At 40.7% G+C, this 72,089-nt stretch overlaps 1 protein-coding gene and 1 long non-coding RNA gene across 2 annotated transcripts; one reads left to right on the top strand and one right to left on the bottom strand.

Annotated features, from left to right (window-relative positions):
* Positions 1-27,185: 27,185 nt before the first annotated feature.
* Positions 27,186-35,393, bottom strand: LOC109615174. Its single transcript, XR_002196150.2, has 3 exons — positions 34,905-35,393; positions 31,739-31,873; positions 27,186-27,396 (listed from the first exon to the last, which is right to left on the bottom strand). It is a non-coding gene; the product is annotated as an uncharacterized LOC109615174 (long non-coding RNA).
* smox (spermine oxidase) lies at positions 33,470-66,337 on the top strand. The gene is made up of 7 exons (XM_010888536.5): positions 33,470-33,644; positions 45,206-45,440; positions 47,926-48,152; positions 52,863-53,036; positions 54,031-54,781; positions 65,056-65,216; positions 65,806-66,337. The coding sequence occupies exons 2-7, from the start codon at positions 45,233-45,235 to the stop codon at positions 65,953-65,955; spliced, it is 1,671 nt and encodes a 556-aa protein (XP_010886838.1). The 5' UTR covers positions 33,470-33,644; positions 45,206-45,232; the 3' UTR covers positions 65,956-66,337.
* Positions 66,338-72,089: the final 5,752 nt, after the last annotated feature.

Raw genomic sequence — 72,089 nt, 5'->3', positions numbered from 1 at the left:
ATAACATCATCTTCTCTTACTCCCTAATACTATAAAATCATCTTCTCTTACTCCCTAATACTATAATATCATCTTCTCTTACTCCCTAATACTATAACATCATCTTCTCTTACTCCCTAATACTATAATATCATCTTCTCTTACTCCCTGATACTATAATATCATCTTCTCTTACTCCCTGATACTATAATATCATCTTCTCTTACTCCCTAATACTATAATATCATCTTCTCTTACTCCCTAATACTATAATATCATCTTCTCTTACACTGTTATACAAGCTGTACACTCACTACATTACATTGTAGCAAATGTCATTTCTTCAGTGTTGTCACATGAAAAGATATACTCAAATATTTACAAAAATGTAAGGGGTGCACTCACTTTTGAGAGATACTGTACAACAGCATGTTCTTGTTGCTCTGAAAGAAGCTGTGTTTGTCCACCTGAAGGTGCTCTGTGTTCCATTCTGAACAACGTATCACATAAATATACATTAAGGCTGTCACAGTGCTACCTCATTTACTGTATGTATACATATTAGAGTATAAACTGACACTTCATTAAGATTATCATCATATCAAGAGGTCAGATGATTGGTTTTTTGTTTTGAGAGCATGGACCTTTGTTTAGAGAAGATTGTCATACCAATTGATTAACCTGTTCCATACAGTGTACTTCATATTGAAATACTCTAATCCAAAGCCTACAGTAAACTTCCCTGTTTTCTCTCAAATTATTGAAGCCACAGTAGATCTGCTCACATTAGCCTGAATTCTCTGCCCAGCCTTTCCCAAAGGGGGGACCCTCGTTTATGACATTGTCAGTTAGATGCTCAACTTATTCAAACCTTTCTTCTGTGCATTCTTCCTCTCCCGTCCCTTCCCCTCTTGTCTCTCCTCAAGCGTTTCTACCTTCATTCCTCTCATTCTTTCACCTTGTCTCCTAACTCTTTCTCAAATGATTGACTCCTCCATTGTTTGTTCAGGCTCCAGGGCTTTCACAGTCGACTCCCTCAATCACAGCAAAGTGCTGTGCGCTGTGTGAACAACAGAGTTGCACCTCCAATTGTGTGTGATTTATTAATACAGCTAACAACTTGGATGGTAGTTGAGCACATTTTACAAGATGGACACTTGTAAGTTTGGCTCACTCTCCGAAATGGTTTAGCTGGTGGCGACACTTGTAAGTTTGGCTCACTCTCCGAAATGGTTTAGCTGGTGGCGTTAACTGTTTTGAAAACATAGACATTGGTTTTGAGAGTTTCGTGTGTGGCAAATGGTATTGTCTGGCAAAGTGTTTATTTTTAAATTTACATTTGCACTGAGCTCATTTAGCGTCCATAGTGACTTCATAGTAAGCATAATCAATACAGTAGATAAAACACCCCATAATGCTCATCATACTTCTTTAACAATATGCCGTAATACTCTGTAAGCATTTGGGAACTGAGGAGACCAGTTGCTGTAGTTTTGAAATGCTTTCCCATTCTTGCTGGATATAGATTTCAGGTTTCAGCTGCTCAACAGTTCAGGGTCTCCTTTGTTGTATTTTTCGTTTCATATGCGCCAAAGGTTTTCAATAGGTGACAGGTCTGGACTGCAGGCAGGCCAGTTTAGCACCCAGACACTTTTACTATGGAGCCATGCTATTGTAATATGTGCAGAATGTGGTTTGGCATTGTCTTGCTGAAATAATCAAGTTGTCTGGATGTTGCTCCAAAACCTGTATATATAGTTTAGCATTAACATTAATTAATGTGCAAGTCACCCATGCCATGTGCACTAATGCACCCACATACTATCATGGATGATGGATTTTGAACTGTGCGCTGATAACACGCTGGGCGGTCCCTCTCCTCTTTAGCCTGGAGGAAGCAATCCATGATTCCCAAAAATAATTTCACATTTTGATTAATCAGACTACAGGACAGTTTAGCATTTCATCTCAGTTCATCCTAAATGACCTTGGGCCCAGAGAAGTTGGCTGGAACCTGTTTAAATCTTGTTTTTTCTTTGCATGGTAGTATCTGTGGATTCAGTGACATACTGTGTTCACAGACAGTGGTTTTCGGATATATTCCTGAGCCCATGCAGTGATGTCCACTACAGAATCCTGTCTGTATTTAATTTGTCTAACGGTCTGAAGAACATGGTTTTCTCAGGATTCTCAAAATCTTTAAATGAGAGTATGTACTGTAAATGATGAGATCCCCAAACTGTTTGCAATTTACATTGAGAATATTTGCTTGTGCAGTCTTACACAAAGTGATGAAACCCTCTCCATCTTTACTTCTGAAAGACTCATCCTCTCTGGGATGCTCTTTTTATACCCAATCATGCTACTGACCTGTTTCCAATTAACCTAATTAGCTGTTAGATGTTCCACTAGGTTATTTTTAAATTACACAACCTTTGCAGTCTTTTGTTGCCACTGTCCCAGCTTTTTTGAAACGTGTTGCTGGCATCAAATTCAAAATGAGCATATATTTTTCAAGAAACAATAAAATTTCTCAGATTCAGCATTTGATGTTGTCTTTGTACTATTTTCTATTGAATACAGGGTTTAAATGATCTGTTTTTCTTTACATTTTACACAGTGTCCCAAGTTTTTTGGAAACGGCATGTTGATCAACGTCATAGCAAGTAATAGCATTTTTGCTGCAAATACTTGTATTCTGTAGAAAAAGAAATTTGTGCAATATGGCCTTTGCTGCAATTTTTAACGAATACCCATCTCTGGATATTCTGACTTCAAGTACATGTTACAACATGTCCCTTTTGTGGAGCAGGAACAAAACGAATGCGGAGCTGTGTTCAGTACATATGTATCTCTACTGCCCTCTACAGTACAATACCATACATTGCAGATGGGGTTTTAATAGGCTACAATTTAGCTTCAGTAGCTAAGTATATTCTAAAATAATTGTATTTCTTGCTTCCTGTAAGTTGTCAAAGTTACTGTTCTCCAATAAAGCAGGCTGCCTGTCTGAGGATCTCTCATTTTCCCTTTTTCCCAGTCTTGCTTGTACCATTTTCATTTTACAGCCATGAAAATGTTCGTAAGACCTGTCAAACTATTTCTGGTAATGGTTGAAATTGACTAAATGATATATGAAGGTTCTAATGAATGTAAAAGTAATGTGGTCTGAGATTGAATGCACCATCTGGACACAAAGAGACACAATCAAAGATAAAAATATAAAAAGAGAATGATACTATATATGACTACTGTAGAAACAATGAATGAAGCAGAGTCGTGACAGTGTTGTTGAACCAAGATCAAGGACTTGAAAGCCCAGGGCAGATCTTTTGTGTTTGCGCCCCTGTTCAATAAAAAAGTGCAATGCCAGTGAATGAGGGCATTTTATGAAAGAAAAGCAACCCCACTACTATGTTTGTTGTGTGGAATATATTCAATTATAATCACAGGTCTATTTGAAATGAAATCCTGGTTTGTCTGAACTATCCAACTTTGTCAATTGAAATATCATTAATTTACTGTTATTTCACCAGATAAGTTGACCAAGAACACATTCACATTAACAGCAACAACCTCTGCAATAGTTACATGGGTAGGATAGATGATATGTGCAACAATTGAAAGCTGGGGATGATTAGGTAGCTATGGTAGGATTAGATTAGAAAGGTAGCCATCTCAGTTTCTTAAATATTAGGTAGGTTTGTGTGTTGACAAGGGGGATTTCAGCAGTACATTTTCTAGCTTTCTTTTGTTTTGCTTTGAAGTTTGTGTACTGTGATATCAGATGGGTGACGCTAGTCCTCTCATATTTTTTTTTTTACTTTGTTTGCATCAGTGATTTGACCTGTGGGAAATGACAACATAAATATTAGCTTTACTTGGCAGTAGTGAAGATGTTGGTAGCAGAAATACAGCAGGTTGTCCTAAACCGCATTGGAGCACAAAAACAAACAAGTGTTTTACATAATAGGTTGAGGTATGCAGTTTTATTTTGTTATGCAGTTGAAAAAGAGAGTGGGCATGTTGGCTAACAGCAATTGCTAAATACGTGGCTAGTCAGTTACCTTAGCAGCACAGTACAGAGTGTAAGCAATAAATATAATTATAGTTTATCTCCCCTGTCAGTGTCACTCAGCAGGTACTCAACATTTGCCTTCTGGATCATCATCTTCATTGACCAGATGCTTGAGTTAGGTGTCTTCATCAGATCTCAGAATGTATATGTGACTGTAACATACAGTGTGGAGAACAAGTATTTGATACACTGCCGATTTAGCAGATTTTCCTACTTACGAAGCATGTTTTAATTTTTATCATAGGTACACTTCAACTGTGAGAGACGGAATCTAAAACAAACATCCAGAAAATCCCATTGTATGATTTTTTAATAATTAATTTGCATTTAATTGCATGAAATAAGTATTTGATCACCTACCAACCAGTAGTAATTCTGTGTAAGGACATCAGGGATAGAATTGTAGACCTGCACAAGGCTGGGATGGGCTACAGAACAATAGGCAAGCAGCTTGGTGAGAAGGCAACAACTGTTGGCGCAATTATTAGAAAATGGAAGAAGTTCAAGATGACGGTCAATCTCCCTCGGTCTGGGGCTCCATGCAAGATCTCACCTTGTGGGGGATCAATGATCATGAGGAAGGTGAGGGATCAGCCCAGAACTACACGGCAGGACCTGGTCAATGACCTGAAGAGAGCTGGGACCACAGTCTCAAAGAAAACCATTAGTAACACACTACGCCATCATGGATTAAAATCCTGCAGCGAACGTAAGGTCCCCCTGCTCAAGCCAGCGCATGTCCAGGCCTGTCTGAAGTTTGCCAATGACCATCTGGATGATCCAGAGGAGGAATGGGAGAAGGTCATGTGGTCTGATGAGACAAAAATAGAGCTTTTTGGTCTAAACTCCACTCGCCGTGTTTGGAGGAAGAAGAAGGATGAGTACAACCCCAATAACACCATCCCAACCGTGAAGCATAGAGGTGGAAACATCATTCTTTGGGGATGCTTTTCTGCAAAGGGGACAGGACGACTGCACCGTATTGAGGGGAGGATGGATGGGGCCATGTATCGTGAGATCTTAGCCAACATCCTCCTTCCCTCAGTAAGAGTATTGAAGATGGGTCGTGGCTGGGTCTTCCAGCATGACAACGACCCGAAACACACAGCCAGGGCAACTAAGGAGTGGCTCTGTAAGAAGCATCTCAAGGTCCTGGAGGGGCCTAGCCAGTCTCCAGACCTGAACCCAATAGAAAATCTTTGGAGGGAGCTGAAAGTCCGTATTGCCCAGCGACAGCCCCGAAACCCGAAGGATCTTGAGAAGGTCTGTATGGAGGAGTGGGCCAAAATCCCTGCTGCAGTGTGTGCAAACCTGGTCAAGGACTACAGGAAACGTATGATCTCTGTAATTGCAAATAAAGGTTTCTTTACCAAGTATTAAGTTCTGCTTTTCTGATGTATCAAATACTCATGCAATAAAATACAAATTAATTACTTAAAACCCATACAATGGGTTTTTCTGGATGTTTGTTTTATATTCCGTCACTCACAGTTGAATTGTACCTATGATAAAGATTACAGACTTCTACATGCTTTGTAAGTAGGAAAACCTGCAAAATCGGCAGTGTATCAAATACTTGTTCTCCCCACTGTATTTGCTGTTCTAAAAATACAGTATTTAATACATAATCCCCCAGTGTTATTAAATCCTAGAAATGATCCTGCTCTAAGCAGCATTTCCTCTCCCATCTAGGGACTGACGAGCATTGACCCTGATTAGCTTCAGAGGCAAACCCACAGCAGGGTGCAGGGATCTGTACTGCTGGCTGGCTATCAGAATAGTCATAGTTTCTTGTTTACTGCCCTTTAATGTAAATGCTGATTCTACAATCAAAACTGTCAATTGATTATGAACTGTATGTATCTTAGGAAGGTGGTACCTTCTTGTTAGCCAGTAGAATCATATGACCAAGACCTATATTGCATGCTGATGCAACAGTAAACATTTTTTTTTTTGATAAATATGTATCTTTGCTTCAGCTGTGCAAAATAGTTATTTTAAATGTGGAGGAAGTTTGGTGCATATTTGTTTTTTATTTTGGTAAATAATAACATAATAACAGGAAAAGCAGCATACTATACCTCAAGGTGGCAGCAAACACAAGCATACTCAAAGAAATTCCACTCAGACAAAAACCTCCCTACAGAGTTGCAAGTAAATACTAAATTAGCCCTTACAATTAATCATTCATGAGACAAAGTCTTGGGGAAAGGGTGGTTTGTGGATACAATTCAACCGCAACGAGAGAGCTGCTGGGAAATTGTAAAATACTAATCCCAGCCAATGGAATTCTTCGGGCAAATGTTTTCCTATCAAAATCCTGGAAGGTCCTTTAAGTTTAGGAGAAATGTCCTATAAAGGTTGTATACAAAAAGGCGTAAACAATTTCGATAGGATTGCTTCCGATGGTGATACTATGAAAATAAATGTTTGACTTGATATACTGTACATGCATATATCTTAATTATTCATGTGACCCATATAAGACAATGCAAATGAATGAAAAAATTATAATAAAATGTCAACTTGCCTGCTTAAATACATTTTAATTGAATAAAATAAAAATTGAAAATAGGCAAGCACTGCAAGAATTGGTGTATGAATGGCAAATGTTGAATTAAATTGACAAAATAAATTATTACAAGGCACACTTTTAAATGACAACAATGTTGACATTGCATTAATAATCCAGACATTTTCAGAGATGAAGCAATTTTCCTGTCCCTCTAGTAGAGAGACAGAGAGACTTTTTTTTCACAGCAGGCAGAAACAAGAAAGAGATCCCAATTCAAATCTTAATGGACCAATAGAATACTGTAAAAGGTAACTTTGAATCAGATATTATATACAACGAGGCAAACCTCTGTTATGTAGGAATGAACCGTATATTCATACTGTACATTCCTAGACAAGATAAATTAATAATTAATACAAATTTTCATTGGTATGTCTATAAAAGATGAAATATTGATTTTATCTCATGATTATTGTAGGTAGTTATTGTATTTTATGTGCTTCAACAAATCGACATGGACCAATGCACTTACTGGATCTATAAACATCTCCTGATATAGCTACACTTGAGTGCCCCAATTATACTCATAGTGGCAAGTGTACCACTCAGTAGTTGCAACCTGGTCTCAGGGGACTACGCAGACTATTTGACGTAAATCTTTGACAGCCAAATTCATAAGCTATATTACGCTAGGTAAAGTAACGTTAGAGTAATAATCCAAAAAAGAAAATGGAAGGACATGTTTCAAACCAAGGACCTTCTACTCCACTGACAGGTGCTCTACCCACTGCACCAGACAGGAACTCGCTGTGAGAGGGAGCGAGTAGTGGGGTTACAAAGTCAATATGTTATAAGTAATTTTCTTTCTAACCCTAACCTCAACTTTAACCCTAACCTTAACCCTAGTGCTGTGATACCTAACATTAACCCAAACCCTAATCTGAATCCCAATGCTGTGATACCTAACCCTAACCCCAACCAAACCTTAACCCAACCATTTTCGTTTTATAACCTTACCCCAAATCTTAACCCTAACCGTAACCCCAGTGCTGTGATATCTAACCTTAACCCTGACCTTAACCCCAGTGCTGTGATATCTAACCTTAACCCTAACCTTAACCCCAGTACTGTGATATCTAACCTTAACCCTGACCTTAACCCCAGTGCTGTGATATCTAACCTTAACCCTGACCTTAACCCCAGTACTGTGATATCTAACCTTAACCCTGACCTTAACCCCAGTGCTGTGATATCTAACCTTAACCCTGACCTTAACCCCAGTGCTGTGATATCTAACCTTAACCCTGACCTTAACCCCAGTACTGTGATATCTAACCTTAACCCTGACCTTAACCCCAGTGCTGTGATATCTAACCTTAACCCTGACCTTAACCCCAGTGCTGTGATATCTAACCTTAACCCTGACCTTAACCCCAGTACTGTGATATCTAACCTTAACCCTGACCTTAACCCCAGTGCTGTGATATCTAACCTTAACCCTGACCTTAACCCCAGTGCTGTGATATCTAACCTTAACCCTGACCTTAACCCCAGTACTGTGATATCTGACCTTAACCCCAGTGCTGTGATATCTAACCTTAACCCCAGTGCTGCAATACTTTACATTAACCTAACTAATGTTAAAATACATTTATTACATATTGGAAGGCCACTACTTGTTCCTTGTTCTCTATATACCTGGTGTGGAGCAGTGGGTAGGGGGCCCACTTTCAAATCTGAAAGTTGCCAGTTCAAAATATGGCTTTTCATTTTGTGCAAATTTGCAGCGTTCATATAATATGATACGCTTGTCTGACATTCGGATGATATTATACATTTAAATAGCATTCATCACATATTCGTTCGAAAGATATGTTACGTGTTAGCCAATTCGTAATGTATTATACTTTTTGGTTGTGCATTGTAATGTAACCTAACAAATCATATGAAATCGGGTGTCATGGATTTACGTAAAATAGTCTACATAGTCCCGTGAGACCACGCTGCAACATGGTAGTGCTTTGAGAACACATGCATCCTCAAATCATTTATTTGACAGATATGACGTCTGCTCCTCAGGATGGGGAGGGGTTAATTGCAAGTGGAGTCAATTGCTAGTGACACCAGATGCGGCTGGAGTACTTAAGGAAGGACTTTCTGTATCACCCAGTTCATTTCATTACCTCAATCTCTCACACATTCACACACAAAATGACAAACACTGAATCCACAAAAACAAGACCTGTGACCTTCCGCTGCCTATTAAATAGAGTATGTGACACCACATCATCTGAAGGGAAATGGGATATTTGTTAGGTCAAACTGAGATTTGGCATCCGCATTTCAAATAACTCCTCAGAAAACAGTACAGTAGGTTTGATGAGAGCCCTCCAAAATATTGGAAAATGTAATTCGTAATTTCCACTCGTCCCAGACACTGGTGTGATGCTGATGCTTTATGCTAATGTCGGCTCCAGTGTTCGAGTTTTCCATTATTGGTTAGACACAGCAGCTTAATATAATTGTATTCGTTATGATAGCCCTTCGAGTGTTAAATTCAGAAATTGCTTTTCATGTGACACTGAAGAAATGACACTTTGCTACAATGTAAAGTAGTGAGTGTACAGCTTGTATAACAGTGTACATTTGCTGTCCCCTCAAAATAACTCAACACACAGCTATTAATGTCTAAACAACTGGGAACAAAAATGAGTACACCCCTAAGTGAAAATGTCAAATTTGGGTCCAATTAGCCATTTTCCCTCCCTGTTGTCATGTGACTTGTTAGTCTTTCAAGATCAGTAAACATTCTGTCCTCAAAGTGTTAGAAGCAGGAAAAATGGTCAAGCCTAAGGATCTGAACGACTTTGACAAGTGCCAAATTGTGATGGCTGGACAACTGGGTCAGAGCATCTCTGAAACTGCAGCCCTTGTGGGGGTGTTCCCGGTCTGCAGTGGTCAGAACCTATCAAAAGTGGTCCAAGGAAGGAAATAATTTGAAATGGTGACAAGGTCATGGGCGGCTCACTGATGCTCGGGGAGCGAGTGGTCCAATCAAACAGATGAACTACTGAAGCTCAAATTGCTGAGAAAGTTATTGCTAATACTGATATAAAAGGTGTCAGAACACACAGTCCATCGCAGTATGTTGCGTGTAGGGCTGCATAGCCACAGACCAGTCAGGCTGCCCATGCTGACACCTGTCTGCTGAAAGCGCCTACACATGAGCATCAGAACTGGACAACGGAGCAATGGAAGAAGGTGGCCTGGTTTGATGAATCACGTTTCCTTTTACATCACGTGGATGGCCGGGTGCGTGTGCGTCGCTTACATGGAGAACACACGGCACCAGGATGCACTATGGGAAGGAGGCAAGCCATGCCAGAAAGAAAAAATGGTTCAGGAATGGTTTGAGGAACACAACAACGAGTTCAAGGTGTTGACTTATCCTCCAAATTCCCCAGATCTCAATTCATCTGTGGAATGTGCTGGAACAACAAGTCCGATCCATGGAGGCCCCACCTCGCAACCTACAGGACCTCTACCATCTTTGTGTCAGCAGCCCCTTTCTGTCTCTGGCATCCCTTTCCTCTACATACAGTTTTGTGTGTAAATTAGCTGGGCCTCCAACTTTCTTTCCAATAGTTATATATGAATATACAAAAGTGTTTGTTAATCCAATAAACATTTTAATGCCTTTTCAGTGGATTCTTGGATTAATTCACAGAAGCTTAAGTTTGAAGTACAGTTGACCACATTTTCACTTCTTGAATTGGAGGTCACACATCTTATTCAGCAATAAAATAAGGTGGTCACAAAACAAAAGTGTTATAGCATTACAGTAGTCTTTAGAAGACAATCTTATCCAGAGCTACAAATTCAAACAAAACATTGGATATATTTAATCTATTAGTACTAAAGTTACTTGCAAGCTTCTTTGGACCAAACTATTAAGTGCAAAGTTTAGCTAAAGTTGTGTACATACCATACCAGCACACCAACAAAGCATATTGGATATACAAACAACTGGTAGCACCATAAACATTATCGACCACATGTACATGTACCAGTTTATACACTTCAGACCCCAGCTCAAGTTATAAGTCGTATAACTTTTGCCCTGTCAGTTGGAAGCCCCTTTAAAAACTCCACCTCCCCACCACTCCCCCTCATATTCACACATTGAAATAGACCTTGGCCACTGCCTTTCACACCACACTCTGTTTTCTGAGCTCTGTTTCCCAGTCCTCCAGCCTATTTACTGGAGACTTAAGCTAAGCAGCTTACTTTGACGGCCTCCTCTCTCCAACTCCAGATGGAGTCCCATTGCTCCTACATGTGGGTTTGGACATCTCATATACTCACCTGTCTGTAAAGAATCATATTACCTGCTTTTATTCAAAATATAGTTCACTGTTGCAGGTGCATGCAGTAAAATATGGCAGTAGACACTAAGAAATATACACTTCCTGTGCTTTAGTACAAGTCATACCTGTTAATGTTATTCAAACAACATGATGTCATCACTTCCTGGAATGAATAGCTCAGTGTATGGGAAATTCAAGAACACAGGTCCAAGCTTTTGACTGTTACAGCCTAGATGTAATCTAAATGGAACTAAACATGTTTGTCACACCACACATTCGCTGTAAAATATTCTGGCGGTAACCTCACCTAGCCCGAAGATAACAGATTCTCTGTCTTTGTCCCAAATGCCACTCTTTCCTCTATATAGTGCACTGCATTTAGTTTTTAGAATTACACACATGGATGTACTGTACATCACTGCTAAGATTAAATACCAGACCTATGCAAATGCAAAGTCACAACATGCCATTGTGGCTCTGAAAGGTGGGAACATTTTTTTATTTCGGCATACTGGAAAAATTACACAAGCAAAGATGGTGTTTACAGATCCGACGTTTATATCAGGGACAAGATTGAAGATCTACTTAGACAACAAGAACTGATAAATCTGCAATAATAGTTGACAGACATCTAGTACTACTGTATTGTGTCAAACAGAGGATTGATGAGTCAGGATAGTAAATATACTATATAGGTTTCTTATAATTTTATTATGGATCCCGGACATAGGAAGAACTACACACTTGTGCGCGCACACACACAATGTATCTTCTTGTTAATTCCATCAGAATTGAAGTAATTGAAGGTATTACCATTGGCTGTGTGGAACTCAAATAAACACATTCTTTATAGGGGAAATTAACAGGTTTGTAATAAGCAATACGTTACGACTATTTCCTCTGGGAGGAATTTCTAAATTAAGCTGATGTGGAATGAGCTCTCTGGATGTTCAATGTCACATTGTGCACACATTACTATAGTCTGAACGTGAAAATAAGTGTACAGACATGAATGGGGGCACGTGTGAGAGTGTGTTTGTGTCTTGCTGTAACCTGGTGTCAGTCTGACAGGGGGTCATGGTCGCCTGTATTCTCCAATGACTGACCTAGATGTTCAGTGTGTTTACTGTATCAGTTTACAACTGTACCCTGTTGAAATGTCATTTGAAATTGAATGTAAACCGCTTCATCTGTCGTTGACTGAGACTCTTTCTGCAATGGAGCAAGTGGAAGACTTTCAGTGGAGTGTGAAGGCTACCTGACAGAAACTCTAAGGAGACTATTTGATTTAAAGCAAAAAGTCATTAAAATATTTCAAAACATGTTTGGACCCAGGTCTGGTAACAGCGTTACAACAACAAAGCCTTCACTGAAGAGGAGTGGAAATACATTTTGTACAGATCACAATCTCCTTGAGGAAAGAAAACCACAGCTATGGTGTCCGTATTCGGACAGTCCCGGTCTGAGCATGAATTCCCTCAATCTTATCAGTTGATAAGACTGAGACTGTACAAATATGCACCATGTTTATGCTGTCCTCTATGCAATCAGATTGTGACTGGTACAAAATAACAGGATTATTGTTATTTTCAATATGAAGTATTAACAGAATGTGGACTGAAACTCTCACACATTAATAATCTGGTCAGGGCTTTACTCTGTGGAAAGATTGTGGGAGACTGACCTTTTCATTTGAACACAGTTACAACCTAGAATGTGTGTGCGTGTGTGTATACAGCCACCCTCAAAGGTGACATTTGTTCTCAAATATGAAGACTTTGGGAAGGTCATATGGTAATCATTCATACACAGGGTTGACTTCATATATTTAAATATATAACACTTCCACATAATAGTGCAGTTGAATAAATCTGTCTGTCGGTCTGTCTGTCTGAGGACGTCCCCATACAACATACTTATGCTGCAAAAAGAGGCTAACTGGCTGATGGTTCCCTCAAAAGACTAAAAACTCCATCAAGACTCGAAGCATCTTGTCCAACCAATATGGCCTCTACCCTCAACCCCCTCAAAGCACTGTTGTACTAAAGCAAGTCCTGGTGCTGGTCAGCTGAATGTGAATCTCTCTCTCAATGTCTGCACGACTAAGGAGATGATCGTGGAGTTCAGGAAGTAGCAGGGGGGGAGGTCATGCCCCGATACACATCGATGGAGCTGAAGCAGAGAGAGTCTCCGACCTCAGGTTCCTCGGTGAGTTCATCGATGACCTGACCTGGTCCAGGCAAGCAGACTCAGCTTTAAAAATGAAACCAAAAAGTTTGGCATGGCAAGGCCCTCCAGAGGGTGGGTAAGTCTGCGGAGCATATTGGCTGCCAATCTCCAATCTGTGCAAAGGCATGTACCACACACTATGGCTTAGGAAAGCATTGTCAAAGGCTACAGCCACCCAGGCTAAGTTCCACCCCCAAACATGTCACATCATTTTAAAGGCCATGGTGTACTCTTAAAGGGACAGCAGGAATTACTATGATATCATGAATAGTTTTGAAGATATCATCCAGTCAAAATATCCTCGACAGGCCAAAAATTAATGGCCGGGACTCTGGGAGGTTTTCTGTTGATTTGTCTATCCTAACACGAACTGAGATAAAGAGTGAGGTCACAGTTGTTTCATGGTTGTTGCTCTGTAGGTTCAGTACTCTATCCAGTAACCTACTAAGAACAACCAAGGAGGTCAAAACCTGCCCGAAACATTAGTTGCAAGGGAGGTTAAAGGTTGCTCAAATCTATGGTATGTCTTTAGCGGATTCAGCCCGGCTGAGTGACATGGTTTGCCCTTTCATTCAGTGACCTTTTGAATCAGCTCTGCTGCGCTAGTTCAAACTATATGTTTTGCCACTCGATAGGTTCACAGACACATGACCCCTCCTAGTCCAACTGCACGCTGCAGCGCCTGGCCTAATCTTATATGACACACACATGCGTGTACTGTGAATTGAGCTGACCAGCGTTTTTTTTTTTTTTTTTCAAGCCTGTCTAAAGTGCCAGATAGATGGGGTGTACCATTTTGGATTCATTACATTGGTCTTTAAGGTACGCCACCTCAAGCTCAGCTAAAGTGAAGGATGTGAAATAGGGTTTGAACCCAGGCCGGGAGCCTGGGTTAGATCTCGGGTGACAAACAAACAAAACTGGTACTGCCAGTGAGGATTCCAAACAGGGCAGAGCCTACTGTATAAACACATTACATGGAGCCTTGGATATACTGTATACAAAGTAATGGTTGTTTTTCTCTAACTACTGCTCTAACTGCTTTCAGTTGATATTCCAAACAATCCTTGATGTATATGCAGCCAATCCCTCTTTTTTCCCGATTCACTTCTTGGTTTCAGTTCAAAGCAGACTGTTGTGTTGTCAGTGAAGTATTCTGGTGGATGATCAGGTCTCTTAATTTGCAGTAGAAATGGTTTTCCCACGTTTACTTACAAAATGATGTCTTCCAAAACACTTTCTCAAACTTTTACATTAAAGCCATCCAGTATCCCATTTAGACTGAATATAGTTTATAATTCATATGAAAGAAAAATTAGGCGGAAAAGGAATATGGAAAGCCAATGTTTTCTAAAAATATATTTTCAGCATATACATTTAAATGTATGTATGTATACAGCCATAGTTCCCACTGGCCAATGAGATAAGATACATTTCTGATCAATTGGATGTTATTTTAATGGACAGAAACAAGGAAAACAAGGGAATTTCTAAGTAACCTCAAACTATTGAACTTGAACTGCCCCTGAAGCTAACCCGAAGCACTGCTGATCGGTCCTTGGATCAGATGGTTCTGGAAGTACTGCTGGGGGACAAGCAGGGTGCACTCTTCCATCTTAAACCAAGTCACTGAAGGGGAAATTTGCGCTGGATAGAGTTCCAGGTTTTCGTACAGGACATGGATTAAACAGGTGTCCAGACTCAGAGGTCACTACAAATTGCAAGGCACTTGTCACAGGAGTCGCTACATTCACAATCTACCGTGAATATCATTAAGACTCAAAGCTTCCAATTGGCTCACTATTCCCCTTTATTTCCCCTTCTAATTAAAATAACTTGCCAAATACTACTTAATTATATACACTGCGTGCGCAGTTACTAGGCAAGTGAGTATTCTGATGGTATCCATCCATCCATCCATCTTCTTCCGCTTATCCGGGGCCGGGTCGCGGGGGCAGCAGTCTAAGCAGGGATGCCCAGACTTCCCTCTCCCCAGACACTTCCTCTAGCTCTTCCGGGGGGACACCGAGGCGTTCCCAGGCCAGCCGGGAGACATAGTCCCTCCAGCGTGTCCTAGGTCTTCCCCGGGGTCTCCTCCCGGTGGGACGGGACCGGAACACCTTTCCAGGAAGGCGTTCCGGAGGCATCCGAAAAAGATGCCCAAGCCACCTCAGCTGACCCCTCTCGATGTGGAGGAGCAGTGGCTCTACTCTGAGCTCCTCCCGGGTGACCGAGCTTCTCACCCTATCTCTAAGGGATCGCCCAGCCACCCTGCGGAGAAAACTCATTTCGGCCGCCTGTATCCGGGATCTTGTCCTTTCGGTCATGACCCAAAGCTCATGACCATAGGTGAGAGTAGGAACGTAGATTGACTGGTAAATCGAGAGCTTCGCCTTGCGGCTCAGCTCTTTCTTCACCACGACAGACCGATACATCGACTGCATTACTGCAGAAGCTGCACCGATCCGTCTGTCAATCTCCCGTTCCATCCTTCCCTCACTCGTGAACAAGACCCCTAGATACTTAAACTCCTCCACTTGAGGCAGGCACTCTCCACCAACCTGAAGTGGGCAAGCCACCCTTTTCCGACTGAGGACCATGGCCTCGGATTTGGAGGTACTGATTTTCATCCCCACCGCTTCACACTCGGCTGCAAACCGTCCCAGTGCATGCTGAAGGTCCTGGTTAGAAGGGGCCAACACGACAACATCATCTGCAAAGAGCAGAGACGAAATCGTGTGGTCCCCAAACCTGACACCCTCCGGCCCCTGGCTGCGCCTAGAAATTCTGTCCATAAAAATTACAAACAGAACCGGTGACAAAGGGCAGCCCTGCCGGAGTCCAACATGCACTGGGAACAAGTCTGACTTACTGCCGGCAATGCGGACCAAGCTCCTGCTTCGGTTGTATAGGGACCTGACAGCCCTTAGCAAAGGACCCAGGACCCCATATTCCCCAAGCACCCTCCACAAGATGCCGCGAGGGACACAGTCGAATGCCTTCTCCAAATCCACAAAACACATGTGGATTGGTTGGGCAAACTCCCATGAACCCTCCAACACCCCGTAGAGGGTATAGAGCTGGTCCAGTGTTCCACGGCCTGGACGAAAACCACACTGTTCCTCCTGAATCCGAGGTTCTACTATCGGCCGTATTCTCCTCTCCAGAACCCTGGCATAGACTTTCCCGGGCAGGCTGAGAAGTGTGATCCCCCTATAGTTGGAACACACCCTCCGGTCCCCCTTCTTAAAAAGAGGGACCACCACCCCGGTCTGCCATCCCAGAGGCACTGTCCCCGACCGCCACGCGATGTTGCACAGGCGTGTCAACCAAGACAGCCCCACAACATCCAGAGACTTGAGGTACTCAGGGCGGATCTCATCCACCCCTGGTGCCTTGCCACCGAGGAGTTTCTTGACCACCTCTGTGACTTCAGCCCGGGTGATGGACGAGTCCACCTCTGAGCCCTGATCCTCTGCTTCCTCAATGGAAGACATGTCAGCGGGATTGAGGAGATCCTCGAAGTACTCCTTCCACCGCCCGATTTAATCATTTTCAGGTAAAATGTATTGGTGTAATGAGGGAGGGTGTGGATAATTATTAGGCAGCTTCATTATCTCAGATAAAATGGGCCAAAAAAGAGATTTAACTGAGACTTAATAGTAAAAAATAAACTCCTTTTCAGACAGATGAAACACTCTTGAAATATCTAAACTATCGAGGCGTGACCAGCGGACAATCAAAGGTCTTGTTGTGAAGAGTCAACTGGGATGCAAAAACGCATGGAGAAGAAAAGACACAAATTAACTGCAAAAGACTTCAGAAGAATTAAACATGAAGCTACCAGGAACCCATTATTCTCCAGTGCCGTCATATTCCAGAACTGCATCCTACCTGGTGTCCATAAGTACAAGGTGTCAAGTGCTCAGAGACATGGCTAAGGTCAAGAAGGCTGAAACACGACCACCACTACATAAGATTTGAAATGTACTATATACACTCACCTAAAGGATTATTAGGAACACCTGTTAAATTTCTCATTAATGCAATTATCTAATCAACCAATCACATGGCAGTTGCTTCAATGCATTTAGGGGTGTGGACCTGGTCAAGACAATCTCCTGAATGGGAAAGAAAGGTGATTTAAGCAATTTTGAGCGTGGCATGGTTGTTGGTGCCAGACGGGCTAGTCTGAGTATTTCACAATCTCCTCAGTTACTGGGATTTTCACGCACAACCATTTCTAGGGTTTACAAAGAATGGTGTGAAAAGGGAAAAACATCCAGTATGCGGCAGTCCTGTGGGCGAAAATGCCTTGTTGATGCTAGAGGTCAGAGGAGAATTTGGTGTCAGAATTTGGTGTAAACAGAATGAGAACATGGATCCATCATGCCTTGTTACCACTGTGCAGGCTGGTGGTGGTGGTGTAATGGTGTGGGGGATGTATTCTTGGCACACTTTAGGCCCCTTAGTGCCAATTGGGCATCGTTTAAATGCCACGGCCTACCTGACCATGTCCATCCCTTTATGACCACCATGTTCCCATCCTCTGATGGCTACTTCCAGCAGGATAATGCACCATGTCACATAAGCTTGAATCATTTCAAATTGGTTTCTTGAACATGACAATGAGTTCACTGTACTGAAATGGCCCCCACAGTCACCAGTTCTCAACCCAATAGAGCATCTTTGGGATGTGGTGGAACGGGAGCTTCGTGCCATGGATGTGCATCCCACAAATCTCCATCAACTGCAAGATGCTATCCTATCAATATGGGCCAACATTTCTAAAGAATGCTTTCAGCACCTTGTTGAATCAATGCCATGTAGAATTAAGGCAGTTCTGAAGGTGAAAAGGGGTCAAACACAGTATTAGTATGGTGTTCCTAATAATCCTTTAGGTGAGTGTAGATTGGGCAAAGAAATACCTGAAGACCGATTTTTTAAAGGTTTTATGGACAGATGAAATGAGAGTGACTATTGATTGACCAGATGAATCACTAATGGACACACGGCACCACTTCAGTCAGGCGCCAGCCAGGTGGAGGAGGGGTACTGGTATGGGCTGCTATCATTAAGGATTATTATCATTATTATTATTATAATAACTCAACTCCCAAACCTACTGCCAGTATCTGGAAGATACTTTCTTCAAACAGTGGTACAGAAAGAACTCCTCAGCATTCAAGAAGGCCATGATCTTCATGCAGGACAACGCTTCATCACATGCATCCAAGTGCTCCACTGCTTGGCTAGCCAGCAAGGGCCACAAAGATGCCCGAATAATGACCTGGCCCCCTTCCTCCCCTGACTTAAATCCTATTGAGAACTTGTGGACCCTTCTCAAACATGAGATTTACAGTCAGGGAAGACAATACACCTCTTTGAACAGCATTAGGGAGGCTGTGGTTGTTGCTTCAGCGAAAATTGATTGTAAACAGATCAAGAAACTGACAGACTCCATGAATGGAAGGTTCATGGCATTAATTGAAAAGAAGGGTGGTTATATTGGTCACAATTTAAATTAATTGTCATTTTGTGTTATTTATTTGTTGCACTTTCTTAAAAAAATTATAAACACGTGAGTTGGGAGAAATATATTTTTTTATTAGTTGCATAATAATTCTACACACTTATGTATTCTCCTGAAAAAGATAAAAATTCACTTTTCCTTTGTAAAACATTCAGGTTTGAGGTTCAATTATATTTTGGATTGACTGAGAGCATTGTGTTTGTTCAACAATAAAATAAATCTTGAGGAATACGATTTGCCTAATAACTGTGCATGCAGTGTATTTATTAAATGTATATAATTACTAATGTATGGCGCTTACCCTGAATATGAGTGTCAGATAAATGTATGAAACGTAAAATCTAATGTGGTCTGTTCACACTGGTAGATGTTACCGGAGCATCAGGGCACGCACGTCCAGACTCAGTTTATTCCCTCAGGCCATAAGGCTCCTCAACCAGCAACACTGAGCCACGATGACACTGATCACACATGAACATTCCAGATGCTCTGATGTCTTTCCATGTAGAATAGTCTTTTGTTTGTACTAGGCATATTACATCTATAATATTTATTACATCTACCTATATTGTTCATATTCCCTATCCTACTCTTTTTTAAATGTCTGCTAGTTTACATTGGTATGCATATTATTGCAATATTTTTTCTTTACATATTTCTCAGTTCTTACTATGTAGATGTTTTGCACCATGTCAAAAGAATTTCATTGTGCAGAATGACACTTTGTTATTCAGTGCATTTGACAAATAAAAATCTGCAGAACGCGAGTGACTCTGTGTTTTTGTGTTTGTTGGAATAAGCTTAGGAAAACAGGGAGAATATCAGGGTGTCGATTGCTCATCCCTTTCCTGGATGAGAAAACCAAAGGAACCAACCGCCCCGCCCCGCCACAACCCTTCTTCCTTAGTAATGTTTTATCAAGGGGACCACCAGACAAACATCAGGAGCGATTGTTTCGGATGGGAGGTTTTTCCAGCCCTTTTTGTCATTTACAGGAAGATGTGTTTGTTATTTTTCCTCCCTCCCAGTCTCCCTTCCTCCTGCCCCCTAAGGCTTTGGTTGAACCAACCGTTGGACCTGGACTAAGAATAGCAGCAGAGGTGACGGGAACAGGGAGTTGCCCAGCTGGCCACCTGCGTTGTAACCTCGAGAGACCGTGAGACACACCCAGGGCAAATTCGAGACTTGGACCAGACCCCCACAGACATAAACTACAACTGCTCTCAGATAATGGCAGATCTTCAGTGATGAATAATGACAAAAGCCTTAATGTTTTTATACAAACCATAATCAAATTGTTTGTTCTCTCAATTCAAATTATTAAACTGAAAAAACAATTATTCAGACACTGACTGACGGTCATGGTGAATAAATATCGGTATGAGAAACCAAGATATCCACAGGGTAGCCTATTGGTCAAGAGTGTTAGGAGAGTTCATTAAAGGTTGCTTATTCTAATCCCCGAGCTGACAAGGTGAAAATCCCTTTTGTTCGGGTCCTGAGCGAGACGGTGAACCTCACTGCTCCCAGGTCGGTGCTGTAAATCCGTCATTAACATAGTTTTCTGGTTAACTGTAAAATATATACGCAGTATACCCCTGAAAAGAATCTTGACAAAAGATCTTGATAGTGCTGAGTAGACCAAGTAAGAGATAAAGAAAAAGGATTTTGAAAACAGGTCAATTATTATATCCATAGGCATGGTGAAGCGTGCAAGAGCTTCATCACAGTAAAAAAATAAATAAAGATGTTGTTTCAACATACAGTATCCAGCCAACCCGCTTGAGGACTGTGAGTGTGCTTAACACAATGTTCCGATGTGTCTTCTAAAGTTTCCCATGTGTGCTCAATGGTACTTCAAAAGAAACGAAAATAGCTGTATTTATTTTTTTACTGTAATTGTTTTGATGGAGTTCTGTATCATTAGCTGATTGCTGAGCAAACAAAACACGCTCTCCTCGCAACTCTGTTTCATAACATCACATGTCAGTGGCTCAGACGTAAAGAGATGAGAGATGAAAAGCCTTGTGGGCACAATGGAGTCATGGTGTCTCTCAAAGATTCATATTTAATATGGGTTGAGTGAAGTGGTGGATGCATCCTGTGAAACGCAAATGGGCACCCATGCAAGCACGTGCGCACACATGCACACACTAGTGTGGGTATTAAAACCCCTCAAAGTCTAAGCTCTAAGCCCTTAAAGTGAAAATCGGCAGATGAAACTGTAACAGAATTCCCCAGCCACTGTTCCTGTAGAAAGAATGGAGCTAGAGAAATGTTACCACTCTGAAATGTATAATATTTGAGAGAAAAATAGAAATGTCGGATTTGTTTGAGGGTTTTTACACCCATTTTCGCTTTTTGGATGAAATTGGAACCAATTGCACCCTAATCACGTTGCTACATCATGCTCTCTGAACTGCCAGAAGCCACTGACATTTCGGTGTTCCTGAGAGCTCCAGATTCCACGTTGGTTTGTTATTTGCTTGTAGCTCACATTGTTTTGTCTGGAGTAGGCGTCTTTCGAGACAACTCGTCCTTCTGAAACTAGAACGTGGTTTTCAGACTTTTTCTATTGATGGGAAGAAAGTTAATGTGAACATCCATATCCAACCAATTGTGTGCTTGTAAAGCACTTGGGATGAAACTCTCGTTTTATTACTGCATTTATAGCCAGTCACTAGACAATTCTCTCATGATAAGAGTCTACACGCCTGCCATGGAATGCCTCCCAAATGGCCTCCTGTTTCCTAAATAGTGCACTACTTTTAACCGGAGGCTTATCAGCAATTCATGGTCAAATGTAATCCGTAGTAATAATTTTACAATTTAGGCCACACACCAAAGTCACGGTCACTGTGATCTTTTGTACAATCCATCCTGGAAACAGTCATTTATGATCCTTCGGTTGAGATGCATAATGCATGTCATACGGGGGCCAAATTGCAGCCTGTTACTGCAACAGTGAAACTGGGTCATCATATTCACCCCTATTACTGTGACGCCATAAACATGCCAGTCCTGTATGTGTGTGTCTGTGTGTGTGGTTTTGTAAATGTTTGGGGGTGGCAAGTATGTTTTTATTGTACCACATTGAATCAGTCAAATCGATATTTTGATTTAGTGACAGATGATTTGCCCTGGCATCTATTTTAAGGAGATTTTAACTTAGGGCTAGATTTGTAATTTAGGGCTTATTCATATATTCTATGTGTACGAATAGAAGTCCTATTTATGGTTCTAGTCAATATTATTGCACTACTGTAAAGGGAATCTGCTTTCTCCCTCTCCAGATGTGTAGAATTATCTATCATATTAAAGCCTTTGTTAACTCCATCCCGAGGTATTATAAAGTCAATTGTAAACTTACATGTTTCATGCCACATCCTTGAGTGCAGACACAGAACAACCTTCTTCTGCAAGTCTTATTTTAAGGGTGCACAAAACAAAATCTGCACTTTTACTCAATTTAATCCACAAAATGGCAGGTGTAATTAGTATCACCATTGTATGAAAAATCTGTGTCTTTGCAGTATCCACAGAGCCTTACTTTAAAATCCAATAAGATAACTTGAATCTGAATCACTCTGAATCATGTTAATTTTGCTTGGAAGAAAATTTCCCATTGTTGTCTCATTGTAATACATTCACAGATATGCTTTTCATGTTTTCCTTTCCCGGTTTAATTTAAATGTGTACAGACCATTACCTGTCATCCCTGGATTGAGCAAGCAATTCACCAGATTAATTATCGGTTAACTGTGCCACTGTGACCCCTAAGCATATTTTGCGGGCAAGTCCTTTCAGAAAGTGATGCAAAAAAAGATGGGCTTAGCAAAGTTTCTGATGCTGAAATCCTGGTGCGTTTCCAAAACTTGAGTGCCCGTGAAAGTCACAGCATCAAGCTAGCCATTTTACCAGTCATAATATTAGCTGTTTTTATGAAAATTGTGTCTAAATGTTTGTCTAGCTAGCTAGCTGTACAACTGGATGGTACATAATAAAAGAACTATGAAGAAACAATATAATATTTATAAAGTTATCCCCATGCCAATTTCATTCAACTAGTGTGTTTTGAGGAGCGAAACTGCCTTCAGTAAAAGCTGGTATTAACATACTTATTTGTCAATATAATTGAAATAAACCACACATAACAGCTTTGTGATACTTCAGGATAACTATTTATTAAACTCAAATGAAACTAAAATGGCTATGCATAAGCTCTAATGCAAAGCACACCTGCAGACACAAGAAAATATTTCTTCTGTCTACACTCTCATTTTACCCCTGGAGATGTTCACAGTCCTGTAAGACACAATTCAGTTTGTTTTTGCTCAGTAGAGTCCAGTAGAACTCAGTAACATTTTTATTAGCTCAGTAGAATACAAAAATAATAGTTCACACGTGAGACGAGCCAGAATGAGCTTACAACAACTGAAATGGTATTAGTTCATTTTCTTGATCTGCTTCTGGTTTATGCATTTCATGACTCTAGTTTGCATCAACACTTAGCTAAATCATGTGGAAGCCCACCTTCCAAATAAGACAATATGTTATGAAACAGAAGAAGAAATGCATAAATTTTCCTATTTTCTTGCACTGGCCATGGAATCAAACGCACAACCTTGGCGTAGGAAGCGCAACCTACACAGTTCTTTTTTATGATCAGTATTATTCTTTATATATTCTTTATACTCTTATATCTGCTTTATCTATCTGTCTTTAAAGTGATCTGTACTCTGTCATGTGTTTGAGGTTTTAAGTGGACCCGAGGGAGAGGAGCTGCCACATCTGCAATAGTTGAAGTGGATCCTAATGAACTAAACCATAACACATTCAGCGATCATAGCATGAATTCCAAATAGCACTATATTTGACCAGGGCCTTTGATCAAAAGCAGTGTATTAAATTGGGAAAAGGGGGAAATTTGGGATTCAATGCCTTCCTAGGCACTAAGAGCACACAGGTAGGCATCCAGTAATTCAATTAAGCTGAAAATTAAATCTCTCAGCCATTTCCAAATCTAACGTTTGATTTGTGATGAGGAAGATAGCAGAGGAGGGAATTGGGGCTTATAAAAAAGAGGTCCACTACACTGTTTTACTTTATTATATAAGCTGCTTATGCCTTTAGGTTTCCATCAGCTAGCAGGGTGGCTTACTAGGCTCTACATAAACCATATATGCATGATAGTTAATGATTTGTTCAATCGTTAAGGCTGGTCTGAATGAATAGCTTGTGTTAAATCAGTCAGAAAACAACATTTTTATTTTGCTTCATTCTGTTTGCTTAGTGAGAATCTGTATGTTCTTATCAAAGCCCAGGTTTACATCACACCTCATTTTATCAGGTTACCTTTCTGCACTGTTGGAAATAGCCTGGGAATTAAGTCCCGTTTCCTCCTTTTCCATCAGTTAGCTTATTTCGGACATTAGAGGATTTCCACAGCCAGAGCCTCTTTCCGCTCTCTCTTTTTAACATTTTACGTTTAGTGTTTATTATTTGTACGGTGTTCTTTCCAGCACTGACTTTTGCCGATATCAAATTCATTGATTTAAATACACTTACTACGAAACCGTGTGATTGTTTCACCTAGCTCTTAAAATGTATGCACTTACAATAAGTCGCACGGGATAAGACTACCTGCTACTGTAAATGACTAAAATGTAAATGTATTTAGCAGTAGCCAATTAGAACAGACAACAAAGCCCATTCCTCAGGCATGCTGGTTGAACCTACAGGGATACACTGTCAATGATGACTCTTATTTCAGCTGTTGAGGGGTTGTATTTTTAGTTCAAACCTACCCGCGGTTCTATTTACTGCTTTGCTGCAACAAAAATTACAGACCCCACCATCAACTTACCAAGAGCAGCTATAACAACCTTAAAGTATAGCCCTGTATAGGGCCTGCTGTTAGTGGATTTGCTGTTAGTGTTAAGGCCACTCCCCAAACATACAAACAATGGTTTTGCATATTTTCTGAGTTAAAAGAGAAAGATTGAAACGTGTCACACCCTATTCCCCATAATGTGGTGCACTTTATCGGGGACAGGGAGAGACGCTTGGAGTGTAGCCTGTGGTGTGGGGGCTTGATTAGGCGCTACACTGGTGTCACAGTACTCTGTGTCCCTCGCCACAACAACAGAGCGTTGCGCAACTGGCGGTGAGATGGGCCAGAAAAGGCGAGGAGAGGGACAGGGAGGGTATGATTGAAGGGATAGGGTTGGGTGTCAGATTGTTCTTCAGTCAGACAGGAGTGAAGCCCAGCTTGTCTTTTCAGGTCCTCACATTTTATCGGTCTCATCTAACCTGTAAGAGTTAATGGCGGCCCTTTAAGGGAAATATTGGCACCGCTAACTTCTGAGCTGGCGGAGAGAGATATCGGATTGTCTCACAAGTCTGTGGCATCTTGGCATGGCCTTGTTTGCATGTGTGTGTGCCTGCGTGTTACAACTGTGTCTGAATTGGCCACAACCCACGACTGTGTCCACGCTTCTGGTTCTCTTTTAATCCAAGTTAAAACTCAAACAACAAACACGCGCGCGCACACACACACACACACACACACACACACACACACACACACACACACCCGATCGGCTTTATTGTTGGCAACGATCTGACTGTCACCTTAACATGTTTCGGAAACAAACCGAACTCTGTACCAGAATGCGCTATACTGTACTTTTAAAAAGGACCCATAGGACTTTGGAAGGTCATTTGGATGTCAGCCTGATGCTCCGTGATACAGGGAGTACGCACTCAGAGAAGCTCCTGTCTGAAACTGAGCACAATGTGTATTATGCCAAACAAAGAGCCATCAAAGACTAGTCCTCTGCCCGGTCCATTTTCAACTCTGTCATCCTCTCTTGCCCTGGTGGTGCCGTTAACTTGTCTGGGGTACCTCTTAGTTAGTGACGAAAAATCACTTGACGGACTGTTTAAGGGTCAGTTGTGGTCGGCTGCAACTTGTCTGCCACCAGGTTCATGGACCCACTAAACCCCCTTCATCCCAGCCATGAAAAGGCACTTTCTTCTACTCTTTTGTGTGTGGTTGGTGCATGGCTATTTATAACGGTGGGAGGTTGGGATAGAGGGAATACAGTGTGTACTCAAAGCTGGCAAGACCCACAATGTGTGGTCTATGTAATTCAATGGAGACACAAACAGAGAGCCTATTCTACTAAATCAACAGCATGACCAATCCAAGGCCAGCAATACTCTCTCCTCTCTACTTTTTCAGCAAATTAATGCACAGAAATTAACCTGCCAGTCACGTAACAGAGGCTAGCCCCTGATTCCCGGACCGGACCTACACCCTGTTCAAAAGAATTAATATGAAAGGAAGTGAGAGGACGGAGAAGAGAAAGCAGAAAGACGGGGGAGATTTGTTTGTCGGTTAATTGTGAAACTGACAAAATAAAACAAGGGAGCACGGAGTGATTTCTGACGGTGGGAATGTTAGAGGGAACACCGCTATGATCTTTGTTGGGTCCCATACTATTTATGCCGAATCAAGCCAGCTCGTGTCAATCTGATTGACTCATGTCAATCTCCCTTTACATTATGTTTTAAAATACCAAAATAAAATGCAAAAAAATTAATAAAATACATTCATGAACACAGTAAAACAATTGCATATATTATATCTATTTGGTACAAATTCTATTAAGGAAATAGACTTGAGGGTTATTCCCTTTGGGGATACATTTTACACATAATGTCTTCAACACAACACTGTTTTGTCCTAAATCTGTGATTTCTGCTTCACTAACATATATTATTTAAAAATTGTCATACCATGGTTAATGTATAGGAAACGTCCTTAAGTGCTTTAGGATCTACACACGGGTGACAAAATAATACACTTTTGTGAAGATGGATTTATGGGTTTTCCTTAAAAAATGTCACCCATCTGCATTTACAGTATCAGTCAAAAGTGTGGACACACTAACCCATTCAAGTGAATGGTACTGTAGGCATGCCAAAGAATTATAATTTAGTGGATGTGCCTAAAGTAGCAAAGATGCTGGATCCATTAAAAATGAGCCAGACAATTGTGGACTGCTCTCAAATAGATACTGGTGGGTTCACTATTTTGAGTCAAGAAAATAAATTGAGAATCGGGGGTCTTGCTTCCACCTCTGTCTCTATACCTTAGTCAGTTGAGAAAGAGTGTCTTTCTGTCTGCGGAAGATTGTTAAAAAGTCACTGGCATATTCATTGTGGGACTGTTTAAAGTTTTTTTTGTTAGTAAGTGAGTAAATAAAAAAAGTACAAGAGATGAAACATCAAATTAAGCGGAGACTATTGTTATTGTTTTATTGGTAAAGGGGGTGTACTCACTTTTGTTGCCAGCGGTTTAGACATTAATGGCTGTATGTGTTATTTTGAGGTGACAGCAAATTTACACTGTTATACAAGCTGTACACTCACTACTTTACATTGTAGCAAATTTCTTCAGTGTTGTCACATGAAAAGATATAATCAAATATTTGCAAAAATGTGAGGGGTGTATTCAGCCTGGGTGGCTGTAGTCTGTAGTCTGGTTGATGCTTGCACAGAGGGGAGATGGCAGCCGATGGTGTACTCCACAGACTTTACCACCATCTGAAGGGTCTTGCAGTCTGCAGTGGAGCAGTTGCCGTGCCAGGCAGTAATGAAACCTGAGAGGATGCTTTCAATGGGGCACCTGTAGAAGTTGGTGAGAGTTTTTACAGACCAAACTGCTTGAGTGTCCTCAGTAAGTGTAGTCATTTTGGGTAGTCTGCTGAGTTCGCTTGCCTGGACCAAGTGAGGTCATCTTTGATGAACAGAGAAACGTGATACAGTTCCATATGTTTGTTTCCCAAAAATGGAAGTCACATGACAATCAGAAGGTCATCTGGCATTTCATTTAAAATACACTTTTAATGACAAGATGACTAATTTCAGATTGAAGAAACAGTTGAATCTAGAAAATACAAAATATTATAAGGCAATAAGTGCTGGAAACTAGTGTTAAGTTCCCAACTACTCATTTAAGTAGTCTCTCAAGAGTAACCCTTTTGGACATATTTTGTGTTACAACATGCCACACCAGACAATATGCAAACAATTGTCTTTAGAAGGCAAGTAACTAATTGAATGAATCAAGTTGTTTCACCTGATTTCAGGTTAAATGTACCTGTCTTTGGGACAGGCATATTTAACAAACTGTAATGTTAGTCAAGGAGGCAGGATGCAAGTGCCCACAGGAATGTTTATCATATAAGTGTCCCAACAAGCAAGCGAACTGAACCCCACAAATGGCTGTACTCAACAAGGGTAGGATCTATGACGAGGACTAACAGGCAAAATAAGTCTATGACTAACAATACAGACCGTGATTCATCTGGCAAATAAGCATGCACTATAGACGAAGAAAACGTACATAAGCTGAATACTGCACAAAGACTGACAAACACATGGGGGTATCTATACATCCTGGTTGTAACATTCATTATACTTAATACTTACAAATTTTTCTCTGACTCTAACACTACTTAGCCAATCTGATAAGGATGTTTTTAGTTGCTACATGTACACATCAACCTCGGGAACCTCATTGCTGCTATCCCTGCATTTCAGTTGCACATGCACCTACATTTGCCTTCATTGCACATTTTGAATTGTAATTGGTACTTGCATTTGCCCATCTATACATTGCACATCTATACATCCCATTTGTATCATACATTATACTTAATACTTGTACATTTTCTGCCCTCTTCTATTTGCACATCTGGTTAGATGCTAACTGCATTTCATTGTACTGTACTTGTACTGTTCAATGACAAACTTGAATCTAATCTAATCTAGGTGAGGTGATTCTACTCTTGATGCAACAGGGTAGTTTGGAATTGGTTTGTCAGCTTGAGATAAATAGTGGAGTCTATCATTACAGATACTCAAAGCACACGTTTTGTGCAATGGTGTTTTTTAGATACTTATGGTATACTTTGTAGACTTCTAAATTAAAGTATAGCTGCCTTTAATAGTCAGAACCAGCATCTTAAGGTCTCTTATGATAACATGTGTTCACAAACAATATGGAGTCAGATTAGAGATGATAAATGATCACCAAAGTTCAATTCTCTTGCAATAATTTTCCTACCAGTATCCTCAGTAACGTTCCCCCTTGGTTATTTGGGGACTTTTGTGAAGCACCGGCTTTCAGTTGCAGTATGCATAGTATCCCCCAGCTCAGCCATGGACGCCTGTAATACCTTTAGATGTGACATAGGCCTCTTGTTGGCATTACTGACTACTGCCCTTCTCACCCGGATACTCAGTTTTTGAGGACAGCCTGTCCTAGACAGATATTATATTGCTCCCATTTCTTAATAATGGACTTCATTGTACATCGGGGGATATTCAATGCCTTGAAAAAGTTATTTTATCTGACCCAATAGGTGCTTTTATAGAACATTATTCCTGATTTGCTTTGAATCTTTTTCCTCATGTTTATGATGTCGTTTTTGTTACAGTGTAAGAACTAGCTGTGGGACCAGTTGGTTTATGTAACGCCTGCCATACTTCCCCCTGAGTCGCGATGCTTGTGGGACCAGTTGGTTTGTGTAACGCCTGCCATGCTTCCCCCTGAGTCGCGATGCTTGTGGGACCAGTTGGTTTGTGTAACGCCTGCCATGCTTCCCCCTGAGTCGCGATGCTTGTGGGACCAGTTGGTTTGTGTAACGCCTGCCATGCTTCCCCCTGAGTCGCGATGCTTGTGGGACCAGTTGGTTTGTGTAACGCCTGCCATGCTTCCCCCTGAGTCGCGATGCTTGTGGGACCAGTTGGTTTGTGTAACGCCTGCCATGCTTCCCCCTGAGTCGCGATGCTTGTGGGACCAGTTGGTTTGTGTAACGCCTGCCATGCTTCCCTCTGAGTCGCGATGCTTGTGGGACCAGTTGGTTTGTGTAACGCCTGCCATGCTTACCCCTGAGGCGCGATGCTTGTAGGACCAGTTGGTTTGTGTAATGCCTGCCATGCTTCCTGAGTCGCGATGCTCGTCATCCCCTGTTTACCCACCACCGCTCCAACAGCCCGTTTCCAAACTCACGTGGACTTAAAGCAACGAAGGCAAATGCAAGTACAAATGGCAATTCTAAACGTGCAATGAGGGCAAATGAATGCGCAAGTGCAACTGAAATGCAGGGATAGCAGCAATGAGGTTCCTGAGGTAGACGTATGTAACAACTGAAAAACATCCTTATCAAACTTTGTACATAGACTCCAACCATGATAATAAAGAAACTGGCATTGACACATTTACATGCATCCAATTAGCACCATCCAATGCAAGACATTTGGTTCTGCTGAATTCTTAATCTAGCAAACATTTACATGTTTCAAACGACACATAACATGTACAGCATTAAAACATATTGGAGGTTTCCCTTTATCGGAAACACATTAAAAGATCAAACAACAGTGTGTAATTCATTCAACGAATGTCATTTTAGCACTTTGTAGTTATTTCTGAGGGCTTACTTTACATTATGCTACATTTTCCGAGACATATTGAAGAAGAGACTAGAGACGCTAGATTATTATGTTGTGTAAATTTACTATTTATCAATTGCTCAAGATGCCATCTTCTGAGGTAGCGTGCGCCACATTTTCTATAGGGCTCATTTGTGTAATATTAGGATGTCCCGCTGAGTCGAGACACCAGACAACATTGCACCTTCGTTTGGGTCCCAAATTAGGATTTTTTTAAAAGCCATTTTATATAACAGTGTAGACCATGGGTATGACAAAAGATACATAGGTAACCTCTCATTAATAACAAAAAGGCACCTCAGAGGATTTTTGCACACTGCCATAACACCACAGCTAAGGGCTGTATTCGGGGGTTTCACACTGTAATGTAGATAAGCACAGATTTTACATGTAGTATAATTATTCATTCACAAGTGTGGGTTATGATATTTACATAATTTATATTGTGCTTAAGGGACACAAGGCTCATTAAACAAATCAGGGTGGATCACTACAAATCACTCACATGAGCAACGTTGCTATGTTTTGGGGATAAGAATGCATTAACATGAAAGGTGTGTGAAAGTCTGAATTGTAGTAGCTAATCCTCTTTTATTTTAACTGAGCCAAAGGTCAGCGTTAATCACACAACCCTGATTAAACCACATTTTTGAGTGCCTTTTCATTATTTTCTGTGTATGTGTGTGCTCCCCTCGGTGTTGACATTCTAAAAAGCTGAGGGGAAATTTTGAGTCCACAGTCACCTTGCAAAAACACCCATCAAATTCAAAATGGCGTCTGCCATCCTCCATTGGTATACATTCTTGTAAGACGTTTTTCTTTTGGCAAAAATGAAACTAATCCACCTGTTTAATATTAGCACATTTAGCTGTCACATTAATTTGAATAAGTATTCAGTTGTCATAGATTGGAACCTTTGAAATTAAATGTTACCTTGGAATGCATATCGCATGATGAACACAATCAGAAAATAACAAAACAGGTTCAAATAATTGATTTCCTTCTAGGACTTATTAAATGGTGTTTATTGTTTGTTAGAAGCTGTACAAATTCACCTCAACAAATGCCTTTGCACGTCCCTGTTCTGCGTTCTGGGCTCTTGTGTTCATTTCAGCAGGTGATGACTGACATGTGCTGCATCAACCTTTAGGTTCTGATCGTTTGCAATGACGTAGACACAGTATGAAAATAGATCACAAGAAAAGGGACAAAAAGCTCTAAGAGAAGTGGGACTCAATTCCGTTCTAAGAATTGACCTCCAAAACGTGAATAAAATGGAATACTGAGAAGGAGGAAATGTCAGTGATTTATGACTCATGACTATCTGTTACAGTTTCTGCAATGTTTCCAGCAAAATTGTGAAGACTTTCGTAATTTTTATCTGCTCAAGGCTGACATGTGAGCATTAGCTTCTTTCAAGTACAAACACAAACATGTCATACCAATGATGAGTACTACCCCTTTAAATGGTTCCATTCTAAGACAAACTTGAAACAAAAGGAACAAACCCGGGCAGGATGGGAGTCGACCTGAAGGAACTGATGATTGGCTAATTCACAGACAAACGTAGATGACATCCCTGAGGGAGTACCCTCCCTGATCGAGTTATCCCGAACCCTTCCTGTTGATTTATGTGGTAAGACCTGTAGACAAAACAATTGGAGGAGTCGGCCTTTACGGATGTTAAAGGGTCAGTACACATCAAAGACGCCAAAACAAACAACTGACATACTCCCAAAATGTCCCAAAGGGGAGTTACATCTTACTTGCAGAAAAACTGAGCCAAAAACAAACACACAATACTATAAGACCCAATCTACACACATTACAGCGTAATGACAATGCTAAAAGATATTTTTAGAAATGTAAATTATTTACTGAATATAACATGTACCTACGTTTTCAGACCGTTTGACATGGCACTCATATCATTAGCTCATTTGCATCCTCTGTCCTTTGTATTGAAAACTACATTGAATTCCATTTCCAGAAAGCGGACTTGAATGTAGTCCAGAAGGCTAGCATCAGTCTTCATAAGTTCTAACACTTCACAGTGCATGTCATAGCAAGAAACAAGCCATGAAGTCCAAAGAACTCTATATAGGACATCAAGATAAAATTGGATGAAGGCATGTATTTGACGAAGACATTTTAAATTGCTTTAGCACTGATGCCCCAAGAGCATGGGCGACTCAATCACTGTGAAAAGGACAAAGTTTAAAACCGGTTTCCGTAGATCATCTTTGAGGTGTTTCTACAACTTGCCTGGAATTAATCTGTGTTACATTCAGTTGATTGGACATCATTTGGAAAAGCACACACCTGTTTTCACAAAGTCCCACAGTCGTCAGAGCATTTCAGAACAAATCCAAGGGATGAGGTCAAAGGCAGGAGTGGCTTCGGTGACAAGTCTGTGAATGTCCTTGACTGGCCCAGCCAGAGCCTGTTTTGGAGCCTGATCGATAATCTCTGGAGAGTCCTGAATATGGCTGTACAGCGACATTTCCCATTTACTCTGACAGAGCATTAGAGATATCTTGAGAGAATAATGTAAGAAACTCCCCAAATACAGGTGTGCCAAGCTTGTGGAGTCATATGCAAGAAGGCTCTAGGCTGTAATATCTGCCAAAGGTGCTTCAACAAAGTACAGAGTAAAGGATTCTGAATACTTGGGTAAATGTAATATTTCAGTTCTTTTATTTCTTAGTTTGCACACATTTCTATAAACCTGCTTTCGCTTGGTCATTTTCTGGGATTATGTATAGATTAATGGTTATTAAAATGGTTTTAATACATTTCAGAAAAAGTCACCAACATGAAAATGTAGTGATAGGCTAGTTTCAGAATGCACTGTAGACTGTATCTCCATTCACATAGATACACATGCACACCCTATATGACATACATACAGGTAGACCTATAAACTGTAAACGTATATTACATTACACACATAATACGTAGCCTATATTATTTTAGGAATGATTATTGTCCAACCAAAATCCCAATCATGTTGATGAATGACACCGCATCTTCACACTATAAACAAATACAGCACATTTAAAGTTCAGATCCCGCACTACTATAAAATAAATATATACACTCTTTCAATTACTTGTCCACATAACCTGACACAGATAAATCAACACATGGATTAGTAGACAATTATAGTTTGAAGGTCCCTTAAATTATAATTTCCCGGCCACTATGGGCGCTCACCCACAGGCAGTTTGGGGCTGGTCTTCCACCGAGTCGTCACGGTTGCTCATATTTATTAAGCGGGAGGCAGCGGCAACAAGGAACTGGCTGCTTCTGGTTTCAAGGCACACAAAAATACATAGCGGAGCCGGGTACGAAGATAATACAAAGAAAAAGAGGACCATTCTCACGTTTAAATCTGAAGACTAACGGAGTCAGGTAATGAGCGCCACCCGATATCAAGCCGATTCATAACCTTTCGTCGCAGTACAGTCATGCTTGTAATATTCATCAACATTGTGGATAGCAAAGAAGTAAACAGCTGAGATGCAGCTGTCAGAACGCTAGTACGGTGTGTACTTGTTGTAGGCAATTGTATTTTTTGTAATGTTGTATGATGTGGTGCTGTAGGCTAGGCTGTTACAATAAATTGTTCGCCTAAATGGATGAACGAAATCTAAAATAGACTGCCCTAATTCGATTGTTTACACCATTTTATAAAAATTAGCATTTCGATATTATCTTTTGCTTCAGCTTCCATTCTGTGTAAAATGTCAAATGTTATTGTATTTCATTGTATCCTGTTTTGATTTCATATTTTTCCTATGGAATGTTGACAATCAGTATATCTCATCGAAAAATAACTGCTTGTGCTGCTTTGTTTCAAAATGTGCTGGTGGTTTGTTTTGCCGCTTTGGCAGTAGAATTATGTTACGTGGCAGTGAATGGGACACAGCGAAAAAGTATCTGGAAATCAACGCTACTTCTGGTCAACTAAATAAACTTTAGATAATTGACTTTTTCTCTCTCCGGTCTGTGTCTTTCCTGTATTACTTACCAGTAGAACAGAAATAGAATTGAACACTGTATAAACTGAGATTCACCATTTTAGTGTAATTGGATTAATCGCCAGCTGTAAGCCAATTAATGAGAAAATAAAGGGGAACAATCATTACAGCTGTTCTTGCGAAATTCCAATTGTCTATTCATGATAAATTGCCAGCATATGCACATTGGCTGAAGGTGAATTTCCCTGGTAAATAACTGAAGCGTGCTTTAACTGACGGTATAAAGCATTTGATATTTCTGATCTAGCTATATAACATCCTGTCAGAGATAAACATAAATTATTTTATACATGCCATTCAGAATCATTACTCCTTTTCTACAACTTTTTAAAAAGGCACTACAGTCCATTGTGCACCACCTTGAGATTGTCTACCTGACCCTACCCTTTTTGCATGTGAATGGGTGTTTTGAAACCTGCCTCTCATTCACTTGTCCTCAACTGTGAGAAAACCGAATGAAACACAGAGAGAGAAAAAAAATATTTTTTTAGAGAAGAAACATTTGTATTAGTCGCAGCAGGATTTCTATATCAAAGTGTATTACTATGGCGCGTGCTACGAAGTATGGCAGTGAAGGCGCTCATTACAATCGGTTCTCTGTGGGTTTAGTGTTCCTTCAACTGCTGTTTACCTTTGGCATTACCACTCCAGTCCCGGGGGCACCACGCTCCTGTTTATACGGCTCCAGGATGGAAGACATCCAAGGGTCAGGTCTGCCTGCGGCTGTCCCATAGCCCTAGCATCCCGTTACTGTAACACCAGAGAGAGGTGTGGTTTGTCTAGGGCTCGTCTGGCACAGGGCCCGGCCCCTTAGGCTAATAGCTCCCTTAGTTCTTTCTTCGTCTGAGGAAGTGAGAGACATCATGCAGCCAACCTATTGAGTCCTGTAATGCTCGCTGGGGGGGCTTGATTCAGACCAGGGTTGTCCAAACTGGCACCAAAGCAGCTGGGGGAGTAAGGAGGATATCATGGGAGGAGTGGGACTGAGGAAGGGGGCGAGTGTGTTTTCTTTCGGAAGATAGTTATTCGGACAGGAAGAGGGTGGCTGTCACCTTCCAGCGAAACCGATTACAGATGATTCTCTTCAAATATTATCGTCCCTTTTTTTTTGTTTTTTTGCATTGCCCATTGAATAAGCAAAGTGTGTGTAATGTAGGTTGCTCGTTTCTAGGTCACACAAGTTCCCCATTCCCGGTCCAGCCCACCCTTAATCTCCATGCTGCAGCCTGGCGGGTGAGGAATGACTGGTGACATGTGGTGTGTGCATTAACCCGCAACAGGGATAATGGAATCAAAGCAGCTCTGCGTTTACTGTAGGTCTAATAAGAGTGAGGGGGGAGACCTGGTAAAGAGTCACTCCATTTTGTTATCTTCTTTCTGCAAGTCCTATAACTATCATTTTGTAAATCTATAGTGTTATCCTGTAATAGCACGATAGTACATTCATTTCTAGTACAGTATGTTTAACACAAGTTCAGGGCTAAGCTACAGGTGGCCTGTGGGTCAGAAAAGGCTTGAGTGATTTTTATTAGCCCCCAACGTTAGAAAATAATTTATAAAAGATTACCGGAGCTCAGCTAATTGTGTACAATGATTCTTATTTTCAACGTCTATCTTTTTGATCTTAGTCGGGATCTATTTGCAGTGTACAAATCTTTTTTTTTTATTAATGATATTCCAGCCCAATGAACAGTGTTATTTACAGTTGCTAACTAGCTAGCTGGCTCCTCGAAGTTAACACATTGTTTTCATGTTATTAGCTAAACAAAAAAAGCAGAGCAGTTGTTGAAGTACTTTAGCTGCATACTTTTCAGGAGAATCTGCATTAATTGCATACCATCCATGATTAGAATGTCATTTAGGCTGTAATGATCTCCAACAATCTATGCATTAACTCATCGTACAGTTAATAGCACAGCAGATGCTACACATACTCAAACCCCATTGTGACTTACAGTGGGTGTTTTTTTTTGGGGCAGAGGGACAATGTTTGGCATGACAGGCCACTCACAATCTGTCCCAAATTGCACCCTATTTCCAAAGTACTGCACACATTTTGACCAGATACATAGGTAGGCCGCTGCATTGGAAATAGAATAGCGGGATTTGGGATGAATTCACTATTTCACAGTGAAAGGCATTTCCTTCCTGCGTAGACTGGCTGTAGAAATAAGTGGGGGTACTTTGCCAATTCATGTGTCCTGTTTTTGGACGAGACACCTTGTGTTGTGGTGATTGGGAAGGAACAATGGGAAAGGTCTGCTTTTTTCTGCTCCATGCATTTCCTCTCCCTTCCATTAAAAAGGTGCAGCCTTAAAACAGATTGGGGACACTACCTTGTAAAAATGCAATGTATACTGCTTCAAAAATATAGCTTAATGTGGAGATGTGTACCTGAGCCAGTATCTAAAAAATATCCCAGTTCCACCCTGTTCCTATGTAGTTCTCTACTTTTGAGCAGAGCCTACGGCTTCTGAAGACAGAAATCAATAGTTTAACTGGTTTGTTTAGCTTTAGTGTTTTAGTTCATCCTTGATTGATTATATGTGTAACCCCATACTGACACTTCAGACTGGCCCAGCAGCACTCCATTGAACTCTCCCTTCAGACCTTGAGAGGTCTGACAAAATAGGCTTGTCTGTCTATGCTGCTTCGTTGTGGGCCCCGTGAGCGATTTCCACCGTGGGCCCTGGGACAACAGGAAATGGTCTTGTAATCTAGAATAAGGATGTGCTGACAATGTCGCCCCCTCCCGCTGTGTGTCACGGGGGTCCACAATGTGCTCTGTGGGCAACGTGACTTGGTCAATGTGCATCTCTCTGAAAACAGCAAAGAACCTTTCTACACCAAAGTGTATACAATAGTCTGAACAGCAAGTATAAGCAATATGGGCCAAGAATATGTGGACATCCATGGGCCATTTTGTGTCTTTAGCCTAAATACATTACACTAAATGTACTAAATCTATACAATATAGTGAGTGGTGACGTTAGCAAAGATGCATAACAATGTAAACTAGCAGCAATTCCAAAGAGTATAGGAAATGGGTATATGAAAAATATGGAAGAGATTAACTATATAAATATACATATAATAGTGCCTATGAACGGTACATTCAAATATGCAACTGTACATTGCATGTACATAGAAAGTCATCAGAGCATTTGAAATGTTCGCGTGATCAATATGATCGTATATCAGTGTTGCTGGTTGAGGAGCCTTATGGCCTGGGGGGACATTTCTTTTGTGAGTCTAGAAGTTCGTGCCCTGATGCTCCGGTAACATCTTCCAGACGCCAATAGTGTGAACAGATCATAGCCTGGGTGGCTGCAGTCTTTTCATACCAACTTTAATTGCAATGGCTATTATATTGCTTTTCTTTAAACCATGCAAATTCAGGTCTTCTATGAAAAAGATCTGAATTCACATGTTTAAAAGAAAAGGAATATAATATTTATTGTTTACAGGAAACTCATTCTACATTGTCTGATGAAGCTGGGTACAAAAGGAATGGGGGGATGGGCATAATCTTGAATTTAAAAGGTGGTAATGACCATATTATTATATTAGGAGATTACAACACTGCTCAAAATATTTTTGTTGATCGGAAAGGAAATCATGCTACAACACATCACCCAATGGCCCTTAAAGAAATCAGTAATATCATGGACATTTAAGAGATTTCATAGTTATATGGAGACAAAGAAACACCTAGTGAGGTATACGTGGAGGAGGCTTACTAAAGCAAGCCACTTGGACAAAATTCCCATTTTTGCTTCTCCTGAAAATCTGAGAAGTATTGATAGAAGAAAGAATGAGCTCTGATAATCATTTCATTAGCATCCACATTTATCCCACTGGATTTCCAAGGGGGCATCCTTTCTAGATAACACGGGTACAGCCGATCGTCGTTTGGTATGGGGCACTTTCAAATGTATTATATGAGGCTACACAATACAATACTCAGCTATAAAGAAAACCAATGCCTGGCAAAGGAGACTAAAATAAGAAATGAGCGAGGTAGATAGTAAGAACGGTAGATAGAGGTTTAAAATTCAAAAAGTTCAAAAAGAAAAATGGGTACTTATTCAAGAATGATGAATTAAATAATGTTAATTGAATGGAAAATGAGGAATACTACACAATTCTGTTTCTAAATTTGTAGCATACTGTGGGAAAATAACACAAAAATACAGAAAATTGTCACAGAAGACAGAGTCCACCATGACTTACCTAATGCCATTGAAAAGGAGGAAACAAAATATTTTGTTTATCCACTGAATAGAGTGAATTCTAAGGATGGTAAAAACAAAGTAATTTCAGACCGGTAAGGGTCACCAGGGCTCAATGGCATACCAACATGTGTAGCTTACTGTATTGAAAGACTCATTATTAATAACTCTTATGAAAAAGGTATATTATCCAAAACCCAGCAAGAAGGTTTTATCTAGCTTTTACTAAAACAGGACTCAAATTTGAAATGCAAAGATCCAATTAATTCAAAAGACAGGAGGACTCTTACTCTTCAATGTTGCGACGCAAATGCATTGCATGTAGAATAACAAATGCATTCAGGACACTTCGTTCTGATCAGACAGGTTTTATCCATGGACGATAACTGGAAATATCAAAAGCCTAATATACTGTACCTGGCCTGATCTTCATAGCGGATTTTGAAAAGGTATTTGATAATGTATGACAATTTTATATATACGTCTTAACCATTTTAATTATAGTGGATCTGTCATATAGTGGGTGAAGGCAGGGCCGTTGTCAGGAATCCTGGGCCCCCTGAAAATGTATGTCTGGGCCCCCTCACTTATAGACGACATAGACAGTATTACAATCAATGGGCCCTGCCAAATCATACCCACATTTCCCCAAACCAGCCATGGCCCTGGGTAAAGGTGTTGTATAGTAACTTCAGACGTAGAATTATAAATAATGGCAATTTTTTAGGTAGTTTAAACTATCAAGAGGTGTAAAACAAGAATGCCCATTGTCCCCATATTCATTCATTATAGCCACTGAAATGCTAGCCATTCAAATCAGAACAAATAATAAAATCAAAGGTTTTCCAAGGGCTAAAAACAAAGGTCTCCATGTATGTATGTAACTTTTCTCATCTCTCTGGACTAAAACCCGAAAATGATAAGTGAACTATATTACATATTGGATCATTAGAAGGTACAAACTTCAAACTGCCATGTGGTCTAGATACAGATTGGATACAGAACCCCTGGAAAGGAATGCATCTAACTAGTCATGGTTAAGTTGCCTTGGTCAACTCCCTGGTGATCTCACAATTTACTTATTTTGTGGCACTACCTACACCAAGAATAAAACATTTTTTTGAGTTTATTTTGAATGGTAAAGAGGCATATTTAAATGACACGAGTTGGGAGGAGTTCAATTATTAAATATTAAGGCTGAAAATCAATCTCTAAAAGCCTGTTTTAAACAAAACATCTAAAATCTAAATGGTTTTCAAGCAGCCTAATGAGAGGCTCATCCAATGTTTTAAATGGCGCTCTTTGCCATGGTACATATTAAAATGTGTCATTTTAAATGGATAGATGAGACTGTTTAAAACATCTACCCTTATAAATGAATCTATACAGAGTCAGTTTCAATTCCAGTTCTCCCTCCAGAAGACCCATATCCAATATTACAACAAATAATACGACTAAAATCAAGTATATTAATAGAAGGTAAAGCAATTTTCATATATTTTTTTAAATGCTTTCTTATAAGCAACTCATTGAGGTATGGAGAGTCACGTTCAGTTCCAAAGTATTACCAGATCATTTCAGCCCTGCCAATGAATGGAATCAGAAACTAATTCAATAAAACAGGATTGAATTACCCAGTCTGCCACCAATTAAAAACCACGCTTGGCTAAAACTGACTAGTATAAACCATAAAATCTGTCTTTTCCATTTAAGGGCAAATGGTTTGACTGCCACAGATTTGTGGAACTCAGGATAGCTGGGAACAAATTATTGATGTCCTACTTCCGTGGCATCGGGTGTATGGAATTATATACAAAACATATTTTGATGCGTCAATCCATTTGTACCAGTTGATACGGTTATATAAAACTCTTGAAATGCTCAATATACGGTGAATTGAACTGTGCAGATGTTGTCACAATGGAATATAATCAGTGGACTATCTGTTCTGGTACTGACCAGTTGCGGCAGACTTCTGGAATCAAGTTCTGAATTGGTTGCTGAGTAAAGGTATCTCTATTGAAGTGAGGACACTAAGCCATTTACCTTCGGGTCTCACTATCAGCGGGACAGGTGAAGTGAAAGATGAGACCGGACAACGACTGTGGTAAGAAAAATGAAGATGCACTTTATTCGCTACAAGGGCCTGTGGCCTGGTTCACCTAAGAACACAAAGCTCTAGCTCACCTCAGAGCAAAAATTAACATTCACTATGACCTAAATCAAACAGAACAGTACTTTATCTTGTACGCCGCATGGTCAGCACCAGCATACATCCATCGTCAGTGAAGGCCCTTGCCATGTTCTCGGCTTCCTCTTAGCTCCTCCCCCCGTTGACGAGTGACAACTGTCCCCCATCCCGCCCAGGGCAGCGTGTTGTCGCTCAGTAGCCCCTCGCTCCGTTTCAATCAATGTAAAACCTGGTTATTCTACTGGCTAAAACATCATTCTTTAAGGGTACGTCATAAGAGATGGTACGACTGGAAAGGTTCAAATATTTAGCAAAGCATCGCAGCTAATCAGAGAGGAAAATGAAGAATGTGTGTACTTTTTCCCCCGACAGGCTATTACATTGGCCCTCCTTGTCTTTGGGTCCATGAAACGAGAAAAGCATTAATGCGTGTATGTTTTCTCTCTAAAGCTCTAAATAAACATTGTGACTTAGTAGGACACGGGCGTTAGAATGATTGGGTTAATATGTGCCAAAAGGAAGACTTGAAAAACCAAACACATTCTGAGCAGCAATATGCGTCCTGGGATTGCCCATTAGCACAAGGAAATGGATGAATGTTTTCATAATAACAGTATAATTGTCCTTTTCAGCAGTATTATTGGCCTCTATCTCTGTTGGTGTGGGTTTCTCTGTAATTGGGTGTTTGAGTGTGTACCCTTTCTGTGCTACATGCTGAGGAGGTGTTCTTTCCCACACTAACCCGCTCAGCTGGGACTGTTTGTTCCATGCTTTAAGACCACAAGGCTAGTTTTCTGTTCCTAGAATGTTATTTAGTTGGGAATTGTATACTTGCCTTTGATGGTGTATCATTGTACACAGATCGGTCCCAGAACTTGGTATTCTTTCGACAAAGATGTACCTTTTTGCAGAATGTATTAGCGAGAGAAATGATAAATAAATAAATGATATGCATGGACTGTGTCATTGCGGTGTAAAATGGGATTCCTTTACAAAAGCACAATTACTGCATTTAGACTGTTTTGATCTTTGTCACTTGCGGCAAAAGAACATTATTTTTATTTTTTCCCCAAAACATAATGTTTCCTTTATATATATATATATATATATATATACAGATACAGTGGGGAGAACAAGTATTTGATAAACTGCAAAATCGGCAGTGTATCCTACTTACAAATCATTTAGAGGTCTGTCATTTTTATCATAGGTACACTTCAACTGTGAGAGACGGAACCTAAAACAAAAATCCAAAAAAATCACATTGTATGATTTTTAAATAATTAATTTGCATTGTATTGCATGGCAAGTATTTGATCACCTACCAACCAGTAAGGATTCCGGCTCTCACAGACCTGTTAGTTTTTCTTTGAGAAGCCCTCCTGTTCTCCACCCATTACCTGTATTAACTGCACCTGTTTGAACTCGTTACCTGTATAAAAGACACCTGTCCACACACTCAATCAAACAGACTCCAACCTCTCCACAATGGCCAAGACCAGAGAGCTGTGTAAGGACATCAGGAATAAAATTGTAGACCTGCACAAAGCTGGGATGGGCTACAGGACAATAGGCAAGCAGCTTGGTGAGAAGGCAACAACTGTTGGCGGAATTATTCGAAAATGGAATACGTTCAAGATGACTGTCAATCTCCCTTGGTCTGGGGCTCCATGAAATATCTCACCTCTTGGGGCATCAATGATCATGAGGAAGGTGAGGAATCAGCCCAGAACTACACGGCAGGACCTGGTCAATGACCTGAAAAGTGCTGGGACCACAGTCTCAAAGAAAACCATTAGTAACACAATACGCCGTCATGGATTAAAATCCTGCAGCGCACGCAAGGTCCCCCTGCTCAAGCCAGCACATGTCCAGGCCCGTCTGAAGTTTGCCAATGACCATCTGCATGATCCAGAGGAGGAATGGGAGGAGGTCATGTGGTCTGATGAGACAAAAATTGAGCTTTTTGGTCTGAACTCCACTCGCCGTGTTAGGAGGAAGAAGAAGGATGAGTACAACCCCAAGAACACCATCCCAACCGTGAAGCATGGCGGTGGAAACATCATTGTTTGGGGATGCTTTTCTGCAAAGGGGACAGGACGACTGCACCGTATTGAGGGGAGGATGGATGGGGCCATGTATCGTGAGATCTTGGCCAACAACCTCCTTCCCTCAGTAAGAGCATTGAAGATGGGTCGTGGCTGGGTTTTCTTAAAATATATATTTTAAGAGCGCTTCTGGGATCTTGGTGAATATTCCAGTCAGGGAATCACAGTCAAGTGATTATTAAGCAACAGATGCAAGGAATGCATCCCAATTGTTACCCTATTTCCAATATAGTGGAATACTGTTCACAAGAACCTGGAAAATTGTGCTATTTATTTAGATCGACTGGTCCAGACATGTTTCCTTTTTAGCCCCATACTAACCTTGTGCACAGGCTCAATTTCTATAGAGAGGGAGAAAGAAAGAGGTCGAGAGGGAGAGAGAGCAAGAAAAAAGAGAACTACTGGGTGGGCATGATTAGCCCAACAGTCATTTCCCACCACTTGACACGTAAAACAGACAGCTGTGAGGTTAGAGTTGAAACCAGCTGGGAGAAAGGTTCCGATCTGCTAGTGTTGCAACACTGCAGCTTGTGCCTAAAATGTTATGTGTACTATATTAGTTCCCACAGTCTGTACAGCATTTTCTATCATCTTCACTGCAATTGTGTCCTTAGATGATAATGTGTCCTTTTCAGAGACACCGTTTGCTGTTTTTGAGGCAGTTCTCAGTCTGTACACACCATATAAGCCACATTTTGGTCCGGGTAAATGTAATCCTTTTGGTTCGATTTTTCAGGTGCCGTTGTATTGTACTTAGTGTATTCACATGGTGTCAGCTGAAATGGTAAACAACAGCCCCAGGGATGCTCAGGTGAGCAGGATGCTTGGCGTGATGAAGCTGCCGTTCTGAATCAACGGTTGAACCAACAGATTAATTGAACCAGTTTTACCGATTGACTCTTGGAGAGGAGACGGCGGATTTTTTTGTACGTGCGACAGTTCTCAGTATGGGTACCACGCAGTGTTCATGTGCAGCCATGTGTTGCAGCGTTGCCTTGGTGACAGAGCAGGGAGGGTTGGCGCTATGCGTCACATGTGGAGAAGAGAGGAGGTGCGCACGCTAACAGCCATAAAGACTGATAGAAAGATGGGAAGAGGAACATGTTACTGTTCTTCTGTTTCATAACGGGAGTTTCCTCCTTGAGCTCCGCGGCCCCTTTTTGACACACAGGCGTGCTCTTTCTCTCAGTTTGCCATTCTTCCCGTCTAGTTTCCTAATCTTCTGACTCAACATCTCCCACCCTCTCAGTCCCTTCCTTGTGTCCCTCCCCCTCCTGCTTTCTGTCAAACGGCCTTGTTTCCATTTCGCCAGGCGCCGTGTCACAGCAGCACTTTAAACTCTCTTGTGTATACCCACACCGCTCCAAGAAGAGTGGTGTAAGGATGTGCGCATGAAAAGCACTCACTGAATGCCCCCCCCCCGACTCATTTTTCACCTCAATGTTTAAACTCTGCGATGCCCTACTGTTTGTTGCTAGAAACTGCCATTTACCATGCCTAATTGGCCTGTTTTGCTTGGCGTTTCCTTGTGTTTTCATAGAGACATTATCAGACTGGTGATGTGATCCACAGGTTGTGCTTTAATTACGCCCCCTGTTGCATTTCTTCTAATGAGACCCCCGCACAGCTCAGCTCCATGAGGCCCATGCAACCGCTAGGTTTTTAACATGGTTAGGGATAGGAAGGACACGTAATCACGGGAGAGAGTTAATGGTAGTGGTATTCCTTAAACCTATGGGTGCAAGACACACAGCCCGTGGGATACATCTGGCCCGTGAGGGGGTCCTATCCGACCCGGAGGCTTGAGTAAATATAGTTTAAAATGAATCAATCCAAATCAAATATATGGAGACTATATAGGCCTACGCATAATAAACCAAAACTACATTTTATTGAGACTGAATGCTGTACCGGGGCATTTTTTTTCTCTATGGATTTATTTTTTCTCTAGACAGAATGCTAGATCCACCTGGTCCACGAAATGTCAACAGTATTGATACTGTTTTGATGGTGTCATGAACCTGTCAAGAACCTCACATTTGAATGTATGCACGTGCAGGAATGGGGAATGCATTTTGATTTCCATGACGGATTGAAAAGGTATTTGATCAAAAAATGTATAATTTGAATGTCATTGAACTTATAAACCAGATCAATCCCTGTGATTGGAATCGAACCAATGCTGCAGAAGTATCTGTGCTTCAATATGTGGCTTGTTTTTTTTTGTGTTATAGGCTGTGTGTCTGTATCAGCACTTTGTGACAACTGCTGATGTAAAAAGGTCTAAAAAAATAAATAATTTCTATTAATTGATTGCTCCAAATGTAGTCATTTAGATTAGTAGACTGTGCCAAGCATGTTTTTAATTCTTATCTTCCTTGTTTCTGTTTCCCCTCTGCAGACCCCCTAAAAGAGGAGCTTGGACGGCATGCAAAGTTGTGAAATATCTTCAGACAGCACTGATGACCCCCTTAGTAGAGACCTACGCACTCATCGACAGCCTCGAATAGTAGTGATCGGCGCAGGCTTGGCCGGTCTCGCAGCTACCAAAAGCCTCCTGGAAAGCGGCTTTACCGATGTCACAGTCCTAGAGGCTTCGGATCACATCGGAGGGAGAGTTCAAAGCGTTCAGCACGGTAACAAGCAATGCTATAAATAAACCCTACATTTTTTTAAACAATGTAGAACCATTAAAGGGGCATTTCACCATTGTAAAACTACTAAATTGACTAATTACTGTTGTATAAACACAAGATCTCATCAACACAATCAAATTTTATGGTGGAATCCTTCCTCTGTATCAGTCTGTTCATAAGATAACACTAATATTTGTAGTTTATTCCCAAAGGAATGGTTTTCAATAAGTGAGACTCAAATCATATGCTGTTTTAACTAGCCATATCTAAAAGACTATGGCTATACCTTGTTATATCCCCTTACAGTTGGCATGAAACGAAAGACATTAACATTATACAATAGAATGCTGGCCAAAGATCTCAATAGTTAAATGTAAATAACGAGAAATATACTTTGTCGATAAATGTAAATAATGACAAAGTTCATGAATCGCTTGAAGTAATTGGACTGTCTCTATGCTGGCAAATCTTTCAACGAGCAAGAGCCATATACTTCAATGGACCCTCCCCAAAATGTGTTCTGAACTATCCTTACATACAATTTATTTTTTGCCAGCAACACTGTTTATCTGAAGAAAACAAAATGGCTACTTCAGTATCGGAATGTTCAGTTGTTTCGTTCACTGACAAAATGGAGTAGGCTTAGCATCTCTTGTTTGTCTACATAGGCTACAGGTCTACACATACTGAAACACGGATTAAATGGTGTTGCACTAAAAAGTTGTGTCAACGATCTATTAGACTTGAAAACCAGGCTCTGTGGAATTTTGGAGATGCATGTGGTAACACGGGACAAGCAGTGCACAGATTTAGAAAGGACTTCCAAGAGCATGAAGTAAACTCAGGGTGAAAAAAATTGTTATGGTAGCAATTAAGAAAATAGTGAAACTGTTTTTGTACTGGCATGCTTTTATAGACCACAAAGACATGAAATGTAGTTTATTATGGGGATGTTTTGAATCAATTATTTTACTGTATCCAGCAATAAATCTCAGAAATGGAACTTCCTTCAAAACTGTCTGGTTGATGCTTCAACACTAAGTATGTCAAAAATTTGGTTAAACATGCTAAACAAAAATATTCCTTTAATAGAACTATGTACATCTACAAAGAACCATTTAAAGCCTTATATACAGTAAAATCTCACTAAGTTAGTAGAGATACATGGAGGAATTTAAGCTATAGCAGACCATGGAATTTCATGGGTTACGACTCTTGCAACATATTGGTGTTTGTTTCCGAAATAGTTCCCAAATCCTTGATTACATTTGCTGTAAGCTGAAAGATTAAAACTTGCTCACGGAGACATTTGACATGTCCGTGAGTCGGTAACCATGTCCCTCCAATCCGTACAATTACATCTAGCTGTCAAAAATGTCACCAGTCTATTCAGTAGTCTGTGGGACTATGCTAACATTGCTAATGCTAAAAGCTTCCCCTAAAATAACACAGGACCCTGTCTGTGTGCTTAGCAAAGCCCTATGAAGCTTTACCCAATCTGGCAATCATTGGACATGCAAAGCCAAATGTGGCTTACCCACATCAAGATCACTCTTAATCTGCCCAAAATACTGCTTGACGCCAAATCCAGTATTGCATGGTGACACAAATTTTATGTGGGGAAAAATTATAATAAAAATCTGAAATGTGTTGCTTGAGTAAGTATTCAACCCCTGTGCTGTGGACACTCCCGGTTTACCCAGATGAAAGAAATTCACAGTTATACTGTGCACATTTACCAATGCAAGTTACAAATTCCCCTATTTGGACACAATCAAAAACGCTATGTTTGGCAAAACACTGCCTATCATCAGAAGAAACTTATCCCAATAGCCAACCAGGGTGGTGGGAATCTGAGGCTGCGTATTCTCCTCTGGAACTTGACTGCACATAATTCTTGAAGAAAATTTCAGCCCATCGGTCAAGCAGATAAAGCTGGGTCGAATATGAGTCTTCAAATAAGACGACAAAAATAATTCAAGCAGATCTACTAAAGAGTGACCTTAATCCAATTGAGATGCTGTGGCAGGACCTGAATAGGGCAGTACATGCCAGACACCCCTCAAACCTCAATCAATTTGCTGTTATGTGAGGCAGAGTGGACAAAATCCCTTCAAAAAAGATGCAAGAGACTGGCTGTCTGTATTAGTTTACTCCAAGACGCTTTTAATGAAGGTGCCAAAAGCTGTTGAATGGGTACCCTTTTGCACACAATCTTTATTTTATTAAATAAACCAGTGACAACATATATTGTTTTGCTTGTGTCCTTTATTTGGAATGTCTTCAATTAAATAAAATGAAAGAATTGGGCAGATGTTATTGATATAACATTTAGAAATATGCTTTTCCAATGCATTCATGCTGTACCGCACTTAAGGCTAGTACCATGAATCAATCCCACAATCCTGCTGTTGCCAGTGTCATGCTTTAGCGACCGAACCGGAGAGGTCTGCGTTCTTCTTCAACTTCCCGAACTACTTTCCAGGACAAACGACCTTGGAGCTCGGAGCCACCTGGATCCATGGCGCCAACGGGAACCCAGTGTACCACCTGGCCGAGGACAACGGGCTGCTGGAGCACACCACGGACGGTGAGCGCAGCGTGGGCCGCATCAGCCTGTACACCAAGAACGGCGTCGCCCACTACCAGACCAACAGTGGCACCAGGATCCCCAAGGACCTGGTCGAGGAGTTCAGCGACCTATACAATGAGGTGAGGTGCGCGGGAGGCCGGGACTGCGGGTGAGTGGGGTGCGTGCCTTATAGGCACACGCGTTGAGCCACGGTGGACCGAATGCGCGTATTCTTTGTACACAGTCGTGTCAGTATACATTGCTGAAACTCATGGTGGCACACGACCACGTGTATGTAAATAGATATGCACCCTCCAACGCACATGCTTGTTCAAGTCGTGGACACAGTCATTTACTGTGGTCCGGCGTAGCGTGTAATGCCCCGTTTGGTACATTTACACAAGCCCAGAATGAGTATGCGTAACAGCGCTGCAAGCGTCGCACAGAACATACAAATCCACTCAAAGTTTGCAACACTTGGGACTACAAACGGATGTAACCTTTTTAAAGGAGGACAGCGCAGACAGTCCTATAGTCATCAGCATTCACTGAAACAGCTCCCATCTTCTGCTAAAAACATGTGAACAGCAATACCTACACAGTAATAGCACAGCGAACAATGCTTTTACCTTTACGCATATGCAGGCATGTCTGTTTGCATATCCGTGAAGTATTCTCTTGCTTAAACTATTTTATAGATCCTAATCACCTTACGGTGAAGCAACAGGGTGAACATAAAAGCATTTTGCCCAGTGCTAAGCTAACCCCCACCCGAGAGCTCATTACAGAACTAACACTAACCAACAAACCACCAACATTATTGCATCAGTGCTGAAGGTTAAGCTACCGCCCAACCCCTTGAGTGCCAGGAAAATCTAAAGATTGACATATGGTTAACCAACATTCATACAACACAGTTAACCGTTGATTGATAACCGTTTTGTTATTTTTGTGGCTCTAAACCCTGGCTGAAAATAAACAGATATTTCTTAAAATGCAGATTCAATTATACAAAAGGCATATATACACTTAATAACAGAAGACTCCCAAAAATAAGTGTGATAATGAATGGAACATTACTGTAACTGTATATTATACAATGCCTGGATATAATTGAAGTAAAAAGGTGTTAGACTTCATTAACAAAACTGCAACAGAGACGACAATAATATAAAAACAATAAGACACAAATGAGCAAAATATATTCATAATTATAAAGGTTACTGGAGCATATTGGACACAATTTGGAAAGCAAAATTGGACTACCGTAATTGGCCAAAGATAATGGATATCAATGGCTGGCAGATTATAGTGTTGCGTCCCCAGTAGTGACCTATGCACCCAGACTGTTTTGTTACACATCAGTGTTTTAAAATTGTCTTTCTTTACGTAGTATTCCTCTGAGGTGGCTGGCAGAGGAGAAGACATTTTCATTATAATGTACTTAACTGTTGTTTCTTACTTTCAAACTGAGGTTATTCCATATGATAAACATGTGCTTCACCTTGGGTTCGATTCAAGGGGAAAGGTTCTACAAACATTTCAAGTTTCCAGTAGTTTTAGCTTTCTTCCTTCTGCTGCCAAATGATCACCAGCGAGGGAAGACTGAGTATACAGTATCTCACAAAAGTGAGTACACCCCTCACATTTCTGTAAATATTTGAGTATTTTCATGTGACAACACTGAAGAAATTACACTTTGCTACAATGTAAAAGTAGTGAATGTACAGCTTGTATAACAGTGTATATTGGCTGTCCCCTCAAAATAACATAACACACCGCCATTAATGTCTAAACCGCTGGCAACAAAAGTGAGTAGACCCCTAAGTGAAAATGTAAAATTGGGCCCAATTAGCAATTTTCCCTCCCCGGGGTCATGTGACCCGTTAGTGTTTACAAGGTCTCAGGTGTGAATGGGGAGCAGGTGTGTTAAATTTGGTGTCATCGTTCTCACACTCCCTCATACTGGTCACTGGAAGTTCAACATGGCACCTCATGGCAAAGAACTCTCTGAGGATCTGAAAAAAAGTATTGTTGCTCTACATAAAGATGACTTAGGCTATAAGAAGATTGCCAAGACCCTGAAACTGAGCTGCAGCACGGTGGCCAAGACCATACAGCGGTTTAACAGGACAGGTTCCACTCAAAACAGATCTTGCCATGGTCGACCAAAGAAGTTGAGTGCACATGCTCAGCGTCATATCCAGAGGTTGTCTTTGGGAAATAGACGTATGAGTGCTGCCAGCATTGCTGCAGAGGTTGAAGGGGTGGGGGGTCAGCCTGTCAGTGCTCAGACCATACACCGCACACTGCATGGCAGTCATCCCAGAAGGAAGCCTGCAAACAGTTTGCTGAAGACAAGCAGGCTAAGGACATGGTTTACTGGTCTGGGGCTGCATGAGTGCTGCCAGCACTGGGGAGCTTCAGTTCATTGAGGGAACCATGAATGCCAACATGTACTGTGACATACTGAAGCAGAGCATGATACCCTCCCTTCGGAGACTGGGCCACAGGGCAGTATTCCAACATGATAACGACCCCAAACACACGACCACTGCCTTGCTAAAGAAGCTGAGGGTGAAGTTGATGGACTGGCCAAGCATATCTCCAGACCTAAACACTATTGAGCATCTGTGGGGCATCCTTAAATGGAAGTTGGAGGATGTCGCCATGGAGGAATGGAAGAGGACTCCAGTGGCAACCTGTGAAGCTCTGGTGAACTCCATGCCCAAGAGGGTTAAGGCAGTGCTGGAAAATGATGGTGGCCACAAAATATTGACACTTTGGGTCCAATTTGGACATTTTCACCATCGGTTGAGACATTAATGGCTGAGTTATTTTGAAGGGACAGAAAATGGACACTGTTATACAAGCTGTACACTCACTACTTTACATTGTAGCAAAGTGTCACATGAACAGATATATATTTATTTACAAATATTTACAAAAATGTGAGGGGTATACTCATTTCTGTGAGATACTGTATGTATCACATTATCGTTTGTGATTACAGTGGGAAGATGTGACTAATGATGTCTGTGGTTAGGTGGATGCCTTGGGCTTCAGGGCAAACCATTAAATGTTTTTTCCATTTTAAGAACAAATGTTTATCAACCCAAAAAAAATCCTCTCATAACTTAGCAGAATGCCACCCACCCACCCACAGGAGACAAGAAGATCTTTGGAAGCCTTAGTCCTCAAGGAACGACAACTAAGATGTTGCGGTTTCTATAAAAAGTTTAACGATATCCCTCGCATACCTTTCATGCATGATCAAATTGGTTGATGCCTATTGGCTGTTTGTGATATATTGTGATCTACTGTCTTCTTGCCAGTTGTGTCTACCTTTTGTAAACTGGCACTCCCTATGATTTCACCCTGGTGACAGCGGTAACGTGAGGGACTCACTGCTCAGTTCCTGTTCCCTTTGGCATGTTGACTCATATTTCATGTTGAGAGACATTTAATTTATGATGCTACATTCATATTCTTTATCCCATTTTTAGTGTACTTTTGTCTACTTGGCAACTATTGAAAGTAGTGCACTAACAAGAGCTGGTAGGCAAATTTGGGATGCGTCCCATGCATATATTGAGAAATAATTTTCGTATAGTTGCATATTAATAACCTAAAATACTTTTTCTTAAAACAAGCACCATTTAGTAACACATACTAAAAATAAAAGGTGCAAGTTGGAACCTGAATGAACTGAATGAAGTTCTTGAGAGAGTGTTTCCATCATCTACATCTGGAGTTGAATCACCCTGCTGTAAGATTTCTATGGATTTTATAGAGTACCAGAATCACCCCTGACTGTGTTTTGTAATTGACAGAGATATGGTTTTTGCATATTTTGCTTTTGAGTCCTGGGGCCTAAAACATGAAATGTTGTCATATACATTTAATTATTTATCAGAATGCAATACACATTCGTGGCCATATTTTGTTGGCTTAGAGGATCTGTAGTTTATTTAATTAAATATTTTTATTGAACTCATGTTAATACAAGAACATAGATGTTGAAAGCACCAATGTAAAACATTTACGTGCAGAGAGCTTGCTAACTGCTTAGTGCATTATTCTCTCTATTGTACAATGAGCTGTTCTTCGTGAAGATGTGTGAGTTTTGCTTTACTGATGATGTAATTGAAATCTGAAAAGATATGAATACAAAAGATGTACTGTACTCTGCACTTCCTCATACAGTCACAGTTTTAAAGGTATTGGAACCCCAAGTGTTCCTCAAGGAAAAGCTGCTAGCCAGTCGTGGACACATTTGCACATGTTAAAGTGCAAATTTTTCTGTTTGAATAGTTACAAATAGTTCTGTTTGAATAGTTACAAAAAAAAGCGCTCACTACACAAATGAGTCCCTTAAGCTGGAAACTGACCAAAATGAATGTCTGTCAGCCACTCATGTGCTGTTCAATTGCTCATTGCTAGTGTGGTGTGATTTTTCAATCCCTGCCAGAATGATGACTCAGTAATGAGTACCTAGCAATGATTCTTGTCAATTGAACTTAAATAATCTTTTGGCGGTCACAGAATGGGAACCTAAAAGACTTAAAGAATTAAAAAGTCCACTTTGCTGCTGACATGCACTTTTGCTGCACCCTGTTAAATATGCTTCCTGTGTTAGCCGTTTGAAAGTTGGTGCAGTGTATTTAGCTTGCTACCCATGTTGTGCCCACTTCTGAAAGACATGGTAGCCATTACTGTAGCTGATATAATGCACACAAAAAAAAAGTGGTTATGCTGGAACTGGCAGTAATAGGATTGGAGAGGGTCACGTTTCTACCGCTCTAATGTTTTACTCACATTTCTCTACCTTATTCCTGCGCCCCCTCCAGGTGTATAAGCTGACTCAGGAATTCTTCCAGAATGGCAAACCAGTGTGTGCTGAGAGTCAGAACAGCGTTGGCGTGTTCACACGAGACGTGGTGCGCAAGAAGATCGAGCTGGACCCCGACGACTCAGAGAGCACCAAAAGGCTCAAACTGTCTATGCTGCAGCAATACCTCAAGGTGTGTGTGGTGTGGCTGTTGACCGTTGCCATGCCGTGAAATAGATTTCATATCACAGACAATGACTCTCTTGAATGTGTCATTCTTTGGGAGAGACAATGCCAGAGCTCTGGTTCATGGTTGGAACGCAGTTCTGAATAATGAAAACAGATTTGCACATTTTGCAAATCCAGTAAGCTAGACGAGAAATGACTTTGGTCTGGGTCTGTACGTTTGCTCAATGTGTCCCAAGAAAGTCATTGCCAGTGGGTGTTATTCTCAATCTGTCATCTGAGAACTGATTCACCTCTATGGCCTGCCACACGGTCATGGTTCATAAGATTGCATACAACAGAAACTCAAGTGACCCATATGATGCACCTGCTGGGGTTTGACTTGCACAAGTTGCTCATAATAAAAGAGGCATGCTATATGACTCAACCTTACAATCAGGTCAGGAAATCAGGTGAAAAGCTCTGACTGACAAACCCAGTGGCTAATGTTAGCATTACGTTACGTTAGCGATTGCTTCATTAGCTGGTTAATGGTTAAACCTTGTCCTTAAACACGGAATGAATACTAGTCCATAGCTTCATCTGTGATAATTTTACCCAATGGTTCATTGGATTCCAATTAGCTGTGACTGCTTAAAGGTTAGTTTGCTAACAAGATAGAAGCACAGCAGACAGCAAAATGGTTGCCTGTTATTACACATTTTGGCAACTGAGGCACTGCCGGATATTCAGGGTAGAGGAAAAAAACAAAAAAACAATGTATATTTACTTCAGGAAATGATGCTATTACAAGCCTTATTATAGTTGTCTGTATATTCAATTCACGTCCCAGTTGCCTGGTACTCAAACTTCTATGTCCAAAAATGCATCCAAATTCAAAATAATCTCTAGTGGTACACTGACCATCCTTAAGACTTTTCCTTAGGGAAACAAATTATAAAAATATTATTATTGGGGATGTATACAGTATTAATTAATTTTTCTGTATGTGTTGTCCCTAGGTGGAGAGTTGTGAGAGCTCGTCACCCAGCATGGATGAGGTATCCCTGAGCGAGTTTGGCGAGTGGACAGAGATCCCCGGGGCCCACCACGTCATCCCGGGTGGATTCATGAAGATTGTGGACCTCTTGGCGCAGGACATCCCGTCCCGCATGATCCGCCTGGGGAAACCCGTCCGTTGCATCCACTGGAACTACTCCGCCCAACAACAGGAGGAGATTGACCTGGGCGGCAACAACAATCGCCGCAGCAATGGCAACCACAACGACGACTGCAGATGCCACGCTGGTGCCAATCCCAACCATGGCCACTCCTACCCCGTCGGTGTGGAGTGCGAGGACCTCGAGTCGCTCCCTGCCGACCACGTGATCGTCACCGCCTCCCTCGGCGTCCTCAAGAATCGCCATGAGGCACTCTTCTCGCCCTCGCTGCCTGAAGAAAAAGTCCTCGCTATCGAAAAGCTCGGCATCAGCACCACAGACAAGATATTCCTGGAGTTTGTCGAGCCCTTCTGGAGCCCCGAGTGCAACAGCATCCAGTTCGTATGGGAGGACGAGGCGCAACTGGAGCAGCCGGTGTACCCAGAGGAGCTGTGGTATCGTAAGATCTGCTCATTCGACGTGCTCTACCCACCTGAGCGCTACGGCTACATGCTCAGCGGATGGATCTGCGGCCAGGAGGCGCTGCTCATGGAACGCTGCGACGACGAGACGGTGGCTGAGACGTGCACTGAGCTGCTGCGCCGCTTCACAGGTGTGTGTGTGTGTGTGTGCACATGCCTGCGTGCGGGTGATTGTTTGCGACACTGACAGTGTGCTGAACCAAATTACAGCTTTTGTAAAAGCCTGGTACTAACACAGTAGAACAAGTCGTAAACAAAACCTGGTGCCTTTGTAAGAAATGCTGACCTCAAGGAATCACTGACCACAAGCTCTTACTCTCTCAAGCACACTGTAACCTTGAGGGCTTAATAAGTGAATCATTGCCGTGTTCTTTGCTAATAACAGCATGGTGACATTAAATTCTAGTCACACTTATCCCAAGTGGGCCTCTATGTATACATTCGATACAGGAAATGGCATCAGGTGACATCCTTATTCAGAGCCTTGAGGTAAATGGACCTTCCCTGGAGCAGGTGCGTCCATTGGGTATGTATACCCTAGCAGCAAATTAAAACTAAAATCATTCTAATCCCGGTTAAAGACAAAGACATTTAGATGTGTCACTGAGCTGTCTTTGGGAACTTGTAGACTGGCTCAGGGTAGGACAACCATAGTGGCGAATGGAGTGTGCAGAACAGCGTGGCTTTTCACTCAAAACAGTGCAGACTGCTTGTATAGTCTCAGATGGCTAAGAGCCTGGGTAGGTTAATGCTGTTTGACTTGACATAAAACAAAACAAGAGTTTAATCCATGTGCTGCCTTATTGAGCAGTCATTACTAAAAATGTCCCACTGACATCCCCCTTTTATCAATTAAGAACAGGCAGGCTGCCTCTGGCTGGGGGGGGAAAACACTTGTTTGAGCCTACTAGCTGAGCTACCTAGAATTTTTTTTTCACAGATATTTGCCCCAAATGCACAATAGTCTGGGCATGACGTTAAGAAAAACAACACTTCTCCACAATTAAATGCCTACTAGAGTAGGGAAATGTATGTTTATGCTGTTGTTTCCTTACTGTCATAAGTTTGCCAGATAAGTACCAATTTCACTAGTTTTGAGGAATTGAAAATGTGTATTTGTATTGTACCTAAAAAATGTATTCACACTCACAAATAAAAGTAAAATTTGACAGCATTAGTTTAGTACAAACCCGATTCCAAAAAAGTTGGGACACTGTACAATTGTGAATAAAAACAGAATGCAATGATGTTGAAGTTTCAATTTTCTATATTCTATTCAGAATACAACATAGATGACATATCAAATGTTTAAACTGAGAAAATGTATCCCTGTGTGGCATCCCCTCTTCTTTTTATAACAGACTGCAAACATCTGGGTACTGAGGAGACAAGTTGCTCAAGTTTATGAATAGGAATGTTGTCCCATTCTTGTCTAATACAGGCTTCTAGTTGCTCAACTGTCTTAGGTCTTCTTTGTCGCACCTTCCTCTTTATGATGCGCCAAATGTTTTCTATGGGTGAAAGATCTGGACTGCATGCTGGCCATTTCAGTACCCGTATCCTTCTTCTATGCAGCTATGACATTGTAATTGATGCAGTATGTGGTCTGGCATTGTCATGTTGGAAAATGCAAGGTCTTCCCTGACAGAGACAACGTCTGGATGGGAGCATATGTTGTTCTAGAACTTGGATATAACTGTCAGCATTGATGGTGCCTTTCCAGATGTGTAGGCTGCCCATGCCACACGCACTCATGCAACCCCATACCATCAGAGATGCAGGCTTCTGAATTGAGCGCTGATAAGAACTTGGGTTGTCCTTGTCCTCTTTAGTCCGGATGACATGGCGTCCCAGTTTTCCAAAATTAACTTCAAATTTTGATTCGTCTGACCACAGAACACTTTTCCACTTTGCCACAGTCTATTTTAAATTACCCTTGGCCCAGAGAAAACGCCTACGCTTCTGGATCCTGTTTAGTTATGGCTTCTTTTTTGACCTATAGAGTTTTAGCCGGCAACGGCGAATGACATGGTGGATTGTGTTCACCGACAAGGTTTTCTGGAAGTATTCCTGAGCCCATGTTGTGATTTCCATTACAGTATAATTCCTGTATGTGATGCAGTGCCGTCTGAGGGCCCGAAGATCATGGGCATCCAGTATGGTTTTCTGGACTTGACCCTTATGCACAGAGATTGTTCCAGATTCTCTGAATCTTTGGATGATATTATGCACTGTAGATGATGATAACTTCAAACTCTTTGCAATTTTTCTCTGAGAAACTCCTTTCTGATATTGCTCCACTATTTTTCACCGCAGCATTGGGGGAATTGGTGATCCTCTGCCCATCTTGACTTCTGAGAGACACTGCCACTCTGAGAGGCTCTTTTTATACCCAATCATGTTGCCAATGGACATAATAAGTTGCAAATTGGTCCTCCAGCTGTTCCTTATCTGTACATTTAACTTTTCCGGCCTCTTATTACTACCTGTGCCAAATTCTTTGGAATGTGTAGCTCTCATGAAATCCAAAATGAGCCAATATTTGGCATGACATTACAAAATGTCTCACTTTCAACATTCGATATGTTATCTATATTCTATTGTGAATTATAGGTTTGAGATTTGTAAATTATTCCATTCCTTTTTTACTCACAATTTGTACAGTGTTCAAACTTTTTTGGAATCGGGTTTGTATATGCAAATTATGCCCCTAAACTTAATTACTATGAATTAAGTTTAGGGGCATGCTATGTATAGATAACAGCAGGAGAGTGGGTGGAGTGGGTTAGCCTACACTGATGCAGAGTGATGTGGACATTCACCAGAAGGGGCATATTTACCACTGTGTGGCATTACCGATTCTCTGTAAGCATTTGGGAACTGAGGAGACGAATTGCTGTAGTTTTGAAAGTGAAATGTATTCCCATTCTTGCTTGACATAGGATTTCAGCTGCTCCACTGTTCAGGGTCTTCTTTGTCGTATTTCTTGTTTCATAATGCGCCAACTGTTTTCAATGGGGGACAGGTCTGGACTTCTGCCAGGCCAGTTTAGCAACCAGACTTTAATGTGGAGCCAAGCTGTTGTAATACGTGCCGAATGTGGTTTGGCATTGTCTCGCTGTAATAAGCAAGGCCTTCCCTGAAAAAGACGTTGCCTGAATGGCAGCATATGTTGCTCCAAAACCTGTATATATTGTTCATAGCAAGTCGCCATTGCCATGTGGACTAATGCATCCCCATACCATCGCGGTTGCTGGCTTTTTGAACTGTGCGCTGATAAAAGTCTGTATGGTCTCTCTCTTCCTTAGTCCAGCTGCATCCTTGATTCCCAAAAATTATTTAAAATTTTGATTGGTCAGACCACAGGGCAGTTTTCCACTTCACCTCTTTCCATACGAAAGGAGCTCAGGCCTAGAGAAGGCGGCAGTGTTTCTGGAACTTGATTATACAGTTGTGCTCATACATTTGCATACCCTGGTAGAAATTGTGAAAGTTTGGCATTGATTTTGAAAATATGACTCTTTTATTTAAGAATAGTGACCATATTAAGCCATTTATTATCATAGTTGTTTGGCTCCTTTTTAAATCATAATGATAACAGAAATCACCCAAATGGCCCCTGATCAAAAGTTTACATACCCTTGAATGTTTGGCCTTGTTACAGACACACAAGGTGACACACACAGGTGAAAATGGCAATTAAAGGTCAATTTCCCACACCTGTGGCTAAATTGCAATTAGTGTCTGTGTATAAAGACCTAGAAAGATTTCAGCCATTACTGCCAGAAGGATTGTTCGGGATACAAAGAAAAACCCACAGGTAACCTCGGTACTTGAACAAAGATGAGCTGCATTGTCGAGTTGCCAGAAAGAAGCCTTTACTGTGCCAATGCCACAAAAAAACCTGGTTACAATATGCCCGACAACAACTTGACACACCTCACAACCTCTGGCACACTAATTTGGAGTGAAGAGACCAAAATAGAGCTTTATGGTCACAACAAGCACTATGTTTAGAGAGGGGTCAACAAGGCCTATAATGAACGGAATACCATCCACACTGTGAAGCATGGTGGTGGCTCACTGATGTTTTGGGTGTGTGTGAGCTTAAAGGCACAGGGTAAACATGTGAAAATGGATTGCAAGACGAATGCAGCATGTTATCAGAAAATACTGGCAGACAATTTGCATTTTTCTGTACGAAAGCTTTATTGGACTTTCCAGCACAACAGTTATCCTAAGCACAAGGCCAAGTTGAACCAAGATGAAGATTCTGGAGTGCCCATCAGTCTCCTGACCTTAATATCATTGAGCCACAATATGGAGATCTCAAACGTGTGGTTCATGCAAGACGACCCATTCATCTTGGCAAAATGCCTCCAGGTCATGCAGGCGCTGGAGGCATTTTGCCAAGACGAATGGGCAGTTATACCACCTGCAAGAATGTGTGGCCTCATAGACAACTATTACAAAAGACTGCACACTGTCACTGATGCTAAATGGGGCAATACATAATATTAAGAACTTGGGGTATGCAGACTTTTGAACAGAGGTCAGTTCCTTTTTTTCTTTGCAGCCATGTTTTTTTTATGATTGTGCCATTCTGTTATGACCTACAGTTGAATGTGAATCCCATAAGATATAAAGGATGTGTTTTGCCTGCTAACTCATGGTTTAGGTACAAATGGGACATACACTCACCTAAAGGATTATTAGGAACACCTGTTCAATTTCTCATTAATGCAATTATCTAATCAACCAATCACATGGCAGTTGCTTCAATCCATTTAGGGGTGTGGTCCTGGTCAAGACAATCTCCTGAACTCCAAACTGAATGTCAGAATGGGAAAGAAAGGTGATTTAAGCAATTTTGAGCGTGGCATGGTTGTTGGTGCCAGACGGGCCAGTCTGAGTATTTCACAATCTGCTCAGTTACTGGGATTTTCACGCACAACCATTTCTAGGGTTTACAAAGAATGATGCTTCAAAAATGCTTTGTTGATGCTAGAGGTCAGAGGAGAATGGGCTGACTGATTCAAGCTGATAGAAGAGCAACTTTGACTGAAATAACCACTCGTTACAACCGAGGTATGCAGCAAAGCATTTGTGAAGCCACAACACGTACAACCTTGAGGCGGATGGGCTACAACAGCAGAAGACCCCACCGGGTACCACTCATCTCCACTACAAATAGGAAAAAGAGGCTACAATTTGCATGAGCTCACCAAAATTGGACAGTTGAAGACTGGAAGAATGTTGCCTGGTCTGATGAGTCTCGATTTCTGTTGAGACATTCAGATGGTAGAGTCAGAATTTGGCGTAAACAGCATGAGAACATGGATCCATCATGCCTTGTTACCACTGTGCAGGCTGGTGGTGGTGGTGTAATGGTGTGGGGGATGTTTTTGTGGCACACTTTAGGCCCCTTAGTGCCAATTGGGTATTGTTTAAATGCCACGGCCTACCTGAGCATTGTTTCTGACCATGTCCATCCCTTTATGACCACCATGTACCCATCCTCTGATGGCAACTTCCAGTAGGATAATGCACCATGTCACAAAGCTCGAATAATTTCAAATTGGTTTCTTGAACATGACAATGAGTTCACTGTACTGAAATGGCCCCCACAGTCACCAGATCTCAACCCAATAGAGCATCTTTGGGATGTGGTGAAACGGGAGCTTCGTGCCCTGGATGTGCATCCCACAAATCTCCATCAACTGCAAGATGCTATCCTATCAATATGGGCCACCATTTCTAAAGAATGCTTTCAGCACCTTGTTGAATCAATGCCACGTAGAATTAAGGCACTTCTGAAGGCGAAAGGGGGTCAAACACAGTATTAGTATGGTGTTCCTGATAATCCTTTAGGTGAGTGTATATTACCAATTCTCTAAGGGCATGCAACCTTTTGAGCATAATTGTATCTTTGTCTGAGCTATCAAATACAGGACAGCCTGCCACCTCTTTTTCTTTTAATATTAATAAGACAATATCATAAGCACATTTATTCTCTATGTTTAAACAAACCTGAAATTTTACTTAGATTTTAATGCAGTCTAGAAATGCCATCATTACTGGTTGCTCTGCCTCCATTTTCTTTTTGAAGATGCGTGTGAATTCAACCTGAGGAGAGGGGGGGGGGGTTTATAGGCATTTCTATGCTTTATTTGACAAGAAAGTGTGTGCCTATCAGAGGCAGAAGCGTAGGCTATTGGATACACTACGGCTATAATAGTTAGTAGAGACAATTCTAATAACTTCATTCTCAGGACAGAATTGCAAGCGCATAGAACCTAAAAATAGTGCAAATAAGAAAAAAATTGTGCACGTGGTGTTGTTGAATTTGCTATTATTTTTGTTGGCCTGCCTAGATAATAAACTAACCTGAACTTTCTATTGGTGGAAGTCTGTAGACATTTTCAGGATATAGTGATGTGTCATCTTTGGTGTTACTCAATGTAAAATTCTCATTGAGAAATCAATGTGCCAGTTTGGGCTTGCATTGACAGGGTTTCGAAACAAGTTTTTCAAAACATGTTTTTCTTACAAAAACTGCAAGCAGCTCAGCACCCAGCGTCCCACTGCTTTTTGGTAGTGGAACCTAAGCAGGGTCAGTGCTGGTCTATCCCTGGATGGGAGAACAGATGGTGGGGTGCTTCAATAAGGTTATTGAAAGTGCATATATTGAGGGAATATATATATATATATATATATATATATATATATATATATATTTTTTTATCCCCTGCTGATTTTGTACATTTGCCCACTGACATAGAAATGATCAGTCTATAATTTTTATTTGAACTGTGAGAGACAGAATAAAAACAAAGAAAAACAGAAAAATGCATGTCAAATGTTATAAATTGATTTGCATTTTAATGACTAAAATAAGTATTTGATCCCCTCTCAATCAGAAAGATTTCTGGCTCCCAGGTGTCTTTTATACAGGTAACGAGTTGAGAGTAGGAGCACACTCTTAAAGGGAGTGCTCCTAATCTCAGCTTGTTACCTGCCTAAAAGTCAATGCTGGGACCACAGTCACCAAGAAAACAATTGGTAACACCAATTACGCTGTGAAGGACTGAAATCCTGCAGCGCCTGCAAGGTCCCCCTTCTCAAGAAAGCACATGTACAGGCCCGTCTGAAGCTTTCCAATGAACATCTGTATGATTCAGAGGAGAACTGGGTGAAAGTGTTGTGGTCAGATGAGACCAAAATTTTGCTATTTGGCATCAACTCAACTCGCTGTGTTTGGAGGAGGAGGAATGCTGCCTATGACCCCAAGAACACCATCCCCACCGTCAAACATGGAGGTGGAAACATTATGCTTTGGGGGATTCAGGTCAACTTCAAAGCATCAAATGGACAATGGACGAGGCCACATACCGTCAAATCTTGGGTGAGAACCTCCTTCCCTCAGCCAGGGCATTGAATGGATGGGTATTCCAGTATGACAATGAACCAAAACACATGGTCAAGGTTAACAAAGGAGTAGCTCAAGAAGAAGCACATTAAGGTCCTGGAGTGGGCTAGCCAGTCTCCAGACCTTAATCCCATAGAAAATCTGTGGAGGGATCTGAAGGTTCGAGTTGCCTAACATCAGCCTCGAAACCTTAATGACTTGGAGAAGATCTGCAAAGAGGAGTGGGACAAAATCCCTCCTGAGATGTGTGCAAACCTGGTGGGCAACTACAAGAAACGTTGCTAACAAGAGTTTTGCCACCAAGTACTAAGTCATGTTTTACAGAGGGGTTGAATAATTATTTCACTCATTAAAATGCAAATCAATTTATAACCTTGAGGTGCAGGACCTTGAGATGCTTCTTACTTGCCCTGGCTGTGTGTTTCGGGTCGTTGTCATGCTGGAAGACCCAGCCACGACCCATCTTCAACGCTCTTACTGAGGGAAGGAGGCTGTTGGCCAAGATCTCGCAATGCATGGCCCTGTCCATCTTTACTTCAATACGGTGCAGTCGTCCTGTCCCCTTTGCAGAAAAGCATCCCCAAAGAATGATGTTTCCACCTCCACGCTTCACAGTTGGGATGGTGTTCTTGGGGTTCTACTCATCCTTCTTCCTCCAAACACAGCGTGTGGAGTTTAGACCAAAAAGCTCTATTTTTGTCTCATCAGACCACACGACCTTCTCCCATTCCTCCTCTGGATCATCCAGATGGTAATTGGCAAACTTCAGACGGGCCTGGACATGCGCTGGCTTGAGCAGGGGGATCTTGCATGCGCTGTAGGATTTTAATCCATGACGGCGTAGTGTGTTACTAATGGTTTTCTTTGAGACTGTAGTTCCAGCTCTCTTCAGGTCATTGACCAGGTCCTGCCGTGTAGTTCTGGGCTGATCCCTCACCTTCCTCATGATCATTGATGCCCCACGAGGTGAGATCTTGCATGGAGCCCCAGACCGAGGGAGATTGACCGTCATCTTGAACTTCTTCCATTTTCTAATAATGGTGCCAACAGCTGTTGCCTTCTCACCAAGCTGCTTGCCTATTGTCCTGTAGCCCATCCCAGCTTTGTGCAGGTCTACAAAGTTATCCATGATGTCATTACACAGCTCTCTGGTCTTGGCCATTGTGGAGAGGTTGGAGTCTGTTTTATTGAATGTGTGGACAGGTGTCTTTTATACAGGTAACTAGTTCCAACAGGTGCAGTTAATACAGGTAATGAGTGGAGAACAGGAGGGCTTCTTAAAGAAAAACTAACAGGTCTGTGAGGGCCAAAATTCTTACTGGTTGGTAGGTCATCAAATACTTATATCATGCAATAAAATGCTAATTAATTATTTAAAAATCAAACAATGTGATTTTCTGGATTTTTGGCCACAAAATTCTGGAATTCTTAAAAGTTGTAATACAGTCATGGATGGTAACCAACTCAAAAGGGCTATTATACACATTGGTGTATTAGGCAATTGCACCATGGCCAACCAGTACTTTTTTTATTATACCGAAACAAATGAGGAAGAGAGCTTCTGGAAATGAGGGTTTGAACTACCTCACTCACTCAACTGTCAGCCATCTTGAGGAAGCTGGGTACATAATGAGGGATTTAAAGGAGAACTCACAATAAAATCAGGAAATAGGACATCCCTATATCCAGACCATTTTCACAACTTTCACCAACAAGAATTTCAGTTGAGGTTCTCTTTTGGACTATCCAAGAGAAACAATTGCTAATTAGACCAAATGCCACATCCACAGACCGAAATGTATTGTTCTTATTCAGTGTCCATTTTCCAATAAGTTACATAGATTGAACATCACTTCAAGAGAGCAAATTAGTGTCTTCGGTTGGTCTATTGTTCTAAGCCCTTGACACCTGCATGTGTATTATGGAACATTCAAATCTGTTTCACTGCTCTTTCAGAAGGTTTTTCCACATATTAATTTGGCAATAATAATCTTAAAAATGCCTGAACACAGAATCTTTGATCCTGTATGTTGATGGATTTCTCAGAATTCTCTATTTTTAAGAATCCACTAAGTAAATACTACATTTGCCATTAAACCATTTGTGCAATACCACAACAGCATTCTCTCTGTAAGCTTTTGTCCTCCTGAGGATTTTATGGTATGTTTAAAATCAATATGCAAGTTTGGCCTTGCTGTGAAGGTGCTTAGAAACATTGCATTGCAGGTTGAGAATGTTTTGTGTTCGAGTTGTCATTTGTTGGCTTTGTTTGACATTTTTCATGTCCAACTGAGAATTGTGTTAGTGTCCTCAAAATACAATTATTTTGTTTAGAATTCCAAAGCTTAATTTAAAAGTTTTTAAATTACTTTAGTAAATTGAGAAACTGTGGAACTAGTTAATAAAATAATAATTTGTTGAAACGCCTTCGGGTAAAATATACTGTACAAAAAGGTGTATATACAATTATATACAATGGTAGGTGATCATACATAACAGATATGAACGATGAGTATATCCTATATATTAATTTACATTATGTGCACAATCACAGATCTATAGTGAGTTTTCACTGAGTAAACCTTTTCAGATAATTGACCACATCAGAGGTTTTCCTGGATACTGCACCTTAAACTGTACTTCCTACATTCACACGCTCGCAGGCTAACACACACAAATACAGATGACACGCTAACTTCCTCCATGTTGAGGTTTAATCCTCTCCGAAGCAGATTCATTACTGAAAGATTAGAGTTGTACGACCTCTTTCTGCATTGTGAATACTGTGCTACTTTTGACCAGAGCCCCATGATAGGGTTGATTTGTGCAGATTAAGTAGACATGTTAGATGTCATCCACTCTGAAACTCAGTGGCTTTCATTGGCTTATTTTCAAATGTGTCTGTGTGTATATTATGTTCCAGTGGCGATTCAAACAGTCATGACCCCCCCCCCCACCTTCATCCTTGTCCCACAGGGAACCCTGACATTCCGAAGCCGAGGCGGATCCTGCGCTCATCTTGGGGCAGCAACCCCTACATCCGCGGCTCCTACTCATTCACCCGGGTGGGCTCCAGTGGAGGGGACGTGGAGAACCTAGCCATGCCTCTGCCTTACGCCAAGAGCACCAAGGCTCCGGTAAGAACCTCATCTGGATCTCCCCACTGACCAATGTTCCAACATAACTTAAGAGTTCACCAATTATTTGCATATTCCTTATCAGGAAATACAAGTCTGATTAAGCCAGATGCTAGTTTAGTCACCGGAGGTACGAGTAGCATGTCGTCAATCTATCTGATATCACCATGCCAACTCATCAGATAATGAAGCCTGGGTGTTGGCCAGCAGTGTAGCTCCTGAAACCTGATGCCTCCGTGTCAGTCTGTCTGTCCGTTTAGTGCCTGCGTGACCACTTAAAGGCTGTTAAAGAGACAGTGCCAACACAGAAATCCCAGTCAAAATATATAACAATGTCTGAAAGTGTCTCCTTGCATAAAGGACATGTTGATGTTGTGTCCCTATGGCAGACATTATGTACATACTATATTGTTTAGGTAATGGGGAGCTTTTTATGGTTCATAATTAAAGCACATTGGACATTTATGTTGGGTCACCCCAACATTTACTGAAGTTTATTTATTTTATTGCCCTTCTCCGTGTCTGTCCTCTCTTCCATCCTGTCTACTCTTCCACCCATCTTCCCCTCCTGCAACTTGCACCCTCTTAGCCTCTTCAGGTGTTGTTTGCGGGGGAAGCAACCCATCGGAAATACTATTCCACTACCCATGGTGCACTGCTGTCAGGACAGAGAGAGGCCACTCGTCTGACGGAGATGTACCAGGACTTGCACAAAGAAACCACAAAGCCTAACATGTAAAAACGAGAAATGAACCACTGACTAGTGATAAAGATAAAAATTTAAGTTTGCGTTGAATGCTTTCTATATTTTAAACAGAACATTATTAAGTTATACATGTAAAAGCATAGAAAGGGCATTACAATTATAACAATGATAATGATGAATACTGTATTTACTGTATTGTAGATAGACATTAGAGCACGGTAGATTTTAACACTTATTTGAGATGTACTGTAAAAAGGCAGCAAAGGGTGCCATCATCTCCGTCAGTCTTTTTTTATTATCAAAGACTTATTAATAAGTTAATGTTTATATAATAACACGTCTCTAATTTAACTGTTTTTGTAAGTGCCTTCTGTATTTAATGTATTGTTATTGCAAAAAAATAAGAATGGCAAGAATGAATAAAATTGTTTATTAATTTGGAAAATGTTAATGTTTCTGTATTTCATTACATAGGTATGCGTAGCAAAGACAAAGCACAAAAAGAATTCTATCAAAGCCCTGTTACTATGATTATTATTCCATGTTATTTATTCTGGAAGGAAATCATCCAAACCGTTTATGACAATGCCCATATGAATCCAATTTGAGATATCGTATTCAAGCAAGAGAAACCAAACTAACATGTTTAGCCTATCCCAACATACAATATATTTAAAAATATACATATACTAAACTATGCCTAAATATGAATTTGCTTAATTTGCATTATTAAACTAAAACAGTATCTTTTGAACATTTCAAGCATAGAACTTGCTTTTATGTTTAGGCTATTCCAACTTAAAACTCAGAAGTGTGTATCATCTCTGACTATATTACATTAATTTAATTAGCATCATTAGCATAAGTTAACCCAAAAAACTGTATCTTAACTATTCAAGCTAGAGAGACAACTGTTTGACATTGTTAATCAACTGTTTGACATTGTTAAATTGAAAATCCCCAAAGCACAGTAAAGTCCATTATTACAAAATGGGGAGAATATGGCACAACTGGGTATCTGTTCTCTTTTGAGCCATCCTCAAAAGAGAAGTATCTAGGCAAGGAAGGAAACAACCAAGAGGCTTATCGCAACTCTAGAGGAGTTACAGTCTTCCACAGCTGAGCTGGGAGACATTGTGCATATTGAATCCATAGCCCGGGTGCTTCACTAAATATATAGGAAATGCCACACTGTAGAGGCTTAACGTTTATGTTCTGGAGTGGCCAGTTAAAGCTCAGACCTAAATGGAGAATTAGGGGGAAGAGTTCCAGATTGCTGTTCATCAAGGGTCCTTATCCAACTTGACCATGCAATTTTAGAATGTAGAATGAGTAAAGATTGTTGAGTCTAGATATGCAACGCTGGACTAACCAATCCAAATCCACTCATGGCTGCCAAAGTTGCTTCTACTAAATATTTATTAAAGGGGTGAATACTTATGCAATAAATTATTTTCTGATCTTTGTAAATCATTTAGAACAATTGTTAGGTTTTATTTTTCACTTTGACATCATGGATTTTTTTTCACATAGTCGCGAAAATGTCAAGTCGTAACACATTAAAATGTGGAAAGGTCCAATTACTGTGAATACTTTTAAAAGCCACTTTATGTCGATATGAATTAACATAACTAGCATTATTTAATCCTAAAACAGTATCTATTGAATCGTTCAAACTAGAGGAACTAAACACTTTTTTTTTTCAAATGTTTAGATATCATCACTTCAAAATCAAACTTTTTTTTACTTAGACAAGCTGGCAAGCACACAAGATTTACATTAGTTTTACATGTAATCACATTTCAATGGGTTCCTAACAGTTGTGGACAGCTTTTGGCATTAGCAGTGTGTTCCTCATCTACACCAATCAGAGAAGAGGACACTAAAGAACACTGTGTGAATGTTCCAAGTTAGCAGATGGCGACAGGACCTCAGGCGTATCGTCACACCTCCCTGATGTGTTAGTTCACTACTTGAGTCAAGAACGTGCTGCAGCATTTTGTCTATCAGGTATTCAAAGACCTAGAGACAGAGAGACTGCCTGATAAATGCTAAGGGAAATACTGACCTACTTGGCATTACTACATCGGAGTGATACAATGCAGTTAAATTGCCTAACAGGCCTGACTTTTTCTGTATTCTTGAAATGTCTCAGAGTATGACTTGTGTTCTAGGACCAGGTTGTTCCTGTTCATGGAATACTTGTTCACTGAGGTCAAAAAGACAAACCTAATCTTACATCAACAATTTAAGAAGCAAGCAGAAACAGATTTGCTGAGTTAACAAGGGATTTGACTGCCATCTGCTGGATACTCTAATGTACTGCATACAGGACTAGATGTTCATGGTGGTCCCAACTGTATTATAATCTGTTATGACTAGAAAACATTTACATCTCCACACAGCACCGGCTACAGCCATAAGCAACATGAGTGGTCACTTAGGGCCCCCGACTGCTAGGGAGCCCCCAACCGATAGAAAAAATCAAATGTTGCTTAGGGCCCCCAAATGGCTAGAGCCAGCACTGTCTCCACGACCACTTACACACTAATCAGTTTCTGGGACACATATCTGGGAAGATGGGAATAAATCAAAGAGGATTTCGGATGGACTCACAAGAGAACAATTAGCATTCCAGCAGCATGTTTACTTAGGCCAGCGAAATTCTATGTTATGGCAGATAAGAGGATAATTTGACCCAAACTCACATCACATATACTTTCAATGAGGAGAAGGGAATGTAAATAGTCCATTTTATATGGACCAATAATATGTAGGTTGTCATGCTGCATCACATGGTTGCTGGGGTAATCACCAAAATCCTTTGCAGTAATTCAGGGAATGAGTACAAAAAAATATTTTGTTGAAACTACACTGTCACAACTCAGAAATGAAATGATATTCAAAAGTTAAATAGGTCAGATCTCTAAAAATATTTGGAATTCTTTGTAGTCTACATAATTCATACAATTGTTGGGCAAGTGCCTAATTTACTCCAGTTTACTTTGAGAAGAGCATGTCTTGTTCCATAATTACTCAGAACGGACAAAACGGCGAACATGACCAGAGAACTCCTATGAAGTACTTTTTTCCTCACTAAATTTGATCACTAACCACACATTTTTGCATCTGCATATGTTTAGTGTATGGTTTTAGGATTTCTTTCCACCCCGGAGTCATCTAGGGGCTAAGATGGGCACTAATGAGTCAAAGATCAACGGTGCAAGTGTACGGGAAAAGGTTGTCCACATGTGGGCTAGAATTATCATCTTTCCAGAAAGCCTCATTGTTTGATCCAACAGGTGGACTTTAACCACCATGAGCATCTAGTCCTGAATGGACCTAGATTTTGGGGTCAACTCAGTTTGGTCCAAGACTAGACCTCATACGGGTCAAGGAATGGTTATCTATACTTCAGTCTTATCCATACGATGTGACAAATCAATATTTTGATTTATTATCTTAATATTTCATTAAAGCCTCATCATGAAGTATGTGCGAAAGTTTTTTGGTCAAGATTAACTTGTGATTCATTATTATGATACTGACCTCCAGTCCTCAAAACATATAACTGCTTAGTTTTTTCCTAAGTGGAAGCTACTCTTTTCTGAAACCATCCATCGTGAGACAGAGCAGACTGTTTCTTTTGACGTATAGACTAGTTGTGTTAAGTCTATTTGCAGTAAAACCGTTTGGCCTTTTTAACCTTGTTAGAGTTCCAAGCCATTTCCCATGGTCCTGTTTTCTTACAGTTCATAGATAGTGGGACTTCTGTACATTTTTACAAAAATTTAAAAATTCATTGTGGACAAATCTTGTATTTTTTATAAATCTTTGGCCTATTTTACTTTCTTCCCGTAACTAACAGAAATAAGAAAACAAAGAAATCAGTCATCATTTGTAATTAATTTACCAAATTGGGGAGCAGTATCATTTGTGGGGAATAATATTTTTGTCATCGTCTTGTTTTAAAAGGTTTCTTATTGGACAGAATGTTATCTATATGGGGATGTCTTGTTATACATTATTGAACAGATTATATGAAGACATTTTAAATTATATCACTAAGTACTCACATTCAATCATGATCAACATTATTATGAAGTACTTGCAAAAACACAATAGCATTGACAACCAAGGCTTGTAGTAGAAAAAGTGGAAAATAAAGTGCCATTTATGTCATCTTGTTGGGTTTCAGCAGTTCACTGGTGAAACCCTAGTGTTTGTTCCGGTTCATTATTATTATTATTATTATTATTATGGCAAAAAAGTTTTGTTTTTCAAATTCCCATGAGATAAAAAACACTCGTGGCTGATGCAGTGCCACATGGAGTTATCATGCTTTATAAAGGATTTTCTTTTTCATCTGTTTGTCACTCAGTGGATCTGTGTCAGACATTTGTAGGTAAACAATGCCTTTCTTTGTTTACCTTCAAATGTCTGTTTCTGTGCCATATGTAATTTCTTATTGGAATGGTTTTGTAAGTGATATTACGTGGAATAAGTGGGATAAAAGTTTGGACATTAACTCACAAATACCTGATAACTAATAAAACGAGAGAAATCACCTTTAAACTAATTCATAGGTTTTACCCAGATAAGTGCTTCCTCAAAAGACTTAAGAATGACATGAGATAAAATGGCTTAAAAGTGCCTGCATTTTCATGGTAGTAAAGGGCCAAGGGCCTCAATGTCTGGTGCAGTGGCGTGCATGTCAGCCTGATGGTGGCGCTGTCACAAGCCTCCAAAGTCATTTTTTGCAAGCTCACCACACCCACCCCTTGTGACCTAGAGCCTTGGAAATATAGATGTACTTCCTCATGATGATCATTTTTGCCATTGGGACCCATGAAGTCTGTCTTGATGGATTTTCCGCATTTTTAGATTTTTGGAAAAGCACAAAAGAAATGTACTCCTCTGGCAGCAAATGTCCGATCTTCTTGTACTTTGATATTTGGCATCAAGGTCCTCAAAAGATATAGCAGCCAGGCCAGTATGTCAAAAAACATGGATGCTATTGATAAACGAACATGTCTGGGGGCGTGGTTCTACATATTTATAAACATCTCCTACACGGATAATGTTATGACGACTCTACTGGGTACGTATGTTGACAAGGACCATATGGAACAAATTACTGCAAATATTTTTTATCAACCACATGGTGGGGCTATTGAGGTATTTCACAACAACAAGGTTACCATACTCACCCCTTTTGAGATAGTGCCTTGAAAAGAGGTAGATAAGTCTACCTCCTCATAAGGAACATATTTGCCATTGGGACTCATTAACTTCACTTTTAGGTTTTGATGGCATTTTTGAATGTGTGAAAAACACAATAATTATCTCCTCTTGCATCAAATGACCAATCTTCATGTACTTTGATATTTGGCATCTAGCGACCAAGGGCCTCAAAAGTTATATCAGCCAGGCCAGTATGTCAAAAAACAAGGATGCTATTGATAAATGAACATGTCCGGGGGCATGGTTTTGCATATTTAGACATCTCCTAAAAGGATAATGGTATAATAATTCTACTTGATACATTTGTTAACAAGAATGAAACGACAATAATGACTGCAAAGATAATTTTTTTCAGTGGCGCAAGTACATTTTAAAATATCACTGAAGGCACCTCAGCGTGATTTCTTTATGCATATTATTTCAGTATGCACTGACAATTCCAGAATTGTATATTATGACAACAAAAATTGCCACCCACAGCAGCCCATAAACACCATGTTGCTTATTAGATATGGAGCAGTATTCTGATTTCAAATGGTTAAAATTATATTTTGAAACTATTTAGGGCAGTAGTACTGTTAAAGAGTATACTGAATATTTATTGAGCAACCTTATAAGATGTATTATGAGGATCACTCCACTTGAATCCATAAAACATACGCTAACCAGCAGACAACGGTTTGAGTGTTAATAATGCCTTTATTTACGTGATTATTCACTATTTCACTAAAGATTGTGAAAAATTATGAATTCTGATTCTTGCATTTAGTAATGAACAAATACGATCAGAAAAACACCTTTATGATGGGTATGTTGAGCTTGTTACTGGCTAATGACTGTTTACGTGCGCAGACATGGTGTTTTCACGCCACTGAATTATGGGATCAAATGTCTCTGCGATCAAAGATGGTTGAACAGGATGG

The sequence above is a fragment of the Esox lucius genome, chromosome 25 (genome assembly GCF_011004845.1).
Source record: "Esox lucius isolate fEsoLuc1 chromosome 25, fEsoLuc1.pri, whole genome shotgun sequence".
Taxonomy (NCBI): Eukaryota; Metazoa; Chordata; class Actinopteri; order Esociformes; family Esocidae; genus Esox; species Esox lucius.
This window is presented reverse-complemented; position numbering and strand designations above follow the sequence as displayed.

Bases quoted from the DNA above. Each gene is read 5' to 3' on its own strand.
- smox (XM_010888536.5), top strand. From the start codon at position 45,233: ATGCAAAGTTGTGAAATATCTTCAGACAGCACTGATGACCCCCTTAGT. The intron at 45,441-47,925 runs GTAACAAGCAAT...ACTACTTTCCAG, and splicing joins AGTTCAAAGCGTTCAGCACG to GACAAACGACCTTGGAGCTC. The intron at 65,217-65,805 runs GTAAGAACCTCA...GCACCCTCTTAG, and splicing joins CCAAGAGCACCAAGGCTCCG to CCTCTTCAGGTGTTGTTTGC.